The 58,289-nt window shown below is 29.1% G+C and overlaps 8 protein-coding genes and 1 long non-coding RNA gene across 26 annotated transcripts; 5 read left to right on the plus strand and 4 right to left on the minus strand.

The window, feature by feature from the left end:
* Positions 1–3,736: 3,736 nt before the first annotated feature.
* LOC149887049 (uncharacterized) lies at positions 3,737–4,678 on the minus strand. Its single transcript, XM_090091466.1, has one exon. It carries the CDS (start codon positions 4,676–4,678, stop codon positions 3,737–3,739), a length of 942 nt encoding a protein of 313 aa, XP_089947592.1.
* A 4,359-nt stretch (positions 4,679–9,037) lies between these two features.
* Positions 9,038–12,173, plus strand: LOC149887050 (uncharacterized). Of its 4 annotated transcripts, none has more exons than XM_090091659.1 (2): positions 9,038–9,262; positions 9,502–12,173. In XM_090091659.1, the coding sequence occupies exon 2, from the start codon at positions 10,729–10,731 to the stop codon at positions 11,257–11,259; it is 531 nt and encodes a 176-aa protein (XP_089947785.1). In that variant the 5' UTR covers positions 9,038–9,262; positions 9,502–10,728; the 3' UTR covers positions 11,260–12,173. The 4 variants fall into 4 exon arrangements, with proteins under 4 accessions (XP_089947785.1, XP_089947786.1, XP_089947787.1 ...); XM_090091660.1 differs by having other exon boundaries at positions 9,545–12,173; XM_090091661.1 differs by having other exon boundaries at positions 9,049–9,262; positions 10,021–12,173.
* Positions 12,174–17,487: 5,314 nt separating this feature from the next.
* On the minus strand, positions 17,488–18,973 carry LOC145190450 (low density lipoprotein receptor adapter protein 1-like). Its single transcript, XM_080067328.2, has one exon. The coding sequence runs from the start codon at positions 18,438–18,440 to the stop codon at positions 17,670–17,672; it is 771 nt and encodes a 256-aa protein (XP_079923454.2). The 5' UTR covers positions 18,441–18,973; the 3' UTR covers positions 17,488–17,669.
* Positions 18,974–19,625: 652 nt separating this feature from the next.
* LOC149887051 (uncharacterized) lies at positions 19,626–21,265 on the plus strand. The gene is made up of 2 exons (XR_016453724.1): positions 19,626–19,681; positions 20,047–21,265. It is a non-coding gene; the product is annotated as an uncharacterized LOC149887051 (long non-coding RNA).
* A 1,500-nt stretch (positions 21,266–22,765) lies between these two features.
* Positions 22,766–43,727, minus strand: LOC145189774 (FYVE and coiled-coil domain-containing protein 1-like). 10 transcript variants are annotated; one of them, XR_016453717.1, is made up of 20 exons: positions 43,258–43,727; positions 42,948–43,005; positions 42,385–42,504; positions 39,939–40,039; positions 39,730–39,836; positions 39,346–39,489; positions 38,774–38,831; positions 37,761–38,675; positions 29,331–29,498; positions 29,102–29,196; positions 28,843–28,969; positions 28,630–28,761; positions 25,244–25,430; positions 24,896–25,034; positions 24,643–24,716; positions 24,128–24,266; positions 23,671–23,943; positions 23,467–23,526; positions 23,223–23,332; positions 22,766–23,131 (listed from the first exon to the last, which is right to left on the minus strand). XR_016453717.1 is itself a non-coding variant. In XM_090091618.1 (20 exons), exons 2-20 carry the CDS (start codon positions 43,000–43,002, stop codon positions 23,065–23,067), a joined length of 3,093 nt encoding a protein of 1,030 aa, XP_089947744.1. In that variant the 5' UTR covers positions 43,003–43,005; positions 43,258–43,727; the 3' UTR covers positions 22,766–23,064. The 10 variants fall into 10 exon arrangements, 8 of the variants coding, with proteins under 8 accessions (XP_089947744.1, XP_089947743.1, XP_089947745.1 ...); XM_090091618.1 differs by having other exon boundaries at positions 25,213–25,430; positions 42,394–42,504; XM_090091617.1 differs by having other exon boundaries at positions 25,213–25,430.
* A 1,962-nt stretch (positions 43,728–45,689) lies between these two features.
* On the plus strand, positions 45,690–47,630 carry LOC149887052 (uncharacterized). Its single transcript, XM_090091633.1, has 2 exons — positions 45,690–46,025; positions 46,270–47,630. The coding sequence occupies exons 1-2, from the start codon at positions 45,827–45,829 to the stop codon at positions 47,562–47,564; spliced, it is 1,494 nt and encodes a 497-aa protein (XP_089947759.1). The 5' UTR covers positions 45,690–45,826; the 3' UTR covers positions 47,565–47,630.
* A 398-nt stretch (positions 47,631–48,028) lies between these two features.
* On the minus strand, positions 48,029–50,013 carry LOC149887053 (uncharacterized). Its single transcript, XM_090091629.1, has 2 exons — positions 49,611–50,013; positions 48,029–49,516 (listed from the first exon to the last, which is right to left on the minus strand). The coding sequence occupies exons 1-2, from the start codon at positions 49,869–49,871 to the stop codon at positions 48,041–48,043; spliced, it is 1,737 nt and encodes a 578-aa protein (XP_089947755.1). The 5' UTR covers positions 49,872–50,013; the 3' UTR covers positions 48,029–48,040.
* A 15-nt stretch (positions 50,014–50,028) lies between these two features.
* On the plus strand, positions 50,029–56,335 carry LOC149887054 (uncharacterized). Of its 6 annotated transcripts, none has more exons than XM_090091637.1 (7): positions 50,029–54,471; positions 54,779–54,874; positions 55,063–55,140; positions 55,298–55,479; positions 55,765–55,829; positions 55,996–56,090; positions 56,187–56,335. In XM_090091637.1, the coding sequence occupies exon 1, from the start codon at positions 51,707–51,709 to the stop codon at positions 53,144–53,146; it is 1,440 nt and encodes a 479-aa protein (XP_089947763.1). In that variant the 5' UTR covers positions 50,029–51,706; the 3' UTR covers positions 53,147–54,471; positions 54,779–54,874; positions 55,063–55,140; positions 55,298–55,479; positions 55,765–55,829; positions 55,996–56,090; positions 56,187–56,335. The 6 variants fall into 6 exon arrangements, with proteins under 6 accessions (XP_089947763.1, XP_089947765.1, XP_089947766.1 ...); XM_090091639.1 differs by having other exon boundaries at positions 50,029–54,265; positions 54,353–54,471; positions 54,779–55,140; XM_090091640.1 differs by having other exon boundaries at positions 50,029–54,192; positions 54,353–54,471; positions 54,779–55,140.
* LOC149887055 (uncharacterized) lies at positions 50,081–50,458 on the plus strand. The gene has a single exon (XM_090091467.1). It carries the CDS (start codon positions 50,081–50,083, stop codon positions 50,456–50,458), a length of 378 nt encoding a protein of 125 aa, XP_089947593.1.
* Positions 56,336–58,289: the final 1,954 nt, after the last annotated feature.

Consider the following 58,289-nt stretch of genomic DNA (forward strand, 5'->3'; position numbering starts at 1 on the left):
TGAAGGTGGAGGCAAAAACATTCTGTCCGAAAAAATATTTTAGGAGGCGGACGGCAAAACCTTGAACCTCCAAAAAGAGTTCATGTTTCGGTATAATGGTACTTTGCCGCCAGAAAAGATTATCATCGTTGATGCGTTACATTAACATAAAAAATGTTTCATCAAAAAGCTCAATATAAAGGAAGCTTTAGAAAAAGCGCGCCCTGTCAAAAAATGTGGTATAGTCAAAGATTAGAATGGATGGGAAGCAAACCATCATATTGATTAAGCTTGCCCCCAATTACAAAACATTTCCACAAAAATGGCCCGCATGCATGCAGAATAATTCCTAAGAATATAACACAGATGTACCCAGAAGCAGGCAACTCTCCTGAATATGCTGCTTTTCTTACAAATCAGTATGTTAAAACAACATAAAATGACTTTTATTTGATGAATAAAAGTAAATAAAATAACTTTTTACTTACTAAGTAAAATATAGTATTCAAGTAACTTTTTTTTTCAAATTACTTTTATCTAAGTTTCCTATTTTAATTTTTGTTACTTTTACCCATAAAAGTAATTTCATATATATATTTTTTTTTTAATCTTATGTTTTACGTAAGATTACTTTTCAAAAATCTTATGTTTACGTAAGATTACGTTCAAAAATAATTTACTTTTACATGTAAAAAGTAAATTACATTTTAATGCAAACTATTTGTAAAAGTGAAATCTAAATCACTTTTTAAAGTAACTTACTTTCACATGGCTTATTTTTAAAAGTAATTTACAAAAAGTAAATAACTCTTTTATGTTAATTACTTTTGCATGTAAAAAAAAAATTACTTTTACCAATAAAAATTACGCATTTTTAAAATTTATCTTTATGCAAGTAATTTTTACATGTAATATAAAGTTATTTTTTAAAAAATGAATTACTTTGAATTGACACCTATTCAATTCAAAGTTATTCATTTTAAGCTTGTGTTAGACATCATCCTGTTAATTTACACATTTTAGCAGGTGTCTAACACTAGTTTAAAACGCTTTTAACAAAAAGGCAATTAATGCATAAAAATTTACTGAGCGTAAACTTTTAGTCTCTAAGTATATACTTAAGAAATCCAGACATTCATTTAATATTATATTTATTTTGAATGTTGCATCCTTTATAAAAGAAACCAAACTTTAAGCAACGTTTATGGCTGAATGAGCCCCTAAAACCATATAGACCCTCGTGCGGCGCCCTGCCTGTACTCTCCTCTTGTTGGGCTTATAGTAACTTTAAAAATTTTGTGGCAGGAAGCATTTAAAATTAGTATAATAATATAGTTTTTCTAAAATGCATTAAAAGTTCATTTGTTCTTGATTGCAAATTGCATCAGTTTTAAACTTCATACCATTATCTTCATGGTTTTTCTACGTTTAAAGCGCATCCATCTCTAAAATTTAAAAATTTTCTTTTTAAGTGCTGGTTTGTAATTGGGATGATATGAAAGAATGATATATATAAGAAATGAAAGCCAGTTGGCATAATTCCCTCAAGGAGCCGAAATATTTTTCATAATCCTAATTTAATATTCACTGCTCTTTTAAATAAAAATTGAGTTGAGCCTTTTCATAAAACTTTTCATAAATTCATTTATGTTTTTTGAATTGTTCTCGGACTGATGCTAAATTCTTCAACATTGTGTCTAAAATATTTTATGCAAAGCAAGTTAAGCTAATACATGAGCCGCTTTTCGTTAATGCTTGTTGAGAGACGCTACAACCTCAATTATAACTGTTGTCATCTCGCTCAAGGTTTTTGAACAGATACAAATGATGATGGTCCAGCTTTGCCTTCAAATTCACTTAAAGAGGTAACAAAACTGATGATATCTTTTTGTGGCTGTTGAATGATGAGGATTTTCTTTTCTATGATGCACTGAATAAAGGGGTTTTTGATTCGTGTGGTTCTGTTGATTATTTGATCACCTTCTGGAATCCTTTGCAGTATAATATTCATCAATCTACTTCTAAATGATGGAGATATATGATTACTACACTACAGAGTATTTCAGAAGAATTTACATCTATTAAAGCATTATATTCGTCATTACAGCATATCATGCTACATTACATTATCTATTATAGCATGACATTATGTCTATTACAGTATAGGTGGTTATTAATCAATAGAGTTTTTACCTCTCTGAAGGTGAAAGCAATCTACAATTAGATTTGAAGTTCTTCTGATACTTACAGTGACGTACCTAGGGTAAATAGCGCCCTGGGCAAACACCGATCTCGCGCCCCTCCTTTCCCACATAAACTTCAACTTTTTAATAAATGATGACACAAACTTTTAATAAAACTTCATTATTCATTATAAATAAACAATTTGTTTATGTAACATATATTACAATTTTTTTTTCTAGCTTTAATAGCTGCAAATTTCTTAATAACACTGTCAAAATCAATTTCTTCGGTATATTCTCGCTCTATGCTTAGCCTCTTTTGCGCCCCTTTTAGGTTGGCGCCCATGGCACGTGCCCTGCCTGCCCTACCCTAGATACGCCACTGGATACTTAGACAACTAATCTATAATATAATTCCTAGAGTTAATGTTCAATGTTCAATGTTCAACGTCGTTTCGTCATTAGTTACTAGGCTTTGAAAAAGCGCGTTCTCTCAATGCACGCGGCCATTGAAAAAAATCTCTTAAGCGAGTTAAAACTTTTTTCCTTTTGAAATTTAATTATTAGTTTAGATATATTACCTAAAGAATCATATTAAGATAAATGATAATCTTTAAGACCATGTTGGCGCTACTCGACTTTCTCCCCCCCCCCCTATTTTTATGATTGATTCTGATAGAGAATTTTATGCTGATTAAGAATCGTATAAAAACATGGTCTCAAAATCAATGGAAAGTGCTCTAATCTGAAGTTGAAAGTACAAAAATATACGACAAATCTCTAATATTCGCCATCTTGAAAAAACTAATTCTACGGTTGGTTTTATTTTCAAAAGCAAAAAATGCCAGCCCGGTTTTTACAACAAAAAAAAATTTTTTTAGGTTTAATATGAACGGCAAAGTTCCCTCGAGTATACACTTTTTTTTTTTTTTTTAAATAAGAAAGTAGTACTTAAATCTTAAGAAACTATTAGTATTTAGTTACTTTTCGATAAGAAACTTATTTTATTAAGGTTCGAGGAACATCTCCTAATTTGTGTTCTGTTCAGGGACAAACCTTAGGATTATATGACAGTGATGGAATTCAAGCTATTTTAGCTGACAATAAAACGGGATAACATGTTTTCAAAGTTCATTTTATGTACTTTTTCTCACTTTCGATAATTAAGCAACTTTTACTACTTTTTAGTATTAGAGTTGAAAAAATGTACTCTTAAAATAAGAAACTTTCTAGTACAAGCTCATTTGCTTCGTTTCTTATGTGTAATCGGACAGAAAAACTAGCTATAAAGCGTGTTACTCTTGCGAAACATGATTCCTTTTTATGAATTTTAAATTTATAAGAGATTTTATGACAATTCTCAGATAATATTAAATCTTTAATAATAAAGAAAGAGTAATTGAAAAGACAAACTTCCTTCGAATAATAAAAATAGAATTCCTTATGTTCTTTGCAAAAATGTTTTTAGTGAATGTAAGTGGCTATGAAAATAGCCGTTTTTTTGATTTACCCAGTCCTTGGCATGAATTATAATGCTAGTAACGTTTAATGCACACAGTAAGCTTTCGAGGAAGTCAAACAGGATACGCTGCCACAACCTGATCCCAAAAATGAAAAAACCGATGTTCGGGGAATCTCTGCATCCACATAAATTCAGACAAATAGTCAGCTATCATTTCACGGTTAGTTGGTCCCATCATTGATTTGATTTTTGCTTTCGCTCGACACCACATAGCTTCTACATGATTTGTTGTCACGCCAGTCAGAGGTTCTACAAAGTTTCGAGTGTGGTTGACAGTGCCATGTAAATATGCAGGAGCTTGCAAATCATTACAAGCTGCCCACATATCACTCCAGACAATAGAGCCAGGAAGTATCCATTGATTTATGATTGGAATCAATGTTGCAGAGTCGCGATTTTGGACGGGAATTAAAAAGCCTTTTTTAGTAGCAGGTTCATATCCGCCAAATATCCACTGCTGTGGGATTACTCTACCAACGTGATACTTCCTTCGACAGAAAACAGATTCATCTATTTCAACAATGCACCCTGGACCACCTATTGGATCAGGGTTATTGATGAAATATGAGACACAAATATCTCTGCAAAATTGATTCCAATCAACAATGGTGTCATCGCTTCCTATGTTAAGCTCTTGCCTTATATCGCTAATTGATAATCCCCGACTCTTACCTGCACTTCTACCCCAAACGTAAGTTAATCCTAATATTTGCCAAAGTTGTAGGTGGGATTTCTCAAAAAAGCTGCCTTTTCTTATGCTGAAGGTTCTTTTGCACCGCTTAACTTGACATCTCCAAATGAACTGATCGATTGATCCATTCTTCACTTGCTGTGTGCAGGCCACGTTACATACACTACAACGCATACTTTCGGCGAGTAAACCATAAGTTCTGCACCAGTGGATTGTAGCTTCAATGTTGTATTTGAATTTTGCTCCTATTTCTGTTAAGGAAAGAGAGTCAAATTCGTTTATTGTTGGTCTTCGAAGGGCCATGATATTAAGATAAATAAACTTACTAGACAGTTAGTACTGAAACATTCCTTTTTATATGACAGTTACAATGAAAATAATTTTTCACGGGGGGTTAACTTAAAGTATTAGAAAAAAAATCAACAGTTTGAAATATGTACATTTTTAATGCAAAAAGTTTAGTAATGCTAAATTTATTTTAGTATATAACCAATAAAAGATTTTTCAACTTATTTGATAAAAATTTTAAAAGATATTCTAGACAACAAAGTAATGATCCCAGCTAAACCAAATTTGCGTGATAAATTTAAATGTCAATGAATTCTCAAAACGTTCCATAATTAGAAGTTTTTGTTATGAATATAAAAACCAGGTTGTTAGTACTTTTAAAAGATAACTTTTAAAACAAAAAAAATCATTTTTCAAGATGGCGAATATTAGAGATTTGTAGGCACCGCCGATTCGGTTCGTAAAATCCGCAAAAAGCCAATCCGACTTATTTTGCGGATTAAAATAGTCAGTTTGTAAAAATTTTTCGGATTAATAATCCGAAAACTAATTTACGAACCACTAGCGAATTTTTTTTTTGCGGATTCACTTCGCTGTTCGGATTATCAATCCGAAAAATTTTTACGAACCACTAGCGGATTTTTTTTTTTGCGGATTCTCTTTGCTGTTCGGATTATTAATCCGAAAAATTTTTACAAATCAATTTAACTTTAATTCGTTTAGCGAATTATACGAATCGCGTTCCGTTCGCGTCACCATTAAATGGTGTGGTCCAAAAAAATTACGTTTTTATTATGTGCGCGTCCTATAAATAGTGGATTTCTTTTTTATTTTCAATCAGTTCTATTTGGAAATCTTAACATACAACAATTCGTTCAACAGATCAAGTCTACTATTCTTCACCTACATTTATTACGGTAAGCCAATATTATATTAATTTGATTTAAAAGTTAAGAATATTTCAAACTGAATTTTTGCGGTTTTTTTTTTTTTTTTTTTTGTGGATCGAATTCCTTTGCGAATTATTTCGCTTTGCGGATTGCTTCAATTAGTGGATTGGTCCGATAAAATTTATATTGTAATATTTCTTCTACTTAAATATTAACAGAAATAAAAATAGAAATAGAGATAAAAACTAGTTTGAAAAATTGTTACGCTCATTTCAATAATTAAGGCAAATAATTAGTTCTTTTATTGAAAATTTTATGCATGCCTCTAAAATATCATTTATTGTTAAGACGAATATTAAGGAAAATTTTCAAATAACTTAATAAATAATTAGTTCTTTTTCGGAAACTGTTTGTATGCATCAAAAACTATCACGTTTTATTAAGGCAAATATTAAGGAAATATTGAGGCAAATATTTCAATAAAAAGTCAGTAAATCGAAAATGTGATTTGATCCGTGTTTTCGAATTTTTAATCCGAAAAGTAATCCTTATTAACAATCTGATCCGTTTTTGTGGATTTTAAATTCAATAAATAATCTGAAATATTCATCCGATCCGATATGGCAAACTCAATCCGATTCGTTTCTTTTTTTTTTTTATTTCACTTTTTTTTTCTTTTCAGATGCCTAAGCTGTCTAATATTTGGGAATTCTTCAACAATGTGGAGGAAAAAAAGGCAAAATGCAAGGCCTGTGGCAAAATATACTTAATCAATAAAAGCACCACAAGTCCTTTAAGGAACCATTTGAAAAGAGTCCACTTGAATTTATATAAACAATTAGAAAGGAAAGACAAGCAAAAATCAACAATACCAGACATTTTTGATGAGCTTGCCTCTGAAGACTCAGATTTTGAACAAACACAAGAAAGAGGAAAAAAGAGGAGATGTCCACAAACACAAAAAGATACACCAGTATCGCCACAGCCTGGACCAAGTGGAACTTGTGGCACTTCCAACACACAGACACTGCAAGGCAGAAAACAGGCTACCAAACCTGAATGGGAAGTTACTGATATCAATCAAATAAGAACTGTTGTTGACATTACAAAATGGGTGATTGAGGACACTCAACCATTTTCTATTGTAGAAACTGACGCATTCACCCGGATGATGAGAACTGCAACCAACGGTCAATTCAGAACCATTACAGCAAAGAATATATCTACAAAATACATTCCTCTCCTTTTTAAATTCATCAAGGAACAAGTAAAAAACATTTTCAATTCAGACAAGTTAAATCTTGATGGAGTGGCCTTTACATCCGACGTGTGGACCACTGATCACACCAATTTGTCTTTCATGAGCCTTACACTCCACTATATAGATTCAAAGTTCCAATTAAAGCTCTTCTTGGTAGAAATGTCCTACTTCCCCGAACAACATACTGCCGACAATATTGCCAAGAAGCTCAATGAATCTATCAACAAACTGGAACTTGATTTTGGAGTCAAAACCTGGATAACAGTTGACTGTGCAGCTAATGTCCAAGCAGGTGTTAGGAAATCAATTGGGGTTCAAAGTGCAATTTGGTGTGTCGACCACCGTCTAAATCTAGTTGTCAGTGGTGCTGTCGATGATAAAAGATGTCCAAAATGGTCAATTCTCAACCACAAAATAACAAAATTAGTAGGTCACTTCAACCAGTCCTCTCAAAAAGCTATGACTTTAGTTAATGCTGCCAAAGCCTTAAAAAACTCCAGAACGAAGTTAGTACAGAGATGCCCCACAAGATGGAACTCTGACCTCCATCAAATGGAGTCTGTGGTGGATCTTCTTCCGGCGATGCATTCTTTAAAGAATCCGAACCCTACTGTTTCTGGAGGTTGTAAGTTGACAGATCTTTTACCAACAGATGATGAAGTGGAATCTATTCAATCTGTCATCCGGCTTCTGAGAGGCTTTTCAGAATTCTCTGAGAAATGCAGCAGTGAAAAGAATGTTAGCATCTGTTCCGTTATTAATTGCCTATACAACATCAGAGGAGGATTAGCAAGGGAGATGATCAAGCCAAAAACCGAGGTGTCATCAGAGCTTGCTCACTACTTCAATGAAGATCTAAACAAAAGATTCGAAGGGGAGTTGATGAATATTGAATTCTCTATAGCTCATTTTTTAGATCCTAACAGCAAGGGCATGTGCTTTGTGGATGAGGGGGAAAAGTTTGAAGTAGTCAAAACTGCAGTAAAAAAAGCTATGGAAGAACTGTCAAAAAAAGAAATTTTGGCTAGCCAAAGGACTCCTTCCCCTTCAATGTTGGATGATGAAGATGATGACGACTTTGATTTCACTGAACAACTGAGGAAGAAAGTGTTTGGTGCAGGTTACATTAATCCTGGAGGTGAAACAAGCACCAAGAAAGCCATTTCTACTGAAATTGAGGGGTATTTGAATTCAAAACCAGTTCCAGCAAATACAAATGTACTGGAATTCTGGAAACAAAACCAGTATATTTACCCAATAATGTCAAGGCTGGCCAGAAAAAACCTCTGTATACCTGCTGCATCATCAACATCTGAAAGAGTTTTCTCAACAGCAGGGTATATATACAGCTCTAGAAGAACCAATCTTTCAATCTCAAAGGTTGAGATGTTGGTATATATGAAAGAAAACACTAAGCAACTCAGTAAAATTCAAGACATTGTGTGGCCAGGAAATGAATTTGGAAAATGATTAACTTTCAGTGTGATTTTGACTTTTTTTTATTTCTTAACAAGGAAATCATTTCGTTTCATTGTATATTTGAATATTATAAATAAATAAAAATGAATCTTAATTCGAAAGCTTTTTTTATTCTGAATCCGTATAAATCCGTAAAAAGAATATCGGTTCGGATTCCAATTCGAAAAAAATTTTTCGAATTGCAATCCGATCCGAAAGTATCGAATCGGATTGCAATCCGAAAAAATAATCCGAAAAAATTTTAACGAATTATTTTCCGATAAATTATTTTCGGATCAAATCAATCCGTAAGTAGTTTGAACCGTTTAGCATAGATAATTCGGTGCACAATCCGCAAACCGATAAACAGTAACGAATCGGCGGTCTCTAGAGATTTGTCGTATATTTTTGTACTTTCAACTTCAGATTAGAGCACTTTCCATTGATTTTGAGACCCATGTTTTTATACGATTCTTAATCAGCATAAAATTCTCTATCAGAATCAATCATAAAAATAGGGGGGGGGGGGGGAGAAAGTCGAGTAGCGCCGACCATGTTATAATTGAAGTAAGTATATAAAATAGTTATATATACATTTTTATTAGCTAAAGTAGAAAGGATTTAAATTTTTATCAGAAAAAGTAGAAAGGATCTTAATTTTTTAAATCGTTTATATTTTGTTTGTTTTAGCTTTTCTTTTAGCAGTTTTATTTTTGTTATTTTATTTTTTAGAAGGAAAATAAGGGTATGGATGTTATTTAAAGTTATACTAATGCTATTTCCATAAAATGGTTATTACTACTTTGAAATTATTACTACTTTGAAATTTCTGTGATGCTATAACTATTATTGTTCTTTTTTAGAAAATTTAGAAAATAAATTAAAATTTTGTGCCAACACTGACATGGCATGTCACATGTTATAGTATGTAAAGGTTAAATTTCGTTGTGAGGATTACAGTTCTTATGAAAAAAAAAAAAAAAAAAGAAGGTAAAGAGTATTGTTTGTAAATATATTTTGTATCTTTTTAAATTTTCTGGCATCATTTTTAAAATTTTTGTTTGCACACTTATAGCTGTTTTATCAATGTGTTTTTATAATAATATAAAGTGTTTGTGAATGTGTTGATATGTGTTATATAATTGTTTTAAAAATATGTTTAAATATGTATATGAGGTATATATATTTAACCTTATATACATATTTAAACACATTTATTGTGTTTATAGTTGGTACATATGTTTATATTATGTTGTTTCCGTGTTTTCAAAGTGCTGTGACTTGGTAAACGTGTAGAGCAAGATTTGTCAACTTTGCCAGCCAAGTGATGTACTTTTAACAGAGGGTTACACAATAGTTTTTAGTGTCAAACTGTTACTGCTTTAGGTCTTGCTGTTTTCAAGCTTTTATTTTTAAAGATTATTCTAAAAATACATAATAATGTATTTTAATAACATTTTGCGTAATGTTGTTACTTATGTTTTGTTATATATGAATATTATCTTACTTAAGTTATATTATATACATATTATATTAACTTATGTTGTGTGTTGTTGCTCTGATGTTTTTTTGTTATCTTTTGAGTTAATAGACATTTGGCTTAACTTCATGTTTGTGTCTGTTATTAAAAATGTTAAATAGGTAATTTTGTTAAAAATCACTGCTTTTAATCATTTACTAAAAGCCAATACAAATTATTTTGCTATATATACAATTTGTTTTATATCAATTTGATTTTTTGTCTTTAGCGCTGTTTACTACATGATTTTGCTATAAGTATTTTGGAATCATGATGTTCCAGCATAAATTGCTATAATCGCTATCAGTCTCCCTTCACATAATGAAGTTGCAGTTGTATTTGTTGGTGTACTACCTGTTTCCAGGGAAGATGTTGTTTACCCAAGAGGTCATCCTCTTAAAACTCTATCAAGTATGTCTGCCAACTTAGATCCTATGGTTTATCCTCTATTTTTTCCAAAGGGTGATGCTGGTTGGCATAATCAATTGGTTCACAACCCTGAACGTGCTACATTGGTTAGAAATCATGTTACATTTTCTCTGTATTACAATATAAACTTTCAGTTAGACAATTTTTTTCTTCACTCTTTTATGGCAAAAAACTGTTTCAGCAATATGCTATTGATGCGTATGTTAAAATCAAAGGCCAGCACCTTGCTTTCATCAGAAATAACCAAAACAAACTGAGAAGCAACCAGTATAATGTCTTACATGAGCATGTAAAGAATTAAATGCAATTGATAGGTTGTTAAAAGATATTTGCAACAACAACTTTCCATTCTGAGGAAAAATCATTCTTTTTGGTGGTGACTTTACGCAAATTCTGCCTGTTGTGAAAAGAGGACAACCAGCTGAGATAGAAGAATCGTGTATAAAATGTTCTTTGCATTGGCAATTGGTGCAGAAGTTTGCATGAACTGAAAATATGAGAGTAGAAGATGGGGAAGATTTTTTTTCAATGGCTACTAAAACTTGGGAATGGAACAATACCTGTCAAAGAGGAGGATCCTTATAAAAGATGCATTAAAATACCAAATCAGTGCATTATTAGAGAAAATAAATTGATTGTTGAAAAGATTTTCGGAGATGCTGATCAAAATGATTATTCTAAATGCATGATTTTAACACCAACTAATGTTGATTCATTATCAATCAATGAAGAAGTGCTTGAATGTCTGCCAGGTGAGGTCAAAATTTATTTAAGTGCTGATCAAATTGATACTGATGACCTTAATGAAAGAAATGACTTTCCTGTTGAGTGTTTGAATAGTTTAACTCCTTCAGGTATGCCACCTCATTGTTTAAAATTGAAAATTGGTTGTGTAATAATGCTACTTAGATATTTAGATCTCAAAGCTGGGTTATGCAATGGTACTCGAATGAAAGTTTGTGCTCTTCAAAATAATTATATTGATGCAGAGGATTTGACAGGTGTTTCTCTCATGGTCAACAATATGTTGCATGTTTAAGAATGAGAGCATTTAATAGTTTGTTTTTCAAAATTAATAAACATCTCATTCAAGGTGTGGTAGGTGAAAAGTGTTACACAAATAATGTTATATTTTCTAATATTCTTAATTCATAGTCTTAAGATTTTTATTTTGAAAATTTACTGTTTGTAAGTTGTGAGCACATTTTGTTTGTATAAATTTATTTATTATTTTAATATATATATATATATTTTTATAGTTTTTGATAAATATATTTGTCATTTAGTATTGTTATAAAATGTGTTTATATGTGTTATATAAAACCATATTTGTTTATAGTTGTATATATCTTTAAATTATATTGTTTCCATGTTTTCAAAGTGGTGTGACTTAGGATTATGTTGAGCATGATTGATAACCTTGCCAGCCAAGCGATGTATTTATAGCAGAGGTGTGACTTGGCAGCATTTATTGCCAGGCAGTATTACTGCTTTAGAGCTAGGTTGTGTTGTGTGGCCTTTTTAATTATTCTGGAAACACAATGTCTGTTAATGTTTAGCATAATGTGTATGCAACCTTGATCTTTAAATCTAGGGTGTTTTAATGTCCTAAGTTTGAAGTAATTGAATAACAAATATTGAATATAAAAACAAATATACTTTATGTATTTATATGTTTAGTAAAAAAATAAATATAGTTAACTTTAAATTGGTTTTCTAATTTTGACTTTCATATTTTAATTTGGTTTGTTATTTTCGCTGGATTTTAGGATCAAGAGTGTAAATATTCTATTGTTATGTGTTATTGTTGTGATGTTTTGTGTTCAAATTCATTTTTAACAATAAACACCTTCATGTTGGTGTCTATTGTTAAAAATGAATGTTAGGTAGTTTCATTATTGAAACTTACTGTTTTTATTTATTTACTTAAAGCCAAGACAACATTATGCTAAAAATGCAATTTATATCTTAATTTGATTTTATATATATATATATATATATATATATATATATATATATATATATATATATATATATATATATATATATATATATATATATATATATATATATATATATATATATTAGTATTGTTAATCCTTTTGTACTTCGAAATAGATTTTATAGTTAAATTTTCGATAAATGTTTATATTAACTGCCATGTCAAAATAGGTTACTATAAATAGGTAAATAGATTTTCAGTTTTTATGTGGTGTTTTTTTTTTTTTTTGGTTTTTTTTGGTTTTTTGTTTTTGGTTTTTTTTTGTTATGGTATTATAATTCCTTTTTTTTTTTTCTTCTTTAAGATTTACGATTGACGCATTTATACGATTTATAAAAAAACCTGATTACCTTTTATTGTAAATTTTTGTCAGTTAAAATGATATAAATATATGCAATTAGTTCAATTTTTAAAAATCTTCTCTATTTTATTCCTAATTATTTGTTTTAGGTAACTTTGGGGATCTTTTTAAACGGGGGGGGGGGGGTTATAATTGTAGTTTTGCGCATTCGTCAAATATCGAGTTGCTTAAATTTTATAAGGTGTTAAACTAATTATTTTAGTTTGCATTTGCAACACTTTTGAGGAAAGAAAAAATTCTTATATATATTAAAAATAAAAAATTGTTTTACATTTTATTATTCTGGTAGAAGGTCTTCATCAAAAACTTGATAACTCTTAATAAAGATAAATGTTTTTAAGGCAAAAACGAGGAAGGGAGGTCCTTTATTAGTGTCAAATTATTAAAGAGAATTAAATTTCGAGTAACAAAAGGAATTTTTAATAAATGGTAGCAAATAACCGTTTACTAAAAATTATTGAAACAAAGAGGCGATATATAAAATGGTCAGATTAGTGCCATAAATAGCAATAGTCGAATGGTCAGATATCTTGAATAAATTTATTTAGTTGTGTGCATTTAACGTTTTAAAGACAATTTCCTTTGTTAAAGAAACATGTATCAAGGGGATGCCAAAGAATTCATGTAAAATTTACGTTCGCTTTATATTAATCTTATTAATTAAAGTTCACGTTATAAAAATATAACACGAATTTAGCTTTACTTTTTCGTCAATTTATAGCATGAGGAAGTAATATTATTTTGTGTCAGTAACTAAAAACGTATTGTTTTGAACTTAGTAATGTCGAGGAAAATGGTTCTGCCTTACACTGATATGACCTATTTCAGTTGTAAATTACTCAAATAATGTTAAATAATTGGTAAATTATTTTACCTCCGCATATTTTTTCATTTGAAGGCGTTTTTCTAAAAGGGTAATAGTTATGGTTTTGCAACTTTAAATTGTGACCATAACCCGTATTACGGGTTGCTTTTTTGCTAGTAACAATTAATATCACATAAAACTTTTGAATGGTTATCACATTCTATAACTGCTCTATATTATTGTAGAGACTTTTCCCAACAAATATTAAAGCAAAAGGTTTGTTACTGTAGGTCTACCATTTTCATATAGTTTAAAAAGTTTTTTATAAAAGTTTAAACTATATTTTCACGGTTTCTTACATTTTTAGAATGCTTTAAACTCTCAAGTAGATTTTTTAACAATAACAATACATAAACAATCTAAAAGAAGTTTTCAAAAGTCTTAAAAGGATATTGAATTAAGAGGTAAATAAGTGCTCTCTAAAATTGTGTTATACACCGTTGTATTTTTTTGTAGACGAGAAATCGTTCCTTAAGTTAATCTTCAAGTTGTAATCGTCATAAAATGACGTCATTCTTGTAATCTGACAAAAGTTTGAAATAAATTCTTTTAAGGATTGGCAAGTAATTCAGCGCCAAAATATTAGAATAATGGGTTCTTCTATGGTTTGAAGCTTAATGTTTAATGTTTTAACGCCGCTGAATGCAGCGAGCACTACGATATTTTTCCTTCCAAAAACAGATTTAGATTTGTGCATTTGCGCATATTGATATCTCAAAAAAACTTAATTCTTCATAAGATAAAGCAATTTTATAAATGTAAAAATAAATCATTATAAGCTAAAAATAATTGACCTATTAAAAGGATATTTAGTTTTTCATCTCTTGAATGAAAACTTGAGAAATATTTCTATAACTACTAACCGATGTATAACTAAAAAGCTAACTAATAGAGTAGATATAGGTCCGTTCATGCTGTATCAAATAAAATTTTAGAAACAATATTTTCTTATTCAATATTTCAATATATTTTTCTTACACTTTCTAAAGAAAAAACTTCTAATGAAACTTATCTTGGAAATCTTTTATTAGAACAATTGAAAGTTTTATCACTAAAAAAGTACCAACTCATCGGAAATTGCAAAGGTAATCAATAAATGATCATTTATCGATACCAATAGATTCGGCGGAAACCTGGGACAGATGAAGAACATAGGTACCTCATAAATAATTAGGTAACTGCGTTCTTCATCTGTCCCAGGTTTCCACGGAATCTGAGAAAGATGAAGAGTGTGGGATCGCGAACTTTTAATTATTGTTTTAATTGTTGAAATATTGGTAGTGTAAAGTAAATCGCATTCTTTTGTGATGGTTGAGCTTGCCTCAGATACTGAATCAGATAATATATCACCGAGGAAGGAAGAAGTATTACAAGATATTCTCCACTAATTTAACGCATTCAGCGACCGGCTAAAGTTAAAATTGTCAAAAGTGCGATTCTGTAATATCTATAAAATAGAGTTTTTGCTGAGCTTTTTTCCTCAGTGAATCATTTCCTAGAATGGTTACAATATTTCTTCATTTTCGACGGCGGCATTTAATAATCTACTCTAAAGTAAAATGGCGGAAAAAACTCTGTTTATAATGGAAAAAAACCAGTTGCTGAGTAAAAATAATTTGGTTTCAAATAGATGGGATTAAACTTAAAAACGTTTAAAGTTTGCGTCATACATTTATGATGTAGGGAAGATTTGCATTTCATAATATCATTTTCTAGAGTTTTGACACGACAATGTTTATAACTCAGTGTAATGTCTAAAATGAACTTTTTAAAAGAACCTTATTACTTTTCGTTTTATTACTTTCCTCTTATTTTTAAAGTTAGTTGAGTTGAGTAAATTGCTGCATCAATTGTTGTCAAAAACTTTTTATTAACTGGTATTACAAGATTCACGATATTATCATGATAAATAAGACACGCTTAAAAATTATTATTTCTTATTTTTAACTATACCCAACTGGGAATACTTGGGACAGCAGGGGATCGCTTTAGACAAAAACGTTAAATTTATTTTAGCAAGATTGACAGCCCTATCATTGAAATTAGCTGGTTTATTGGTGTTGCTGTTTAATTAAGTATTTTCAATTAAACAATTGCAAGAGTTGTAACATTTCTTGATTAATTTTCCTTCATTTTTGTCAATTCACAAAATCAAGTTTAAAATCGTACAAAAGGCTTGAATGATACAACTATGGAACCAGCGGTCTTATTCACAGTGTTCTGTTTAAGTTTGTTCATAACCCGAGGTCTATATAATTTCTACTCAGAACATTTTTCCTAATGTGCCTACAAAGATAAGGGTGAGTGTTCAAAAAAATAGAAAAAATATAAATGCAGATTTCACGAGCAGTTTTGGTAAAAATTTGTTCTCATGTTATCTCATGTGATTATCGGAAAAGAAATTATGATGCATATACATTTCAATTGTGTACCTGATTACCCCAAAATTTAAAAGAAGTTTCATTTTTTACGACATTCACAAATTAATTTAAGTGATCCTAAAAGAACTTTGATGAAGAGTTAAAAAAAAAAAAAAATACAACTAAATCCCTTTTCTGTTCCAACTTTAAGTGCTTAAGAAGCTTGCTGTCATTGTAAGTGAGATAGAAGCTTGCTGTCTAAAATTTTAACAATGCGAAATTGTTATTCAACACATTTGTTAAAAAAGTAACAAAATACGGTTGTGATGGCGGTTTTGTTGTTGTTTGTTGCAAAAAATTAACTAAAATCGTATTTGTTAAAAATACACAAAGATGTTGAGATGTTTTATTGTGGATTGATTAGAACAGGGATTTTTTATTATGGATTGATTAGAGCAGGCATTTTTTTCATATGTTGAATTAAAAATCTTTTGTGAAAGATAACCATTGGTTTGATGGTGCGAATTTAAAAAAGTTCTTGACAATTTTTGTAGTTTTTCTTCTTAACTTCAGTAGTGAAATATTTGAAATATTTCAGAAAGATTGTGACAGCATGTTTGAATAGAGTTTGCACCTCAATCTTTTTAACGCAAAAAAATGTTTTTAATCATACTCGTAAGTTTTTTAAAGAGTACAAGAAGATTTCGTGTTTTTCTTTAGAAGAAACGCTGATTGCTCTTTTCACAAAATTTTGCAGTTTATTTAATATTGTTTTGTAATAAATAGATAGGAGAGCAAGCAGGAAAATTCTACTTCCATATAGAACAGACATCAACTATATTGATTATCATTTGTTCAGAGCCGTGGACAATTTCATGAAGAATAAGGAATTTTGTAATGAACACAAACTGAAACAGGAAACTGATGGATTTATCACCTCATTAAAGTTTTTTGACAGTTTTGAAAGAGAGGCATTGAATCTTTGAAGGATAAATAGCAATGAGCCATTTATTGTGAAGGCGATTACTTTGACTAATAAGACCTTTTGTAATCAGAAATATTGTGAACTCTTGCGAAAATTGATCTTCTTCTCCTGAATATTTTTTGACAGACCTGTTACTTAAACTACTCACTAGACTTCAATAGTAAATATCTATTTATGAACGTTGTTTTTTGGACCATAGTTTGGAGTTTTTACGCTCTCTCTCTCTCTCTTTCAAGCAATCAAAGTAAAAAGATTTCAAGATTTTTTTTTAGTTAAAAATAAAAGCTCGTTAAACTCTCTCGATTGTTGGGTTAAAAGTTTAAGTAACAATACGGTTGCGAGAGGACTCGTCGTTGAGAGAACTCGCAACCGTGTTGTTAATTTTTGATGAGTATTGCAATATTCTTTGTTTGAAAACTACTTTATCATGGTTATCGTACTTTAACAACTTTCAATTTGGATTTCAATTGATTTTGTCAAATGCTAAATCAACATTTTTGGTGTGATACATTTTATATGAGGCATTTTAAACTTGATTTGAGTATTTTATACATGGTTTGAGGTATTTTATACTCGATTTGAGTTATCTTTTACTTGATTAGAGATATTTTTTGCTCATTATCTTTTTACCTTGGCTGAAGGTTTTGCTTTAAAGCATGGAGATAAAAGTTTTATTATTCAAATTGTTATTGGTTTTAAATCTTTTATTTTATTGTATTTTAAATTTTGAATATATTTATTAATTAAATTACAAAAACATAAATCCTCCGAATAAATAATCCCTAAAATTTCCCCTTCAAAAGCGAGAAAGTTTTTTTGAGAGCATTTTTAATCGACGACGACGAAAGAAACTCGCAAACGTGTGAAACAAAAATACTAGGCGACTGGCAACTGTGACATGTGCTGTTCACCTGGAGACCATTCAGCAACAGAACCGCATGCACCTTTATCACAAGAGGTTTCCTTAGTTCCTTCTTTTAATTGTGTTTTTGGGTAATAGTTATTTGTGTTTTGCTGGTTGATATTTTGTGTTGATCGCGTTTTAAATTTTGTCAAACCCTCCGAATGCATTTGTTTATCTTTCTTATCTTTTTCGTGTTCGTCTTTCGACACAATTTTGAAAACTTGACCTAAATATTTTGCTATTAATCTTGCATCTTCCTTCGTCTTGCAAACTAAAACGTGAAGGTGTATATTTTCAGCACGCGAACCGTATTGATAATTAAACGAGAATACTCTTTGATGTTGTTTATCTACGCCACAGTAAATTATGCGACGTGGCTTGTAAATATATTCGTTTTCGTTATTTTGTTTCAAAGTTATTCCTGCACGTGAAAGAGTGACTTGAGTTTTGTCAAACGTTTTAAGTGTGGGCTTCGCAGCTAAATACATGTTGTTCACTTTGACGCAAATTTCGGGAAGCCCGGGAGCTTTCAGTTCAGCAAACCCTAAGTATTGGAGCGTTAAGTTCATTGGCTCAATTTCCTCCACAGAATTAAAAACTAAATCATGTGTGGTACTAAACGAAAGCTTTTGCATGGGAGAAGTTGACCCCGGCGTCTGAGGTTTAGATTCTTGAAACGAAAATTTCTTGCGCACTGCAGACTTTAAATCCAAACCTAAATCTAGCAAACTTTTCACTGCCATTTTTAAAACGTTTTTATAGATTCTTTTTGTTATCTAATAATTTAAGCAAAAATTTTAGACAACTCAACAGATAATCAAACAAGATTTATTTTAATGCAGCACTCAACCGATGAGTTTTTGTAAAGAAAAATGATAACCGGTAAAAAGTAAACTTAACCGAAGATTTTTTGCAAAGAAAAAACCGTAGCTTGATATTTTTTTTTAATTTAAAAACTGTGAAAAAATTTTGCAATTCATGATGTGAAAAATAAATCAAACGAAACGAAATAAACATCAGTAACATCAACATAAACAATCGAACAAAAATAGTATGAACAGCATTAGAGAAAAATTTTTAAAATGTCTGAGAATAAAGTCCTAAAGTTAAATAAACAAGAATCAAAAATATTTGCTGAAATTTTAATTAAGAAAAATACAATTAACAATTAACACATCTAAACCAGCCTAGACGACAAAAAATAACATCGACGTTCATCGCTTTTAAAGCTCTCAGCTTATTCTATTAAAAAACTGTTGTTTTTCAAACGAGAACTTAAAACGACTACGGACGTTAAAATACTTATGAACAAGCTTTGATAATTATATTTCAAAGTACTTTTATCGATTCATTTCTTACAATAGAGTGTTTAGCTTTTATGACGACACATTGTTGTCAACAAAATCAAGCTTAGATCGTGCACAGAGATATTGAACCACCGTCGTGCTCTTTTTATTTTTTCGTTAATCCGAACAATTAAATTTAAACGAATCAGTTCAGGAATTTCTGATTTATGATTGGATATTTGTCTGAGAGCAAAGGAAAATTTATTATTTTTGAATTTTTGCGAAATCTTTAAAAAAAAAGAAAAATTCTTAAAGATGATTTCCTCAGGAATTTGATTTGGTTATAATCTCTTAAACTGTCAAAAGCGAGTTTCCTGAACCCAAAAGTAAGAAATAAGAGAGACTCTGCTTCAGCTTAGTAGTAAAAACTTTTAAAAACATGTTTAAACTGATTTAACTTAACTTGATTAAGAAAAGTGTTAGCATTTCTCTACTTAAATATTTTTCTATTTAGTTTTGCAACTAAAAACGCACATGGCTAAGAAAAAATGTAAACCATTTTGAAATATGAAAAATATTCGAATTATCCATAATCCCTTAGATAAACGTTTTTCATGAAGCATTAAAGGTTTGAGTAAAACATTTCTTTTTGTGGTTTTTATAAAATCGGCATTGTGCACAACAATGTGTAAGAAAAGGTTGGAATTTTTTTTTTTCATTGAAAATCTATTGTATCTAACCGAGCGTAGCCATCCGAGAATTTAGCTCGTAAATATAGAATCATTTACACTAAAATTTTCTACGTAAATGCATATATACGAAGAGTTCTAAAACATAGATGTGCAGCCAGCTCAGATACTTAAAACTTGCCTTGGAGCTTGAACCTAATCTAACCATTCTCGAATTTTATTAAATTTTTTGTTTCAAAAGTTTTTGTAATTTAAATAAAGTACATATCGTCGGTCATCGGTTAAATACTTTTGATAATAATAACCAAAACTTATATTTTGTTTGTGACGTTTTTACGGCGTCTTATTTTCTAAGTAAATGCACGCGAATTTAGTTAAATTGAGTTATACACACTCAGCTTCTACAGAAGATTACTTGTTTACTAAACAGCGTTTAGTTTTATGGGGGTTCTCAAATTACTAGAAGAACTTGATTGGTTCGCGGGCGAAAAACACCAAAAATGACAACTGGGACAAAAATTTTTCACTTCGTACTTATCAAAATCTGTTCATAAAAAATAATAGAGAAATACAGATAATGAAAAAACATCAACAAAAAGAATTATGGTTAAGTAATAGTGAAGATGCAATGTATTGCTTATTTGTGGAGTCCCAGATCGAGAGTCCTAACGATATAGATGAGAAACGTAATTTTCAAAAAGAGGCACAGAAGTTATGTAATAGTTTAATGAAACTTGAAAAAAAAACTGTGGGCGCAAGACATTTTAATATTAATAAAAAAGACATTTTAATATTAATAAAAAAAAAAAAAACGAACACGGAGAGACTGCCAAAAAATTAATGCAGAAAAAGAATACAGTGGTTAAAGATAAAAATCAATTACTTTTTTGATGAATGTAGAGTTTATTTGGATACATCTACTGAATTTATTTGGATATATCTATTGAGTTTATTTGGTAACATCCGCAGGGAAAGTTTTACAGAAAGTTAGAGCAGAAAAACTAACAAAATACGTTAAATATCGGGTTGGATAAGTTTGTTATGAAATTAAACAAAAGTATCCATGTCTACAGGGAAATAAGCGAAAAATGTTTTAATGGTTTGTTAGAAATTTTTGACCTTGAAAACTTTCGTAACGTTGATGGTTGTTCTTCGAACGAACACTAAATAATTGCATTCAGCTAAAATTCTAATTACAGACTAAGCCAGGTTCATAGAATCTGAATTACTATACAATCTCAACATTTTTTTTGGCTTTATCAATCACACCAGCTGTGAGGCGGAGCGATCTTTCTCAACCATGTCCAAAATAGAAAACAAACTTAGGACGACGAATGAAAAATTAAATCATTGACTCTTTTTGTAAACTGTGATTGAACCAAAGAATAAAAATCTGATGATCAAGTAAAAGAAGCTTAAAAGTTTAGAAGAGTTTCAGAAAAGTTTTAGACAAGTTTAACGTATTGAAAAAAAAATCTATTTTTACTTTGCTGTAAAAAATTAAAAATTTTTCTTTTTATTTTTGAGCTGATGATTTTTTTTTATTTGTTGCTGAAGGTGATTTTATTTACATAAAAAAAGATTGTTTTATAATTGTCTTGTCATGAAAATTTCATCCTGAACTACATTCCCGTTGTATTCTGAAAAATCACTTAACTTGGTTACTTTCGATTTTATATACATGAGCATCGGAAATGGAGAGCAAAGGGACATTCGTCAAACAAACGATTTTAAGTGATTTTAATGCCCTTCTTAATCTTTGTCATTTCGTTAAAATATTATATAATAGTATTATGTATGAATTTAGAAACCACGTGGTCATTAACTTTTAACTATGACTTTTTCTTTAACTTTTTTCTTCATTACTGGTTCATCTGTTCAGATCTTCTATCTTAATGTAGTTTTCTGATTTATGTAAATCTAGGCCTGGATTTCGTCTACTAATTTTGAGTCTAAATTTCGAGCACAAATCAGCTCTCGTACCGTGTTGTAAACAATCTATTGCACTCTTAGCAATATATTAAGTTATACAAGCATGTTAAATGTTTAACAACCTTTGTAAATGTAATTGTTTATTTCAATGTAAAATCACCAATTTAAATGATATGAGGACTATAAACTGGAATATCAAGATACAACATCCAACATTAGCATGATGTAATTTTTCAAAAACCTCAAAAAAGTGCGTTTTCATCAACCAAATCTCATAGTGACATTTATCACACTATTTATCTCTGTGTCCAGGTTATTGGGGAAAAAGTTTTGATGAAACGCAGGAAGTCAAATTTGTGATCGCGTAAAAACATCATGCAGAAGATTTGTGGTTTCCTAAAAAAATTCTTATAAAAAAAGTTCTTGAAAATCCACTTAATAAATGACGTCTATTTATTCAGAGGCTTTCTCGAATTCTTCATTTTTCAACATTCCTCATTACTAACAGGTGGAGAGTGAGAAAAAAATGTTGTAGTAGCTTACTTGTTCTCTCTATATCATCATTACAAAAATTTCCTTCTTTTTGACTAGTCACGTAAATATTTGAGCATGAAGTACAGATAATTGATTTTTACACGACCGTGGCAACACGTTTTGGTATATAAACGAATCTCTAACAATTAATAAGATCAAAATATTACTATAAAAAACAGAAAATATTTGTATATTACTTACAAGAAACCACCGAAACTCAACAAAAATATAGTTTTCCTTTAAAACGCCTGATTCAGGCTAGAACAGTGTTTCCAAAACGTAAGAAATCATAGAAATCATCACACGCACCATCTCTAACTGAGCCAGACATTAAAGACCTTGTGTGCAAGAAGCTCATAAGTCGAATTTAATTGTGTTAAATTTAAATTAAAAAAAGTTTTTTTAAACATGGAATATATTTTTTCTAACTTACAAGTACCAAGGAGTAATAACATTTATATTTTTCTAAAAAAAGTTATGAAGGGAATTAAACAAAATGTTTTAGGAACCACTGGACTAGAAAACAAAATTAATATTTGAAACCAATGTTTTTAATATTATCTAGAACAGGTTGTTCATTAAAAACCTTGATAATTTTATACCTCAAAAAAATAAAAAAAAAATCTGTTTCATGTTTTTTGAGTTATTGATTTTTTAAACAAAATTTTCAACGCTCCGTAAACACAATAATAGTTTTACGAATTACTTTATACTAATGCTGATAAAAAAAAAAGCAGCAAAATCATAAATTGCTATCCACTAAAACGTAAATACTTGTAAAAAGAAAAAAAAACCCTCCTGACTACAGATGTGCTAAAAAGAGATTTAAAATTTTTCTTCTTATCCTATGTTAAGTTATAGTTACTTGCAACTTTAAAAAAATTTACAAAATTCGATGCATAGAAAATCGTAGATCACGAATCAAATTATCGTTTTGAATCAGCGATTAACGGACACAAGTGAACTGAACATTTTACTTTTTTAGGTGTCAGTCTAAAAAAAGTAAACAAAATATCTATGAAGTTGAAAATATGGGATAAAACCAATGCAGCAAAAGAAAAAATTATATTAAGAATAAAAATACCTAGAATAGGAATTGCTGAAAATCATTACGTAAATTCCTGGCTTGTCAATCCGCATTCTACCGTGAATCGCCTGTTTATGTGAAATATAGCGAGACAAAGGTATAACTGTCTAAAAAAAAAAAAAAAAAAATTATTAAAAATAAAAAACAAGAAAAAAGAAAGACAAATATCATAATAAAAATGATACATGATAAATAACTTAAAACTGATAACAATCAGTTTTTTACAATGACAAAATACCACCTCAATTTGATTATCCAAGGCATCTTCATTTTCTTTATAAGCAATTCCAAAACCTATATCCTATAAAACGACGATAAAATGAATTAGAGTTCCTTCATAAAGAAAAAAATTAAGAATATCTAATATTATAAATATTATAAATATTATGAATCTAATATTTATAAAATATTCAAAGAAAAAAAGATTTTCTGAGAAGAACTTTACTTTAGGAGATGACTCAAATACCCAAACCAGTTCAAACTTCATACTTCCAACAACTAATGGGAGTTGGCGTCTGGTTCCAGCTGTAACAAAAAAATCCAGTAAGTCACCCGAACCATCATTATCTTGATGTACAACAGGCACAATCGCATTTTGCTTGATATCGTTTTCGAGAAACGATATGGATTCAGCTTCGCCAACTATTTGGGAACTATTGACATCATTTGAGTCCAACTCTTCAAAGGGACTATCTTCAGGAGAGAACTCGTCGACTTCCTGGAAATGAAATATGAAAATGAAAATAAAGCATGAAGTGAACACGAAGTAAAATTATCAACGGATAATGTAAACAGATTTAAATTTAAAAGTTTTCTTGATTTTAACTTTAACTGATTCTAACTTTGCAAAAAAAAGACGACAATTATTTATGCTGTGGACTTCTTAATAACACTTTTATAACCTTTTCATTATTGGTTAGAGAACTAACAACGGTTGAATTATGAATGCTGCTAGTGTCTGATGCCCCATCAACATCATCCACTCCAGAATATTTATCTTTGAAGAGACAAGCGCAAGTTTGGCAACTTCGAACTTTTTTTCTAAAGTCAAATAAGTAAAAACTCAAAGACACTCTTTAATGTTACGTCTTTTTATGCTACCTTTAGGAACAATCCTTTACAAAACCATCAAATAATAACAATATGTTGCCATCAAATAGTAACAATAGAAACTATATAAGTAGAATAATAACCAAATAAGTCTTTACACAAAGAAATATTATTTTTCTAGCTTTAACTGATACACTGTCTATGTGAAATGATAGGTTAAGAATTTTTTTTAAAAGAAGGGAAATGCACTGAGTGAAATACATCTAGAATGAAGAATTATCATTATCAGTAACTTAAAATAATACATACTTCTATTCTTCTTTGTGTGACTAAAATAAACATCACTACTTTGTATTGTGAATTGTACCTGCTGTATTGCGTTTGGATCCATCTATTAGAGCACATGTTGCAGAATATACCTCCACACAACCGACAATGATGCTAACAAAATATTCTCAAATGTTTCAAAAGAAGGTAACAAAAGACACAGTTTAGACATACTTATCACACTTTAAAGAATTATAAAAATCATTATGCTGTTATACATTTAAAAAAACGAACATATTTTATTAACTTATAAAAACTATAAAATCTTAAGTTCAAAAATCAAATTTAACAACCTTTCTAACAGCTAAAGAAAATATTTTCAAACAGTGCATGCACTTTTCTGCATCTTTATCATCCATCCAATGATTCTCTATCCGGGAGCGTAATGTGAATTCTAAAACATTTTTTTGTTCCCACAGTTCTTTCTTATCTCTAGTTTGATAAAAAAAAAATAGACACTAAAAACATAAGTTACTAAAACATTAGAATAAAAGCTTGACACCTTAGTAAAAAAAAAAAAAGAATTGCTATTGCTTTTGTGTCAGCATATATTAACTTAAACTTTAGAGCAAAGTATTTACTCTCTGAAAAAAAAAAAATTTAACTTTACTTTGCAAAACTTATGAGTTGCTCTTTCATACCATTAGTGTCACATTGTATTTGTTTTATTAGCTCCTCATATTTACTATCACTGATTGTTTTTTCTAACTGTAAGCATTCCAGTTCTTTCTGAGTTTTCTCAAACATCTGTTGAATTTCTTGTTTTTCCTTAAAGCATTTTTCAACCTCTGATTTAAGTACATCAAACTCTTTCTTCATCTCCAGGCTCTTTAAAAAAAATTTCCTTGATAAAATAGAAATCATTTTTTAAAAGGAGCTGTAGACAAACTATTTTTAAACATGAATTCAAGCATGTTTAAATAACATTTAACAGGCAGGTAAATTTACATCAGATTGTCCAAATATTTTGGAAAATTAAACTGAATTTCTTCGTAATTTAATACATTGGTTTACTTTATTAGAAGGAATGACTCAATTAAATTATGACCTTTTATTAGGTACCATATAGAGATAACTCCATCATCTGCTTTGAATTACTGTACAACCATTTGATTTGTTTAACAAAAATTACTGTACAATCATTTGATTTGTTTAACAAAAATGCTAAATTATCGTTTAAATCATTAGATATGAAACAGTATAATATATACTCAATAAAGCCCTTTTCATCTTTGTTAAATAAAATTATAGAATGATAAGAAGATCCTAAAGACATGATGTTATAAGTTTAACAAAGTTTAAAATATTATCTGTCAATTTGAATAGCTTCTCAAAATAGCTATTTGCCACTTTTTATGATAAATTCAAAACCTTTTTTATAATCAACAAAAAAGCTCCAAAAGTAATAAATAATCAATAAAGACAATTAACAATACATAAAGACGATTTACATAAAGACAATTTATTAGAAATAGGTGTAACTAAGTAAGACTTTGTCGGTGGTTTTTTGCAGCTTTTTTAAACTCGCTGGAAACCATAATTTAGCAGATTTGAAGATTTTTTAAAACATGCAACATCATAATAAAGCAAACTATTTTAAATCAAAAAGAAAAAATAATTTAGAAGAGGATATATTGAGCTCATGGATCCTGAAATCTATCTATATACTTTCATTTCCTTTTTAGTTGTTTTGTGTGATTCTCAAATTTTGTGTCATAAAAACATTTTTAAATATATGATTTCATAAATATGTAACTATTATCTCTAGTAACTTTCTTATACATAAAATCAAAATGATGAAAACAGGTTGTTTTTTTTTCAGAAATAGGGTCAAAGGTATCAATGTCTTAAGGTCAAATTACTTGATACTTTGATCAAACGCTATAAGTAGTATTTTCTTAAAAAAAAAATCAATAATTACAAAGAAAGCTGAAGACTTTGGTTCAATTGGCGACTTGTTGTGGAATGACCCAGGCTTTAGATCAAGATATAAATTTTTTTAGATTATATTATAAAACAAAATCATTAGGAAATGTGATGGAAAAAGATTCTTTATAAAAAAACATGTTATTTCTTTTTGCTTCATGCAGACTTGCCTGCAACTGAAGTGATTGGTATTTCTGAACAAAAACTTCATTTTACAAATTGAAAAAACATCACAGTAATAAGAAAATACAAATGCCCTCTCAAATGAACAAAAAAGTTGATAAAAAATTACTAAAAAGTCTAAAAAGCATGCTGAAAAGAATTCTACTATGTCCATCAGAAAGACAGCAAAACTGTTCAACGTTAATGAGAGGACAGTCAGAAGAACTCTAAAAATACTTGGAAAAGTCAGTATGGCCCGACCTACATGCCAACTTTTGACTGAAAGTCTAAAAACTTTGATTGGAGTAATCAAAGATTCTGAATCAGCTGAAAAGCCATGCTTTGCAAACAGTCAAAACTTTCTCAGATGAAAAACTTTTTAGTGTTGATTGTGTGATCAATAGGTGAAATGACAGATTTATAGTGTAGAAGGGTGACAGAATACCACGTGCGTGTCACACCAAGCACCCTTAGCTCACCTCCAGTCCATGCTAGGAATCATTGCTCATAATGGAAATGTCCACCAATCTACATCCAAGAAAGAAAAAGTTACCTCTGATATAACAGCTTATTAAAACATTATGTGGTGCAGGGCCGGATTTAGGGGTGGGCATTGTGGGCATTTGCCCAGGGGCCTCCACAATAAGGGGCCTCCACATAAAATTGTCATGGAATTTTTATGCATATTTTTTGTGGTTCGTGGAGTTATAGTACGTATCAATGACGATAAAGTAATGTAATTATAGTAAAGTAACAGCACCTAAAATTATATACCAACCATACAAATTTTTTTGGCACATACCATGATAAACTATATAACAAAAGTAGTATATTTATCTAAATAAAATATTATATGAGACCAAAAAGTTTAGTTTTCTAACTTTGATGAATATGATATTCTCAGAGAGATTGACTTTACCCAATTGATTCAAGGCTTTGCAAAGATGAAGTCTCGTAAAGTGCCGGGCTTGTAATTATAATTTCAATTCATCTGTTTCCCTTCTCCAGATATCTTCGACTTTGCGTGCTAATTGTGTTTAACTATTTGCTTGTTTATTAGTGATATATAAATATTTCATAAATCTGTTGTGCATGTACAGTTCCTAATATAATCACATTATTATGAATAAGAATGCTACCTTTTTGTGTTTTTAAGGTAGAGTGTTTTATTTAACTATATGGCTCAACTATGTTAATTAAAGATGCTTAAGAAATGCACATCACTGTTATTAAAAATATATAGAGTTATCTTTTTTGTGTTTTTAAGGTAGAGTGCGCCTCCACAAAATATATGCCCAGGGCCTCCACATATCTAAATACGGCCCTGATGTGGTGCCATGGCCGAAAAAGAAATCTCCTGAAGGTAATTATATCTTTCAACAGGACAATGCACGTTGTAATGGATCCAGAAAAACTCAACAAGATCTTCAAGACAATATGACTAGTTTCTGGCCCAAACACTTTTGTCACCATTCAGCTCTGACCTGAACCTCCTTGACTACAGTGTGTGGAGCATATTTGAGAATAAGGTTTACAAAAAGGTCCATTCAAGTGTCAAGTCACTAAAGTCATCTATTACCAGTGCTTGGAAGTCAATATCAAAGGACTATGTAACCAGCACCTGCCAGTCCTTTCATCTTAGGCTTGAGGCAGTGATCAAAAAAAAAGGAGACCCATTGAATATTAAGGTGGGAAATGCATTTATCTTCAACTTTTCTTTTATTAATTTTCCATGAATGTTTTTTTAGTGCTTTAAAAATTAAATTTGAAAAATGTTCTAAGAAGTTTGTGAACCACTACCACACGCTGTATTTTATAACTTGTATGATGAATAAAAAAATCTGTCATCCATCTATTTTACTCTTCAGCATTTTTGTGCTCTACAAAGAAGTAATTTTAATCAAAATCAAACACTTTTTAAATAAAAATACATTTTTACCTCAACTAATTTGTTCCTATTATCTTCTTGTAAAGAAGCAATTTCTTTCAAGTATAAACTGTTTATATCTTTGATATTTTCAGAAGAAGAGTTGACCAACCACTGGTAGTCTGCTTTGCTATTTTCTAATTCCTTAAAAAAATTTTAAACATTTGTAAGAAAATTTTAAGGAAGACTTTAATACAAACACTAAAGAACTTATTGCTAACTAACCTTTAAGGTATTTTTATGTTTTATTTCAGTTGTGCTGAGGTGAAACTGCAGTCCCTTAATTTCTTCAGAAAGTAACTTTACTTCATTTTTCAAAGCTTGTTTTTTGCACTCATATTGTGATTTTAAACTAAAACGCCATGATTTAAACTTTCATGATTACATTTAAATGATTGTAATTTAAAGTAAAATATGATTTCAAATAGAAGTAATTTATTTAAAGAAAAAAAAAAGTATGAAAAAATAAAACGAAATCAAAAACCTTTTAAAATCAGTTTCCTTTTTTAATTTCTCTGCTTCAAGTGAAGAGTTTTTTTCTAGAGCAATTTCATTTTCTTCCTGCAATATGATCATTTTCTAAAAAAACATTTATTCAAACAAAATAAATGATTTTTTATGTATAATAAACAATAATATTCACAAATGAACTAAAGTAGCAATATTAAAAATAGGTATAAAAAGTAAAACATTTGTTCATGAAAATGTAATACCTCTTTTAAGCCCTCAATTTCCAATTGAAATGTTGAACATTCTTTTTGCAAGGCATTAAAATTTTTCATAAGTGCTTCTAATTCATAATTAAGACCAAAAGCAACTTCTTCAGCATGAGTTTGTTGCATTCTTGTAGCAGCTAATTCATCTTGAACATCTTTTATAATCTATTAATAGCAAAAACTTATTTAAAGAATTAAGTTCTTCTTATGCCAATATCTCAGTTTAATATTTATGCATAAAAAATATGATGCTCTTTTATGTTATTTATATGCATAAAAAATATGTATGGTTTAAGTTTAACATATTTGCATAAAATATGTTTAATACTGTGCAAAAGAATACAACTTTTACTAAAATTATATTTACAGACTTACAGAATTTTTTACAGTGAAAATATTTTAGTAAATTATGTTAATAATACAAAATCAAATTATAAACAATAAATTGAATTTTAATTTTAATTTAGTATGAATTTTAATAAAATTTTTGTGTTCTTATTTAAGAGTACTAAATTACACACCGTAAGTTTAAAAATTTGTATATTTAATGAGTATAGATGATGCATTTTTTTCAATTGCATAATTTCTGAGATTATTATATCTGTAGAACACTGTGAAGCCTCAATTTAACGTAAACAATAGTTTATAGAATATATTTGATTAGTTTCTTTTTTTGATTGCATGACAAGTCAATTTTTTATTTGTTGAATATTTTAACTTTTTATTGAAAAAAAAAAAAAAAAATCAAGACAAATAAATCTAAGTGAAATGTTGTAAGTGAAGTGCTGAGAATTTTATTAAACAGAAATAGAATTTTTTTTAGAAATAGAAATCTTTGTGCTGTTATAAAAAAGCAGCACAAAATTAGCTGAAGACCTTGAAAGGACAACAGGTACTGGAAAACATCCTTCAACAGACAGAAGATCTTTGACAAAATCTTGGTTATGAGGTTGTTTTACAGTAAGAAAACCACTTTTGCAGGGAAAAGTAAAGACAAATTTTAAAGGACATTGCTGTGCCTTCAGAACTTAGCTTAATTGTAGATAAGTTTTTTTTTACAGCAAAATTGTTAAAATTTTAGAAACTTTAAAGGAGGAAGGAAATACTCTACTTTATTTAAAAAAAGACTTTGATACAATCTACTTTTTTAGATGTTTTTCTTGGTTGTCCACATAGTGGTGCTAATATGTGCCATATTTGAATTTGTATATGTCAAGCCATATTTGAATTTGCGTATGTCAAGCCATGTTCGTGCCCTAATGAGCTTCTATGACCTATATACAAACCTTTAATGCGCTATTTTTCCTGAATGTATCTCTGAACATCTTATTTGGAAACTTTTCTATGTCACGGTATATATATTTAAAATTTGATGCAAAAAAATTAAACAACATAAATTTTGTCAGAAAATTTTGATATTTAAAGCATTCTGTGTAAAGTTATAGGTAAGAATAATAAATTTTAGGCACCATTCATGAAGGTTACAAATCCAAAAATTAACCTTTTCTTTTCAGGCCATAATTTAAGCTGTAGGTAATTATTTTACAACACAAATTTTATTAACAGATTATTAGTTTGTATAACAGATTTACTGTAAGGGTCTTCAGGGCAAGACAAACATATTTTTAAATATTAATTACATTATATAAAAATATTATATATAAATATTTATATAAAAATATTTTTAAATATTTTTAAAAATTTTTCTTTTTGGGTGCAAATAAATATCAGCATTTTTGATTAAAATGGTATGTTTTTTTTTTCCCTCCTATAAAAAAGTACAAATATAAACTTACAATTTAAATTGGCAAAAATTTGTTCATTACACGGTGCAGCGTTGCTTTTACAACTTTTTCAAAAGTTAAATACAAACATTGTTATTTAAATTCATACTAAAGTTTACAAGTGTATATATATTTAAAATCAGTTTAGAATTACTCATTTTATGTATGTTTAATATGTGTACCAAATAAAAGAATATGCTCTTAAAGTTATTACAACAATTTTACTAATTACAGAAATTCTTAATTTTAAAATTTATTTATTTATTTATTTTTTTGAGTTTTAGGTTTAAACTTAAGTTTGAACTAATTAAAACCTTAATAAACACTCAAAAATAGAAACGTATTCACCATACACAGTTAAACGTGAAAAAGATATCAACAAAATAAAAAAAAGGTAAATTTACTGGTAATAAATGCTTAAAACCTAACAATATTTTCTGTGGAAGAAATGATTATAAACAACATTTGGTACCTGCATTCAAAGGTTGAAATTGATTAAAAACAGCTGAACTTTTGCCTGTGTACCAATGCTCCCTCCCTTCTCTCTCCTAGTAATAACTTACAATAAAAATGTAAAAAAGAAAAAGTGACTCATTTGTTTTTGCAAAAAAATTGTAAGCTGATACCTAATAAAAAGAAGATATTATTTATCATTATAACGGCTAAATCAGCAATTGAAAAAAAAAATACTTGTATTTAGAAACTTAGCTTCGAACAGGCATGGATATTCTTACCTGCAATCTAAACTGCCTAAAAACACCAAAAAGATTAATTTAGCTGCGTAGCCATTTTGTAAAAATTTTGAAAGATGTGTAGAACCAGACTGTAACTGTGTTCCAAATGTTCCAATATAACCAAATGTTCTGCAGAAAGTGATGAATAATACTCTAACTGAAGTTGGTGTTGATCTTAGAAATATACATTGCAGTAAATCAACAGTCTTTAGAATGATGAAATTGGCAAATGAAAATATTTCAACTATAGCAAAAGATGATATAAAAAGTGCAATAGAAACTTCTCCTTATCCACATGTTATAGATCTTGATGGAAAAACTCTTTATGAATAAATGCAGGGAAAAAGTTCAAGATTGACAGTTTTGGTAGTTCTTGTAAAAGCTGGCAGTGAACATCAAGGGTGAGACACATCAAAGAGCCGTCAGCATGATGCAGCAATAAGTTCATTTTTATAGCAATGAAGATGAGAAAAAGAACAAAAATCTATCTGTGTACTAAGTTCGTTCTGCTTTCAGGATCTCTGGGAAAAGCCAGTTTAACAAAGAAAAGATTATCAGTCTTTACTTAGCAAAGAAACAGAACACACTAAAAAAAAACATGATTAATCAGATAAAAACTAGAAGGAAGCTGAACAAACTTTGTGCACAGATAAAATTTTGTTAAATATTCAAAATAAATTCCTTTTTTGATTTAATAAGTAAAATTGCTGTGATAACTTAAGAACATATTTTTTCATTCTATTTTTAATATTATAAATATTAAACATAAATAAAATGAATAACTCTAAACTGATTTTAAATATATATACACTTGTAAACTTTAGTATGAATCTAAATAAAAATGTGTTGTTTTTAACTTTTGAAAAGGTTGTAAAAGCAACAATGCACCATGTAATAAACAATTTTTAAATTGTAATAAACAATTTTTAAATTTAAATTGTAAGTTATACTTTTTTATAGGAGGAAAAAAAAACATACCATTTTAATCAAAACTGCTGATAATTATTTGCACCCTAGAAGAAAAGTTTTTTAAAAATATTTATGTTTGCCCTGCCCTCAAGACCCTTAAAGTAGGCATTTGGTCATTTTGAGGTCCTTTTTTTCCAAATATGTGCTTTAAGGACAAGGAAATAGTGATTCAATTTTTCAGGAGTGAGTTTAAACATTTGTTTCAAATCTAGGAGATCTGGTTTTTTTGATTCAAAAACTTTTTTCTGAACACTTCTAATTTACACTGCCCAGCAAAAGTTTACGGTCATTTGAAATTTTGATAGTTTCTTACTTGTAATAATTGATATAAAATTTTAAAATTGTTTGTAAGTCATAATATAATTCAATTAAAATGTACTAAGTTGCTTTTGAAATTAGTAATGCAAAATACATTTTCTTCATTTTTGTATTATAAACATGGTCAAACATATTTGATCAGTAATATAGTAAATTGAACATAAATTAGTTGAATACAATAAATACATTACATTGAATACATATACTGAATACAATACAAATATATTGAATTTTTTTGCAAGTAATATAATAAATTGAATTAATAAATTAGTTTAGTATTTTTTATAGATGAATTATTTTTTAATTTCCAATTTATAAAATCACATCTTGATTATTTTTAGATATTAAAAAGTTAGATTATATTATAAAGTGTCAAAGAAATCTAATTTATCACTAGAAACATGTTCTTCAATTGTCACTTAGACAAATGATGGTCATTCTACTAGATATATTCAAAATTCTTAAAACAGTGAGTGATAGTATTTGTCAGTTTAAATGTACTGGTACAAATAAAGATGGGAAAAGAAGTGGAGTCAATTATACTTTTATGTAAACAAAATAGACAATTAACAGCCCAAGAAATAACATTAAAGCTGCTCATAATAAAATTATTTTAGGACTGTACAACATTGCTTGAAAACGATTGTTTTGAATGGTAGAGTAACTATTCGAAGATCTCTTTTAAGAGCAATAAATTGAAAAAAGGCTTTGATGGGCTTTAGCACATAAAAATGGACAAAAAAAGACTGGCAAAATGTATTGTGGATGAACGAATCCAAATTTGTTGTTTTTGGAACAAAGCAACGGAACTATGTGCGACGAATAGCTACTGAAATATTCCATCCACAGTGTATACAGCCTACTGTCAAACATGTTGGAGGTTTAGTAATGGTTTGGGGCTGTTTTGCTTCTAATCAGGTTGGTAATCTCATAAAAGTAAATGGAAGATTCCAGAAGAATGGATATCATTAGATATTATGTAGAAATCAAGTAAAAAGTAACAAGTAGAAAGTGTCTAATCGGATGTGGGTTTACTATACAACAGGGTAATGACCCAAAACACACATCCAAATACTGTACAAACTATTAGTAAAAATAAGCTATCAGAGAACTCAAAATATGACATCACTGCCACAATCATTAGACCTCAACCTAATTGAGTTGCTATGGGATCAACTTGATTATGAGGTAAGAAAAAAAAATATCCTACATGACAATATAAATTTTTGTTCGTATTAAGCTGCATAAACTTGATTATTTTTATCATAGGTTTAAAAAATGTTGATTAACTTTTAATTGTTTAAAAGTTAATCAACATTTATTGTTATGAAATTCAGTTAATTGTAATTAGTTTAAATTAAATTGTTTTATCATATTTTTCATTTTTGCCAAGTGACTGGAAACTTTTGCTGGGCAGTGTATACATACATACATACATACATACATACATACATACATACATACATACATACATACATACATACATACATACATACATACATACATACATACATAGATACATACATAGATACATACATAGATACATACATAGATACATACATACATACATGCATACATACATACATACATACATACATACATACATACATACATACATACATACATACATACATACATACATACATACATACATACATACATACATACATACATACATACATACATACATTAGACCAATTCAAAATTAAATATATAAAAAAATTTTTTAATTTTAATTGGGCTACCCTCTAATTTAATCTGGTTTGTGGTCAGGAAAATAAGTTCAAAATTGCAAGCTTAAATAATGTTTTAGTGAATGCTCTAGAGATTCAAATTTGTAAAAAAAAAAATGGCGATAAAATAGTAAACTTTCTTATCACATAAGATTGATTGAATATAAATGTTACAATATATTTAAGTGTGTTATACAATGTTTTATCAAAGTATTTACAAGTTGTAATCACTTTCTATTCTGCTTTAAAGTTTTTCTTTAACCAAATGGTCATGAGATTTCTGTGATATTCGACAATCTGAAATATTAACTGCCATTCAGCTTCATCAAATGTTAACACATTATTGAAGTCTGTTGCCAACTTAACAGCATGCTCAGCACAGTCATTGGTGACTCTCATGGTTGCTATTTTTTGCTTGGCAGTGTGTAGGCAGAAAACCCATGCAGCTGGATTAAAAGTAAGAAGAATTGGATCAATCTTAAGTGCAGTGATCTTTGAGTGAAATTGCACAACTAATTTTGAATCAACTCTTCTGAGATTAGTTTTCATTGGTGTTATCTTTAGAGCAGCAATCATAGCCTCTTTCTCACTTTTTGGGACAAAGTCAGAAAATAATGCAAGTCCAATCAAATCTTTACTCAAATACCACAAATGTCCTCTCATTTTCTTAATTGCAATGTCTGCTATCTGTTTGTCAATGGTACTTTAAGACTAAAGAGTCTGGAGTAGATAAAGGTCATTGTATGAAGCATCAGAACTGTTTGGAGCTTTAAGCCAGACTTTCACATAAATGGTAATAATGAAAAGACAGATATGAAGAAGACCCTGTATTTCATATGCTGCATGTTTGAATTGTCTACGGAACAAATAGATTTTAAGACAGTATATTCCTTTTGCCATCCACCTGGTACGATGATAGTCACCTGGAGGACTGACTTGAATTATACAATCATTTTTCCCAGTGTGATTAGTGTCAATTGGTTGAGCTCCAGGTAATCCTTTTGTGGTTGAATGTTTTTGGTGAGTTGATTCCTAAGGAACTCTAACATATTTTTCTTCATCTGGTTTAGAAAGACTGGAACATCTTTCCATTTTTTCAACACTTTAACAACTGAGCTTCCCATAAGCTCATCAGTACTCAAGAAAAGTTTAGGAATTACTAATAGTTTTTCAACATTTAAACCTGATGTAATAATTGGCATCCTGTCAGCCAGGTTTCCATGTGTCTGGTAGAATTTTACTGTCAAAAGGGACAATTAGGGGTGTATTTGGTACAAAAACTTCTTGAATGTTTTGGGTTATTAATTTTCTAATTGTTTTATGAGCTCTGTATATTGAGCTTGCAGATAATGTCATATCTTTAATGTCAATGCCAACAGCTTTAAGGACTGGCACAACAATGTGGATATTCCTTTTTCTCTTGTAAAAAATTTACATCTTGTTGAATTTTTATAAGTCTGTCACAATCTGCATGGGCCACATCAAACAGCTTATTAAACTTGTTCAGCAAATCAGTTTTCAATTTTTATTGTCTTTCAGTTCTGCAAGACTTCTTTTTCCCAATTTTAACATAAGAGTTATACAATACTTTTAGTTCCTTTTTGTGTTGTTGGAACATTGGCAATAAACCAAATTTGTAAAACCTCATCAATAGTATTGGGACAGCTTTATGAAAGATCCATTTTGTTTATCTTTAAGTTATAAAAGAGGCATTGTAGAAAAAAATCAACTGTGAGCAAACAGCTTGAACAACTTAGTTTATCTAGAACTTGTAATTGATGACCAATTAGCCATGCATTAGTGTCACAACTTGTTTTAATAAATTTCTTTTTTGACATTTTGACTTTGATTCAGTAATTGCTAAATTTTATTATTTCACAAAAAATGCAAATTATATATAACATACATATTCGCATAAAAATATAAACATTCAGTCAGTACTAAGCAAAGTCATTGAAACTTAGATGATTTTTCTTTGTTTGCCCAATGAATACCTAAATCCAATTAAAGCCAACACAATTGTAAATAAAAGTAAAATGAACACTATGCAGAAAGCTAATAAGTTATTTTATCAAATTTAGTAGATTAGTTCACAAAAGTAGAAAAGTAAAGTTAATTGAGCTGTTACTAAATATTGGAATAAGGTTATAAAATTTTCAGGAGTTACTTTTTCATCAAATAACATTTAAACACTTAGCTAATTAACTTTTCAAAAAAAATTTTTTTTGAATTGGTCTAATATATATATATATATATATATATATATATATATATATATATATATATATATATATATATATATACACACATATATATATATAAATGTAATCATATTATAGGAACAATTGTTCAAAATTTCATTCATTTTTAGTGAAAAGTCAAAAAGTTTCATACATACACACCAAAATATATACATACATACATACATACATACATACATACATACATACATACATACATACATACATACATACATACATACATACATACATACATACTTTTGGTGCCAGTTTTTCACTTCCTTAATTTTCTTCTAATTGCTTCACTTACTTTAATGGTTTGATTAAAATTCTTTTACAAATATAATAAATTAGTCCATTATTTAAAAAAAAAAAATTTTGTTAAAATATTTTTATCTCTATTATGTTATTAATAAAAAAAGATTTATATGGCTGAATCAAAATTAAAATAAATTTTGGCTTATTACCATCATTATTATCTAAATTTATGTTTATAAGTATAAAACTGATGATTTAAGAAATACCCTACCCCATATTCATCCTTTGATCCCAAAAGAAATTCTCTTGCCCAATCTCAACCAGATATTTCTTTTGTAAACTTAAAATAAAATTATCAAAGGTAGAGTTAATAAAAAAAGTCCTTAAATACCTTTATAGCAGCCTCTTTTGCATGCTGGAAATTGAATACGCAATTAAGTTGATATTGGAGCTTATTTTCTCCTAACAAAATTCTTAAATCATCTATGAATGCTTGCCATGTAGTATTTAAATGATTCTCAGCATCTTTTTTATGCTCTTTAATCAAAGACTCAAACTCACTCTTTTTTTGAATTTCTTCTTTAAGTTTTTTTTCCAACTCTTGAATAGTGACTTTTAAATCATTTTCTCTCTTTTCATTTAAACTGATAATATTTCTTTCTTGAAACTCAATTTGCAATTTAATTTCTCTTTTCAATTCTTCAATGGTACTTTCCCCAGTTTTTGTAATTATTTTACCAAAAATAGACAACTCCTTCTCTTGCATTATTACAGTTTCATTTTTTTTACTTAATTCATAAGTGAGATTATTTATATCCAGTTTCAGTGTCTTGTTCAACTCTTCCATATGATCCAGCTTTGTCATAAGATCATTGGTGGTGGCAATAGATTTGCTTAATCTTTCTTCATAAACTTTACACTTCTCCCTTGAAATTTCATTCTCTGCTTTTAAATCAGCCAACTCTGATTGGTTTAACTTATATCTATTGCTTGACAAACTGGTGCTAGTTTTTTGCATACTTTTATAATGATCATGCAGCTGCTTTATTTTAAGATCATTTTCTGCTTGTAAAGTTACTTTTAGTTGCTCTGCATTATTTAGATCCTCATTTAACTTTTTGTATCTTGTTTTTAGCTTTACTAACTCAGCATGTATGGTCATAAGCAAGTTAATCGAAAATTCTAAGGGCTGACTTTGAACTTGTGAAGTATTGTTTGTTAGCTGATACTCGCTATCCCAGTCCCTTAACAGAGCATCTAACTTTTCAACATGATTCTGCAAGTTTAATGACAGGTCTGTAACTATCTAAAATTAAAATAAGTATTTGTTATATTTTGAAATTTAGTTGATAGCTTCAGGAATTTATGACAAATATGCATGAGTACTTTTAATAATATTGGTACCTCTTCATTTGCACAGAACGATTGAGAACTTGATCTTTTTTTTTCATAAAACGCTTTTCTAGAAAATAAAAATGAAGTTTTCTAGGGAATAAAAGAGAAAATTTCTAGAGAGTAAAAGTGAAGTTTTGAGACACTTTAGAATTACCAATAGTTCCTATATATACTTTTATTAGGGAGATTAAATTAAAAATACAAAAAAAAAAACATCATAAAATAGTTTTGATAATTCTTATTTTTTAAACCTATTTTCTGAGATTAGATATTGGTCCTACAGAAGCACAAGTAGAATTATCAAGCCTTACTGGGAGCAATCAAATCATAAAATGCCTGTTTCACTTTGTTTAGTAACAATTACAAGGAAAGGAGTGTTGCATAGTTAAAAGCCAAGTTGCTTGTGCAGAAAATCAGACATTAAATAAACATTTATTAAAAATAATAAGATTTCAAATGAATAGGTATTTAATAATATTTATAAATAATATTAAATACTAATTCATTTGAAATAATACAAATATAATCTTTATAATAGGTTCTATATACTTTATTTATTCTTGTATTAAAAATACCAATACCTGGAAAATGAAGGCCAACTTCTATCCAAATCATAACCTTTATAGGGTAGGTTAAAAGTTACAGAGTTCAAATCATAAAGAGAATTAATTAATGTACCAAAAAGAGGTTTATCTTGGAAAACTGAGTCAGCTTCAAAATAATCCCTAGAACAAAGAACTTTCAATAAAAAAACTAAAAATCCAAATGCAATATAACTTTTTGGTGTTACTTAAAAGGAATTAAAAATTCTACAAATAGCCTAATATAAAGACTTAACATTACACCATAGTCATCATTAGGGTACCTTAACTTAGTTACAGTCTTGAAATTATATGTAGAATGCTTATTTATCTGAGAATCAATATAACAATTTATAACCAAAACTGAAATTGGATCTCTTTTACCTTACTACTTTATCATTAAGTGTGCAACGTTGAAGTGTATCTGCTAAGCATCTTTCCATTAACGCTTGTCTTAAAAAGGCTCGGCCTTTACCTTGGTAAGTTTTAAACTAAATTTGAAATGAAAAAAATATCTTAAAAAACAGGATACTGCTGTGACAGATTAAAAACCAAATTAAATTGATAACAAAATATATGTAAAAAAAGCTTACATCTGAAATAGAGGCAATAAAGCGAACAATTTCTTCTTTAGGTAGACTTTCATTAATAAAGTTCCAATAATCTTTTTTTGCACCAGTAAAACTGTATTTTTCTTTTATATATATATATATATATATAAAAAAAAAAAAAAAAACTCAATCAATTTAGTGTAAAAATCTACTAAAAAAAAAGAATTATCTGTTGGCAAAAGTTTTTTACAAGCCTTTTGGTTGAAACTTTCGAAATTAAAATTATTATTTTAATTGTAAAAACTCACTTGGTAATTGCAATCATTGTTAAAAATGCTTATTTTTACTAGCACTGTAAAAGCAATAGCCATGTTAATTTGCAATGTCATAATCTGACATAGCAAATTACTGAAGTTCTAATTCTAAAATCTCAGCTTTAGTTATGATTAATCAGAGACAACTGAAAAATCAAATAGAAAATATCGTAACTATTGACTGATATTTAAAATATCAGCTTATGGTAAAAATTATATATTTTTTGCATGTGGTGACTCTTGTTAGAATCTGTTAGAATCCTTTGCTAGAAAATTATTTTAAAATTATTGCTCCCAAAACACTTGTAAACTTTGTCTCTTAAGAACAAAAAATTATACTGGTTTTGTTCCATTATATGTGATTTCTTACTGTAGCTATAATCATTTCAAAGAAAAAATAGGAGCATTAGATTGTTAATTCTTTTCTTCCTAACCATCATAAAAAAGTAACATATTCGACATCCTTTTAACCATAAAAGACATGATTTTTTTTCTGCATCATAGGAAAAGAATTTCTTTTAAGCTAATATTTCACTTAAAAATTCATAACCAAATTACCAAACCTTCAACAAGAATTTAGAAAAGCTCATTTCATCTAATACAGCTAGAAATATTTTTACTTTGAATAAACATTAGTGTTTATGCAGCTTTGATGGTCAGAGATAGATTCACAAGAATAGGGAGAAAATTTCATTGCCATGGAAAACTTTAGGCAAATAATTTTCAATGATGAAAAAAATTTTAAAGTAATAAGAAAAGTAAAGTTAAAAGATTTCAATTTTTGCTGAACCAAGGTCGTAAGGTGGCAGTAGAAGTGTTGGTATTTGGGGCTGAAAAAGTAAGTTTTATAGACTGATCACAAACTTCTACATGTATATATATTTATTAAATATGGTCTGCATAAAACTTACAGTTATTTGTTGAAATTAAAATAATTTTCAAATGTGTTACAGCTATGTTCATCTCTTACATTTAAAGTTTTTTATTAAAATAATTAGAGAATACTAAACCAACATACTAGAATAAGGGATAGTATGTTTACATTAGGAATTCTTGTGGGCTAAGCTTTTTTTTAAAAAAAATATGCTACTAGAAGAAAGACTCAAAATAAAATTTTGTTTTTGGATTTTTCATGGTTTGCTGGGCAAAAAAAAAGTCAAAGTAGCCATTTTCACTAAAAAATATTTAAAATATTTCATCTTTTCCTTTTTGTTTTATAAACACAAGTTTACTTTACCTAATATGCAATACTGCATGATTTTCTATTTTTATGTACAAAATCATACTCACTAAGAGTTTAAAAAAGTTGTAACAAAGTATAAAGTTAAGTTAGTGTAATTTGCTACATGTGGCAAATTTGGATTTACCATAGACACCCAAAATATAATTTAGTCAGTCTGACATAGCACAGGCTTTTGGTTACTTTTCTTTGTAATTAACTCAAATTTATTGAGCAGTCAGGAACTAAGTGCATTAAAAAATACTGACTGATGGTGAATTATCCAAAGGTATACAATTTTGTTAAGAAAAGAATTTTTATAAAAGTATAAAAGAGCTTCTATCTAACCTAATTCATATTTTCTCTGTTTTTAAACATCACATAATTATTTAAAAACTTTAGTAAACAAAACATTTTTTCAACCAACTTTTACAAAAACTTAGCAAGGATTTTGGATATGAAATGGGCCAATCATGCATTGTTCATATGATAAATTAGCCATTAGACATTTTTAAAATTAGTGATGGAATCCATATTTTTCTCAAAAAGGAAATGACTTGATTTTCACATTTAAGAATTTATGTCTTTAACAATTTTTATCATAGAATATAAATTTAAAATTGTGGCTACAAAATTTTATTTCTGAATGTTTTAAATCTATGCAAGAAGTGTCTATGCTATCTAGACAGTCTACAAACCAAATTTGAACAATTTGCTCCAGGCATGTTGCAAATATTTCCATTATTAAAGAAATAACAGTTTAACTGCTAAGAAAAATCTGTTTGCTTTTTTCATTCTGCAAAAGATTAACAACAAAAATCGGAACCAAACATTTAAAAAAGGAAAAATATGAGTGACTAGACTATGTATTATTACACATAATCATAGCCTTTAACTTTTAATCAAAGTCATAATAGATTTACTTATGATAAATTTAAAATTCAAAACTCAATACCTTTCATACCAGTTCGAAAAGTAGTTTCAAGTAAATTGCATAATTTTTGAACTTCTACACTGTCATCATTTAGTGGAATCAATTCTTTGAAATATACATTTTGAACACTTGCCACTAATTCTAAGATTTTAAATTATAAGTATTACTTTTTAAATATTTATTTTGATATTACATAAATACATACATAGATACATAGATACATACATAGATACATAGATACATAGATACATAGATACATAGATACATACATACATACATACATACATACATACATACATACATACATACATACATACATACATACATACATACATACATACATAACACTAGAAGTACCTATGTCAAGAAAATGAGTTATTTGAAGACAGGGTTGTTTGTATCATAAACAATAGGCTATTGTTTATTAAAGTGGCTGACTTGGGTACTTATAGCATTAAAAGAATGGTTATTTGGTCCCTTTTAATGCATAACTCATTATGACCAAAATATGACATAAGCACTTTTACCATTAACTTCCACATGTATTGAAATGCTAGAAGATTAATTTATATCATATCTCATACTTTTTACTTCACCCAAAAGCTGCTCTACTTTAGAAATTGATGAAACATGTTGCATTTCCTAAATTAAACAAGTACTGGACAGTAATATGTTTAGAAGTATATTTTAAAAATATGTAACTTTTAAATACAGAAATGGAAATAGAAATATTATTTGAGAAAGGAAAGGAAAAATGGAATTAGAGACATGTATTAAAATTATATTTCAATGAGATATTCGATTCATAAAACCTCGATTGATAGAAGCAGAAGCAAAAGCGATCTCTTAAACAGAATAAAAAAAAGAATACTGGAAACAAGAAATAAAAATTACCTTTAAGTAGAATTACAAATGCAAATGGAATTTTCTAATTAAAAGATGCAGTTAGAATGAGAAATAAGAGTTAATGGTATTTCCATTTCAAAAGAATTCAAAATGCTTTATATTTAAGCCCTTCTTTCCAATTAAATTTTTATTATACTCCTGTAATAATTTTCAATTCCACTCTGTAGACAACTACTCATAGTATTTTTTTATAGAAGTCTATAATTACTTTAAGTTAGTAAATGTATCATCTGTTTGACTGAAGGATCTCTGATTCAACAGCTATACGTTTACTAAAGTCTGAACGGATTTCTTGTAAAAAGTCCTAATGAAAATTTTATGGTCTTTTTTAAAAAAAAAAACAGGTTTGTTCTTATATAGAAATAAAGTTGTATTAAGTAAAATTGATTTAATTGTTGTCACTTAGCGATAAATTTTATTTAAAAAGTTGACCGTTCCGAACTGACGTTACGGAACATTTAAAAGTTGTTTCGATTTAGTGTGCCGTCTTAGAGAATTACAAAACTTGCTAAATAATTCTATTGAAAGTAAAAAAGTATTTAGCTAACTGCGGTTTTTTGTGGTTATATTTGATTTAATCACGAGGAAAAATTAAAATTTATTAGCTTAATTAGTTTCGTACAGAAAATATGTTCACCCTGCTTATTTCTGCGCCTCTGTAATGCTTATTTCTGCGCCTCTGCTCCATACTTTTTTTCTGAGCTTTATGGAAAGTTAATTTCATGCAAGTTTACCAACATTGCCAATAGCCTTGCTCTTCAGGAGGAACCTACCCACCAAGTACACAACGTTGAAACAACGTTGAAATAACGTTGATCAACGTTGATCGTTGATAAACGTTATTTCGAACTGCTTCATACTTTTTTTCTGAACTTTATGGAAAGTTAATTTCATGCAAGTTTACCAACATTGCCAATAGCCTTGCTCTTCAGGAGGAACCTACCCACCAAGTATACAACGTTGAAACAACGTTGAAACAACGTTGAAATAACGTTGATCAACGTTGAAAAAAGTTGTTTCAACATTGTGTGCTAGCTGGGAAGCTAGTCTTGATAATGAAACATTTCTCAAGCATATATTTTTAGGTGCAAATGTCAAAAAATTTATGGCTTGCATCTTCTTTAAAAGTATTCACTTTGCTATCATAATTGCTACAATTGATTTTTCGCAAAAATTTTCTGTATTTAATTATGAGAGATCACCGTTAGTGACGCTCTCAACACTTGATTCTGCAATCTTTTCAGAGATCTCAGTGGTTGTAGGCTTCTTTGTAGACTGCTAGTTTCAACTGATGTTTTAGAAGCAAGCATTGTTTCATTACATCTTTATATATTGGCAAAACAGCTTGTGACATCTCTTCAGGCATGCCAAAGACAGGATAAGTCACCATTGTGCCATGTCTTGATATTTTTCTGGCGTGAAAATCCCGATTCAAGTGCTTAATCCGAGCCTCCTAAGCCTCCTCTGATAGTTGTCTAATAGTTAATAATTTGCAATGAATTTAGTACTAGAAATTAACAGTTTATGAACTGATGCTAGCATATAATACCAAACAAATTTTTCTACTAACAGTTTGGCAGCATGAGTAAAATATTCGTTGAAATTAGTAATCTTGATTTCGTATTTACTTGACAAGGCTTAAAGAACTCAATACCTTTTAAATAAATTTTTGTATAGTCCGCTTATATCAGCAGATATTTAATAATTTTGGAAAAATGCTCTAAACGATGATCAATTCATGATGTTTTGTTTATTTGTATTTTCGTTTGAAATTTAATGACTTCGTTAAACAATTATCAGGTAAAAATAACATTTTTAGGAAATTTAGCCCTCTTTGATGAGCTTAAGACGTTTAATTTTAAACATTTATCGAAATTTATTATACTGATGAAATAAAGCTGAATAAAATGAAATATTAAGTGCTCAAATAGCTGAAGGAATAAAAAAATTAAATTAGATGTCACTAGTTGAAATATTCATATTTTCATCAAATATTAACATATTTTGATGACCTTTATGTCATTCTTTATTTTTAGCAGTTCTTTCAAATAGTATATAAGAGGACATCCTATTTAGCAATAATTAAAAAAAAAACTATGAATAAAACAAACAATTTTCATGAAAAGATCCTATTTTTCGTAAGTTTGACCACCTTTTTGGCTCAAGATATTAAAATTTTGCGGAAACTTTTTTCACTTTCTTTGAACACATATTAAAAGGCAGCTTTTTATTGCTATTACACATTAATAATTTAGTTTATTTTCACATATACAGTGTCTCAAAAAATTATCCGACCAAACAAGTTTTTCCCAAAAAAAAATGTTTACGCTCTAAATTATACTAAAAACAATGAATAGCGATACTTACTTCGTCTGTCATTTTAATTCTATAGACCAATTTCAAATGTTTACAAAATATTCAATCCCGTGGACATGCGCACTAAACTGGCAGGCAAAAAATATAAACATTCTGCAATAAACATTTAGGAAACTTGCATTTTATTATTTTTTGACCTAAAATTACAGCTCTAGATACGTTTGTAAGTTATTTTAAAAAAATGCCTGATAGTTGCTGTGTAGTAGGATGTACAAGTAGAAGAAGTTTTACAAAGTTTTTAAGTTTTTACCGCATTCCAAATGGTCATTCCACAAAAGAATTTAACAGACGACAACTTTGGCTGAATGCTCTTCATAGAGAAAACTGGCCTGATAAGATGATAAAAAATGCTCGTGTATGCAGCAAACACTTTGTTTCAGGTCATTTTTAGCTCCGATTTGTTCATTTTTATTCAACAATTTTTTATATTTATATCTAAGTGTGAGTGCAATGGTAAAATTAACACAAATAGTATTATTAAAAATGTTTGAGGTATACAGTCAACAGTATTTATAGTGATCACTAGCTCAACTTTAGTTTGCATTATACAGCTTTTTGTAATCATGTGTTCTCTCAAAGCTATATCATTGTAACATAATAATGTTCATTTTATATTATTTATAGGTAAACGATCTGATGAACCCAATCATCCAGATTATGTACCTTCAGTTTTTATGTACAAACCCAATAGTTTAGGTCATAAACGATTGCAGCGATATCAAAGATACCAATCAAGAGAAAAGAAACAAAAATCATTTTCAGGAGATAATATTTTAAATGAAAAATCAGCATATGTTAAAACTGAAGAATGCTATACAAAAAATATTGCTATTGAAGAATCTATGTTTTCTGAAAACGAGGAGTTTTCTGGAAATAGCACAGAAGAATCTGTGTTGTTTAAAAGTGTTGGTATCCAATGTGATTTGAGCATGGAAGAGTTATTAAAAGAGGAAAATCAAAAATTAGTCATGGAATTACGTGATAGGAACATGGAAGTTTATATTTTAAGACAAGAAAATGAAGAACTTAAAAAAAGGGATTTGATTTTCAGCATTGAAAAAATAAAAAAAAACAATGCTCATTTAAATTTTTTTACAGGGCTACCAAATATGCCAACATTTGTATGGATTCTTTCTTTATTAACAAGGACAAATGATATAAAGCTTTGTTCATCTCGTTTATCAAAAGAAAACCATTTGTTAGTTATACTTATAAAGTTGCGACTTGGGTTGTTGAATAAAGATATTGCATTTCGTTTTAGTGTCTGTGAAAGTGTAATATCCAGAATTTTGAGAAATTGGTTACCAGTACTAGCCATTTGCTTACAACCCTTAATAAAATGGCCTAGTAAATGTGTAATAAGAAGTAACCTGCCAGAGTGTTTTATGAAGAAGTTTAGAAACTGTGTATGCATAATTGACTGCTATGAGATTTTTATTGAAAGACCATCAAATCTAACAACTCGTGCTCAATCATGGTCAAATTATAAACACCACAATACAGTAAAATACTTAATCGGGATCAGTCCAACAGGTGCAATTACTTTTTTGTCTGGTGGTTGGGGAGGTCGAGTTTCGGACAAGGAGCTAACAAATCAATCTGGCTTTTTCAAATATATAAATTTTGGAGATTGCATTTTAGCAGATAGGGGATTCCTCATTAAAGATGAGCTTGCAGAGAAAGGAGCAAACCTTTACATTCCAGCATTTTTAAAAGGAAAACCACAATTTAGTCCGCAAGAAGTTGAAACTTCAAGGCAACTGTCAAATGTCAGAATACATGTTGAGCGCATTATTGGCAGAGTCAAACAATTTAGAATTTTACAAACCACTGTGCCGATCAGACAAATTGATCTGTTAGATGATATAATGGTTGTAATATCGGCCCTTGTGAATTTAAACAAAGGCATTATAAAGTGATACAATGATATTTTGCAGAATTGTATGAAATCTAAATTAAATAAAAAAACAACCTAATAAACCACATCTTTCTGTCTTTATCAATGTTATTGATAAATCTATTTACATTTTGCGTAAGAATATTTACATAAACTGTATTTATATACAGCTAAGGGTAGTTTTATTTTATCTATATAAAAGCCTAAGGAACCTTTGGGTTGTGTTAACATCACAGAGCCCAACTAATGATTCATACAGCAAATAATGTTGTAGAGCTGTTTACCTTGCAAATATGTTACAAGCCTTAGGCATTTTGCAGTGGGTAATTAAGAATCAAAAGGTGCATACTGTTTGTATAAATAGCTTATTTTATTTAAATATTACATTCTTCTATTGTGTTATATTACTATATCTAATAAAAATATAATATAAATACATTATCATAACATAAATATTAGTTATTACTAAATGGTACTTTTAATAAAAAAATATAGTAATTAACTCCTGCATTGAGGACAGAACCAGGAACCTCTTGGTTTCCTTGTAACATATACACATGAGTAATGAAACCATTTTTTGGAACAACTTGCATTACTGCATGAAATCATGAGACCAAATTCAGGTTTCATGCAACAACAATACTGTTTTCTATGTTGAAAGCCTTCGTCTCTTTTTCTGCTGACAATTTCTGGTAAAATAGCATTGAAGAAATATTTAGCCAAAACATTAACAACTATTTTAAGAAAATCATTATCACGCTGTACAGTACACTGTAAATACTTGTTTTGCTCAACTGGGGACCACAAAAAAAACTCACCAAAGTTAACTTTGCAAACGAACATTTGTAATTGCATCTGGAAAAAGTAAGGGTGATTTGATTTTAGACCATTACTATTAAGGGGAAATTTTTCATCACTTTGCCAGTTAATAAAACCATTTTTATAATTATATGGGCATTTAATCTCTAAAACACCCTTTCCATGACAAGAACAGGTAAATATTCCATCAGGAGAAGCTCCCAAAAAAGGCATATCAGCCATAACATAAAAACCAGAGTTAATAAACGAAAAATTGCTGTGCTTCTTTAACTGGACCTCATAAAATGTATTTTTGGCACAATTTTCCATTTTCTTACCGTATTGTGTAAATTTGCTATAAAAATCTTTTTTATATTGCATGATTTCTTGGATAAGAGATTCACTGAGAACAAATTTATTTGTGTGAAATACATTAAAACATATTGAAGCTGTAATTCTTCCTGCCCGGTGAACCTGCCAAGCTGATGATAGATTTTGTTGATATGTTACTTTGGCAAGTTGATCGTATTGTTTTTCAAAATAAGTTTGACTAAAGTCATCATAAAGTTGTTTAGAGTGTTTTAAAAGCTCAAACTGAGATAGATCTTTGCAACTAGGATCAAACAAGCTAGTTATAGGTTCTGGTAAACAACTTATCTCATCTTCAGAACCTGACTCAGTATCACTTGATTTATGATGGCTATTACTATCTAAGCTGGTAAATATAACAGATTTAGGATTGGATTGGCGTAAACTGTTAAAGTCGCTGACTGATATGCAAAATGATGGGTCAATATATGAATAATTCCCATTTAATTTAAACATAGTTGATGCTCTTATACTTTTCGTTTTTTTTTTTAATGCAAGATCATTAAATGAGGGTAACTGTCCCCTTTTTTTATTTTTGCTAAAAATCATAGCACTTAATGGTGCTGCATTAACACTGCGCTTTGAGGCATTCCATGAACAAAGCTGACTTGTTGACGCATCTTCTCTATTTAAACGGTGGTGCACAGCAGCCTCAAGTTTAAAAAGTAGAGCTGCAATATGTGAGCAAGCTGAACCTAGTCCCACTGGACAAGTGCAGCTGCTTTTTTTAACCCACCCATCTTTGTGAAGACAAACCCATACATCATACATGGAACTTTTTATGCTGACTCGCTGGCTTGGAAGAACCTAAATAAAGAATTATTAACTGATTATGTTTATTTCAACTATAAACCTTGTACTTGTTGTCTCTAAAGTAATAAATAAAAAAATAAAATATAACCTTAGTTTTTATAAAACAATAATCTTCGTTGATGCTGGGAGCATACCAACAATCTTGCACATGGCCACACAAAAAATATGTTTTATATGCCTCCAATGATTTATATGCTTTGGTATTTTCTTTTGTAAACTCACTAGGAGTGTCTATGAGAAAAATTAAAACGTCTCTCCAAGTAATGTCAGGCAACTTTGTAATGTCTTTCTTCCAAACACTTTCATTAAAGTTTTCTGGATTTACTTCAATTGGGTTTGAAATATTCATTTTTTATTTATTGATAATTGATTTTAATATTTTAAATAGTTATGTTTATCGAGTAAAAGTAAATGTTAACTATAGTTTAACCGCTATTTTAATTTTGTTTTGCCTGCCAGTATCCGCGCGCTTATTGTTTACATTTTGCTTATACGTCACTTGAAATTGGTCTATTGGGAATATGTATAAAAAAAAGGTTTCATGTTTTTTTAAGTAAAATGGTGGGAGGTAAACGTCACTGGACTGTTTCTCAGAGAAATTTAGCCGTTAATCTAGTCAATCAGGGTAAAACCTATCGTCAGGTGCAGCAAGAGACTGGAATTCCTCATAATACAGTATCCGACATAATGAAGAAGTATAACTTGATCGGAACAACAGCCACAAAAGAAGGACAGGGTCGCAAAAAAAAGACTTCTAAGAGTTTTGATAGAAACTTAATTATACAAGTCAAGAAAAATCGCTTAATTTCTGCTCGAAAACTGGCTGAGCAAGCTGAAGAGAATTATGGAATCAAATTATCCCATCAGACAATCAGAAATCGTATCCGAGACCAGGGATTTCAAGGACGACTTGTGCTTAAAACAAACCATATTTGAGTAAGAAACACATGAAAAGAATATTGGAGTTTGCTAAGAAGTTCAAAAACATGCCGTTAAGTTTCTGGAAAAAGATCCTGTGGAGCGACGAATCGAAATTCAACTTAAAGTCATCTGATGGAGCCCAAAAAGTTTGGAGAAAAGCCGGAGAAGCCTACAAATTAAGCTGCGTGAGAGGAACTGTCAAGTATGGCGGCGGTAACGTGATGGTATGGGGTTCAATGGCTTGGAAGGGTGTCGGAAAACTCCAATTTATTGATACTTTAATGGATCAGGTGCAATACAGAAACATATTAAGGCAAAATTTGAAGTCATCTGCTCGAAAACTTCGGCTAGGATCTGATTTTACATTTCAGCAAGATAACGATCCCAAGCATACCCAGCCGGCATCTTTACGCTGTTTCAACGTTGATATTTGGTTGAAGCGTCGCACAGTGACTCAAAACAGCAAAAAAATGGTAATAAACCCCTCACAACTTTTCTATAAGTTAAGTGCCCTTTTTTAAATAATATTAAATTGCAATAATTTTTTATTTCAAAAGTATAAATAATTGTTTCATAAAACTTTTATTTTGTATTTTATAGTTAAAAGAAGTAAAAAAATTTGATATTATTTTCAAAGAAATCTGAAAAATGTGAGATTTTTATTTAACTAAAATAGAGTATTTTTAATTTAAATAAAAGTGCATATTTATTTTAAAGATAATCTTTTGGCTCTATATATTTCAACTTTACTCAAAAGTAAAAAAAAGTCTAATTTTTTTGTTAAAATTTAAAGACTTTTCTAAAAAAAAGGTTGCAAGTAATTGTATTTTTTCTGTTTATATATCAGCTAAAAAAATGTTCCACCGAGTTCCAAAAATATATACATTTTTTCTAGTTAATTAACATTTCTACTTTTAAATTATAAAGGGATTACTGCGGTCTCCTGCGGTATTGGAAGTTATTAAAGAAATAAAAATGTTGATAAACACTTAAAAACCTCGTTTTCCGCCATCTTTAAAAGTATTTATTATTTGATAGGTACAACATGTTTGAAAAAGCTTGACTGAACAACTTTAGTATTTCCTGTAATATAAAGTTAACTTAGTAAAATAGTGTTATTACAGGATGTAACAATGTGACAATTGTTAAAGCCATTACAAAATAAAATTTTAAACAGTGTAAAGTAAAAAAATATATAATGTAATTTAAAATGTTTCTGATTTATTAGTTTTATTATATTGATGGTTCTTAAAAACAATAACAATGAAAAGATTAGATCTTATCCCAAAGATACGTGAACTAGGAGTGGATAAATTAAGATTATGGAAGGATTTACTTAATGAAATAAAAAATACTGAAGAAATTCGCAAAGAAAACTTAAATAAAGTAAAGGTTGCTTTAGTTATATTTATTTCAAAGGTGAAGAGAAAACTAACACAATGTGGACGAAATTATGATACATTTATACAAAAAGAAAATCGTTGGCTTCAAAGAAACCTTATGAACAATAAAAATTGTCATTTTGGTTCTGGAAGGCCCCATAAGCAATGGAATGTTCTTGGAGAGCAAAGCAAAAGAAAAAAAATAAAAGAACTAGCCACTGAACATCATGAAGCTCTATTTTTAGCTTCTGCAAAAAGTGCAAATGCTGCTGGAGAAAAAAAAAAAACTTCTTTTTTAAAAAACATTATCTCAAATCTTTTAGAGATAGAAAAAGTTGATAAAACTTTGGATAAAACCTTTCCCATCATTATGAGTGTAGAGGAAGCTCTTGCATTAAAAATGAACACTGATCTCAGCGATAAACAATATCAAATGATCAGAAACTCAGCTCTTGTTCACAATGTACATATTTATCCTACCTTGCACGATATTTTGGTGGAAAAATTGAAATGTTATCCTGAGAATATACATTTTTCTGAAATTTCTGCAAAGTGTACTCTTCAAAGCATGTTAGATCACACTGTGAGTAGAATAACTGAAATGATTGATATGCCTAATTGTGGTCAAGGTAACGAAATATTTGGAGTTTTATATGGAAAGATTGGTTTTGATGGAGCATCAAGCCAAAGTGTTTATAAACAGAAATACTTTGAAACAAGCATCACAAGTATAGAACTTAAGAGTGAAGAAAATCTTTTTAGTACAGCTTCTGTGCCTTTATTGCTCAAAGTAAAAGATGGCGAAATTTGGAAAAATGCAAATCCTTCAAGTTGTCACTTTTGTAGACCTCTTCATCTACAATATAAAAAAGAGAGTCCAATTTTATCCAGAGAAGAAGAATCAGATCTAAAAAATCAAATAAATACCTTAAAGACGTTTTGCAAAGTTTTTGATATTGCAGGAAGAAAGGTGACCTTTAATATCAGCTATAGAGTTGATCTTACAATGTTTGATAATAAAGTAGTTAATGCACTTACAGAGACAAAATCCACTCAATCCTGCAATGTTTGCAATGCTAAACCCAACGAAATGAACAATATTGATTTATTAAAAGCAAAAACTGAGAATGAGTCAGCCTTGGGGCTTGGAATTTCAGCTTTGCATTGCTGGATAAAATGCTTGGAATTTATTCTTCATTTGAGTTATAAAATTGAAATTAAAAAGTATAAGCCAAAAACAATTGAGGAAAAATTATCTGTAGACTTAAAAAAAAAAACAGATTCAGGAACTCTTCAGGGAACGGTTAAGCTTATATGTTGACATGCCTAAAACTGGGTCTGGAAATACCAATGACGGCAATACTGCCAGAAGAGCATTTAAAAATAGTAAAGCTTTTTCTGAAATTACTAAAGTTGATTGTGATATAATTGAAAGATTGCATAATATTCTCATAACCATATCTTGTGGATATTCTATTAATATCAATGAATTAGATTTATACTGCACTGAAACAGCTAAACGTATAGTGAGTTTGTACAACTGGTATGTTATGCCTCCCACTGTACATAAAATGCTGCTTCATAGTTCTTCCATATCACATAAATTACCTTTACCAGTCGGGGTATATTCGGAAGATGCACTGGAGAGTTTAAATAAACAGATAAGAAATTCTAGACTTAAGCACACGGCAAAAATTTCAAGGTTAAATACAATGATGAATCAGATGCACTACCTTCTAGTAAGATCAGATCCAAAAGTATCAAGCATATCTTTTAGAAAACATAAGAGCTATCGAGGAAAACCGTTACCAGATGAAGTTATTAAATTAATTGTAATGTAAATAATAAAATGAATGTAATAAATTCAGTTTTTTTTTCTCTATGTATCAACCTCCTTTAAAAACCATTTTTATAAAAATATCAAGTAGAGTAATATATCAAGATAATGTGTTTGTCTTGAAGATTCTAAAACTTGAAAAAAAAAATTTTTGTACGCGTATAGTCACCTTAAACGCGCGTATACGCGCATAAGCGCGCGTTATACGCGTCGAAGCTACGCATAAAAAAAAAATTTATTAATAAATTTGAAATCTTTGACCCAAAAATTATTATTTTGATATATAACATTATTGATTTACGATTTATGTCAAATTTTATTTAATTTTTACCGTTTTTTGATCGTTCTGAGTCACTGTGCGTCGTTTCAACGTTGGTTAACCAAATCGCAACGTTAAAATAACGTTACTATTTAAACGTTGTTCAGTAAACGTTATTACAACGTTGACAAAAAAACTCAAACTTATTTCAACGTTTTAAAATAACTATGCGTTAGTTGGTGTTTAAAGTAAAATAAGTAAAGGCCAAAAAGTAAGTGAAATAATCTTTTAGTATGACACGGAATCAAAAACGTTTCCATTAACAAAAGTTAAATTCTCTTCAGGTATTACATTTATTTCTTAAAGTTATTATTTTTTAAATAATGGGCTAAAAAGAAGAGCTATTATAACTTTTTTATTTCCACAAAAAGCAAACAGGATTGTGAAAATTTTAAGTTCACAACCACAGAAGAAAAAAGTGACAATGAGGATGTTGATTTTCTTCGAAAAAGAAAATATAAACAAAGAGAATTTCCTGATTATTTTCCAAGTAAATTTCAAGTTTTTATACCTGAAAATAAAAATACCTGAGTTATCATAATTTATACTATAAAACATACATACATACATACATACATACATACATACATACATACATACATACATACATACATACATACATACATACATACATACATACATACATACATACATATATTAAGTTTATTAAGAAATCATATATACATTGTATATATGATTTCATAAATACAATGACATGTTATTATATCATTGTATTTATGAAATATATATTTTAATGGTTTGCATAACTTAATTTTACTTTCAATTTATAATTTTAGAGCCAAAAGTTGATGTGTATGGAAAGAACCTAAACTCACCTTGCCAAAAGTTTTCCCAAGAAGATATCAGTTCTTCTTTGTTTTCTCAAGATATAGGTTATTGTCTCATGAAATTTATTTAAATTATTTAAAATAAGATTGTGTTATTTAAAAAAAAAATGATACAATTATAATATAAAGTGTAATATTCAACTGATAGTGATACAAAGTGTTGACAAAGAGCTTTTTTAATCTATGTGTTTTAAGTTCAATTTGTATAAAGAATTTACTTAAAAACAATTTAGCACACAATGAAGTTAAGAAAAATGGAAATAAACTACAGAAATTAGATAACGTTGATAAGTTTCCAATGTCTGAATGCAGTATGATATTTTATATTTTAAAGTAAATTTTTATTTAAATTTATTTTTTTTTGTAGAAATATAAAATTTATATAAGATTTAAAAGTTTTAAAAACTGAGGAATTTCCTTACTATTTAAATACTAAAATTCTTTTGTAAAATTTAATAAAATTTGTAGAGTTTCAAAAGAGAGTGTTGTATCTACTTACCGATATAAGAAATGAGATGCGAAATCAAAACAGAGTGACTGAGCCTGCTTCTAATAGTGAATTTGTAAGCCAAATAAGGGTTATTTCATCAGAAGTGGACTTCACTGAAGTGGATAAAGCATTAGATGATGAAAAAGTCCGCTCATCATAGGTGAGTTATAATAAGTATTTTATTAAATAATTATTTAGTTATTGAACATTACCCTTTAGTTAAAAAAACATTATTAAGGTGGACAACGGTCCTTGAAACATTAAAAAATTCTGGAATTTTATAAGTAAAAAATTGTCCTGGAAAATTCTTAGAATTCGGAATTTATCCTAGAAAAATCCTGGATCACTTTATTAAAATTTGTCTTGGAGATCTGAAATAATTCAATGTTTTGATATCATATTTCACCCAAACCATAATGTTAGATTTACTTTATGTTTTTTGTAGGTAAATCAGCTACAATTAATTGGTGGAATATCTCCAAAAGATAGAATACACAAAATTATGCTGAGGTAATTAACTGATAGCTCTTATCTCATTCATAATTACTTTTTACAAAAAATATTTGTTTAATAATTTTAGAAAAAAGTTATTTCATAATGAATTCAATTTAAATATTTGAAAAATTATTATTTATTTATAATCATTTCACAGTTAAATTATCTTTTAAAAATTTAGAATATTTTCAAACAATTTTATGGCCTCCATGAATATGAAAGGCAAAGGTGGAAAAATATGTTTTAAGAACACTAATTTATATAGCGTTGTTAAAGGTATATCTTTATAAGTTATGTGAAACTTTTCCATTCATTATATTATTTCAATTCTTCCTTTTTTGATTTTTACTTTATATTTTCTTTTTTTTACAGCTTCTACTATTAAATACGATGGAGCGACAGAAACTTTGATTAATCGAATATTGTCTGTCTTCCTAAAATGCGCTCCATTTCGAAAAGTTGGCAGTAAAGAAAAGAAATTTGTGTAGATTTTATTTAAATATATGTAAATATATGTAATATTTAAATATATATATCAAACAAATGTTATCTTTTTCTTTACTAATATATATCTAACTAATCTTAACTAAAAATAGTCTAACTGTAGACTATGAGTCTACAGTTAGACTTGTTTTAGTTAAGTTTAGTTAGATTGATAGTCCAATAGACACAATTAATTGAGTCAATTGAAGATTGATTTAACGTTTGGATCTAACGTTGATTTAACGTTGATAAATCAACGTTGAAAAAAACTGTCATTCTAAACGTTGTTTCAACGTAAATTCAACGTTCTTATAACGTATTTTGCGTCGGTTGAACGTTGATTTAACGTTTGAACCTAACGTTGATTTAACGTTGATAAATCAACGTTGAAAAAAACTTTCATTCTAAACGTTGCATAAACGTAAATTCAACGTTAGATTTCAACGTTAATTCAACGTTATTTCAACGCTGTTTGCCGACTGGGTAGTGCCACTAAAACCAAGGAGTGGTTTGCTGAAAATAATGTTGAGGTCTTGGAATGGCCCGCACAATCACCGGACCTTAATCCCATTGAACATTTGTGGGAAATTTTAGACCGAAAAATTGGAGATCGGTCATTTTCCAAAAAAGATACCCTCAAAGTGGCAATTGAAGAAGCCTGGGAAAAGATTCAACCAGAAGAAACAAAATCTTTAGTTGAACCAATGCCTAGACGTCTAGAAGCTGTAATCCAAGCAAAGGGAGGCCCAACAAAGTATTAAAATAATTGTTTTGTTATATAATAACTTGTTATGAAACAAACAATGTGTTTGGTCGAATATTTTTTTGACAATAAAAAAACGACCTAAGTTCCTTTATTTTTAGACTGAAAACCTTGTGATTCATATTTTACATTAAAATAAATAAAACCTATTTAAAAATATGTTCTTTTATTTTCATTAATCTTGAGTTTACCAAAAAAGTCTAAATTTATGAAAATACAGCACTTTTTTTAGGAAAAATATTTAAAAAAATGTTTGGTCGGATAATTTTTTGAGACACTGTACACACTGTTAGTTAGTTAACCCTAAAGTGTTAACCCAAAGTTAACCCTAGTTAAGTTAGATAACCCTAGGGTGTTATCCCAAAATGTTAGTTAGTTAACCCTGACAGCCTACGAACAATTAATGAAAAGACAGTTACAAGCATAATCGGAAGTTATAATGGAGAACGGCTATGATACAAATTTACATTATTTCAAAGCAGGGCTGTGGAGTCGGTAAGCTGCTGTTCCGACTCCGACTCCGACTCCGACTCCTTGATTTTATCATGGACCGACTCCGACTCCGACTCCGACTCCGACTCCCGACTCCGACTCCTTCATAAGTAACCAATTTCTAACAACAAATAGTTGTTTGTTTTACTACAGTTATTTGTTCGTAACAACAAATAACTGTAGTAAAATGTTAACATCGGCTATTTCGTCACTATGATACAAATAATCCAACCACTTAGTGCTTTAAACAATATTTATAAGAAAACAATTTCTGAATAAACAACTGTTCTGAACTCTGGTTATGCAATAAACTCTTATGCAGTCGCTAATAACATTATGAATTTGTCAAAATCATGTTTGAAATATTGTCAGTTGGACAATATTTCAAACATGAAAGAACTTGTTCTTCTTTAAGTTCATATTCTTTAAGAATCTTTTCTACTGAGACCTGGAGAAATTCGCTGGTTTTTGGCGTCTTTTACTGCCAATCTCTTGGTAACTGCTTCATTTTTTTCAAAAAAGAATTAAATATTGATTGCAAAATAGTTCACTCTGTTAAGAAACACAAAGCGTCCCTTGAGACATTCATTAAGTTCTTCTTTTTGTTTAACAGCTTTTTCAATCACTAATTTTCTAATATTCTCTCTCTCCAGAGAAACAAAGCTAATTGAATACTTACAGTCTTTCTGTTTGTGGAGCAACTCTTTGGTGCTTGGTGGTGGCACGCCTAGCTTTCT

This window comes from Hydra viridissima, unplaced genomic scaffold (assembly GCF_058129835.1).
Source record: "Hydra viridissima isolate aposymbiotic clone 2 unplaced genomic scaffold, HvirCarnegie_v1 scaffold_6, whole genome shotgun sequence".
NCBI lineage: Eukaryota > Metazoa > Cnidaria > Hydrozoa > Anthoathecata > Hydridae > Hydra > Hydra viridissima.

Bases quoted from the DNA above. Each gene is read 5' to 3' on its own strand.
- LOC149887049 (XM_090091466.1), bottom strand. From the start codon at position 4,678: ATGGCCCTTCGAAGACCAACAATAAACGAATTTGACTCTCTTTCCTTA.
- LOC149887050 (XM_090091659.1), top strand. From the start codon at position 10,729: ATGGGGAAGATTTTTTTTCAATGGCTACTAAAACTTGGGAATGGAACA.
- LOC145190450 (XM_080067328.2), bottom strand. From the start codon at position 18,440: ATGGCAGTGAAAAGTTTGCTAGATTTAGGTTTGGATTTAAAGTCTGCA.
- LOC145189774 (XM_090091617.1), bottom strand. From the start codon at position 43,002: ATGCAACATGTTTCATCAATTTCTAAAGTAGAGCAGCTTTTGGGTGAA. The intron at 25,431-28,629 runs GTAAAAATGTAT...TTTTTTTTAAAG, and splicing joins ATAGGAACAAATTAGTTGAG to AGCCTGGAGATGAAGAAAGA. The intron at 24,717-24,895 runs GTTGTTAAATTT...ATATTTTGTTAG, and splicing joins TTTCTTTAGCTGTTAGAAAG to CATCATTGTCGGTTGTGTGG.
- LOC149887052 (XM_090091633.1), top strand. From the start codon at position 45,827: ATGCCTGATAGTTGCTGTGTAGTAGGATGTACAAGTAGAAGAAGTTTT. The intron at 46,026-46,269 runs GTCATTTTTAGC...TATTATTTATAG, and splicing joins CAGCAAACACTTTGTTTCAG to GTAAACGATCTGATGAACCC.
- LOC149887053 (XM_090091629.1), bottom strand. From the start codon at position 49,871: ATGAATATTTCAAACCCAATTGAAGTAAATCCAGAAAACTTTAATGAA. The intron at 49,517-49,610 runs GTTATATTTTAT...TTCTTTATTTAG, and splicing joins ATTGTTTTATAAAAACTAAG to GTTCTTCCAAGCCAGCGAGT.
- LOC149887055 (XM_090091467.1), top strand. From the start codon at position 50,081: ATGGTGGGAGGTAAACGTCACTGGACTGTTTCTCAGAGAAATTTAGCC.
- LOC149887054 (XM_090091636.1), top strand. From the start codon at position 51,707: ATGAAAAGATTAGATCTTATCCCAAAGATACGTGAACTAGGAGTGGAT.